This window comes from Cupressus sempervirens, chromosome 6 (genome assembly GCF_028749045.1).
Source record: "Cupressus sempervirens isolate cs-2001-9-10 chromosome 6, ASM2874904v1, whole genome shotgun sequence".
Taxonomy (NCBI): Eukaryota; Viridiplantae; Streptophyta; class Pinopsida; order Cupressales; family Cupressaceae; genus Cupressus; species Cupressus sempervirens.
The window spans coordinates 547,133,848-547,205,936 of NC_143123.1; the positions used below are offsets into that span (position 1 = coordinate 547,133,848).

At 34.6% G+C, this 72,089-nt stretch overlaps 1 protein-coding gene across 1 annotated transcript; it reads left to right on the forward strand.

The window, feature by feature from the left end:
• The first annotated feature begins 31,818 nt into the window (after window positions 1–31,818).
• On the forward strand, window positions 31,819–33,909 carry LOC149553427 (uncharacterized). The gene has a single exon (XM_089790335.1). It carries the CDS (start codon window positions 31,819–31,821, stop codon window positions 33,907–33,909), a length of 2,091 nt encoding a protein of 696 aa, XP_089646461.1.
• Window positions 33,910–72,089: the final 38,180 nt, after the last annotated feature.

Here is a 72,089-nt window from a genome sequence, read left to right on the forward strand (position 1 = left end):
AATTTTAGCCCGATGTCGTCGCAATTGCAATGCTATCTCCAATACAAATGGAGTGGAATTGCGATGGCAAAAAATGTTATGTGATTTTTGGCCCTTTTTTTTCAACTATAACTTGAAAACATCGCAATTGTGACACTAATATGATATAAGAGATTAAAAAAACCAAAAATGCTCATTTGAAAATTTGGTTAGTCTTCGAGGATTTTGTGCAGAGGGTTTTCGAAGGCTACTTGTTTATGAGTAAATACCCAATGGCGCTCTAAACGTTGCTATTCCGCATCAAAGATATTAGAGAAGGGGGAAAAAAAAACCAAAAATGCTCATTTGAAATCGACACAGGGACCGACGTTCATTGTATCTTGGTTCTTCGGAAAGGAAAGACAGGAGACTTCAGCAGCAAGTTGACTCAACGCAAAAGCCTGATCGCCATCTATGTCCAGACTTCTTGTTCTAGCCTGCATCTATCTCCCTCAACTCGAGGCATTGAGAGGGGAAGAGACCTGCATCTGCTAAATGCTTGCTTGCCCTACTATTCTATGGCGATCTCTGCGGCGAAAGGGCCAAGGGCAACATTCGGAGGAGGATGATGGTAAGGTGCAAAACAAACAAACCCATTACTCTTAGAATCCTTTTTTCTCCAATCATTATTATTATTATTCCATAAAGAAGACATATTTGTTCAATCAAACCTAGCAAATACGATTATATCAAGGGAAAGATGAATATGAAGATTGAATAAAAAGTTAAAGTTGATTGCATATTGAGATATGCTTTCAAAAAATAGTGTCATTTCAATACAAAAGGCGCCTCATTATGAATCCATATGCAACAATGATGGCCACCAAAAGAACAATATTAAATGATCAGCAAAAGTGGATAACCTACATTTACCCCATGGAAAATTCGCATTCACCATAGGTTATTTGCAACTGGTAAAGTGGGAAGATATAACTCAGCAGTCAAAGAGTCGAAAACTAGATCACCAACCAATTTTCTTCCTTTTCCTTTGAAATTGATCTTTTGTCTTCTAACATTGTGAATCAAGGAGCTATTATAAAATTCTCCATCCTTGTGAGATTCTTAGATAATACTAAAAACTGATGCTTGTACATTGGTCCCTTGGTGTTATTTGGCACAAAAGAATCCAAGACGGAAACTATTGTTGGTATTAATTTGATACAGTCAATAAATAGGATAAAGTGATGATTTTGAGAATGATTGTACAAGCAACAACACCCCTCAATGACCATTTGAAGAGAAAACTAATAATAGCTAAGCGAAGACCATAAATCATGTCCTTCAGAATCAAGTTTTCTAGATAAAAATCACAGAATGGAAATTCGAAAGCCCCTTCATACCCTTGATATTTGATAGGGCAGATGCATACACTAACTATAGTATTTCTTCGTATCATCATGTTTAAAGCAGACACGTACATTTTTTTCCATTTGAGGCTATATCTAAATTATGGGAGGCAAAATATTAGTATCTGAATGGGGAGATTAGAAAGCTGACCAAAATTTGTCAATCTATTTGTAATTTATCTTAATTTTTCGACTATGTTCAAGAATTATTTTTTTTTCTTGCAATTCTAGGTATGGATTTTACAATGAATGTCTGAGAAAATATGGAAATGCAAATGTATGGAAGTATTTTATAGATCTCTTTGATTACTTGCCACTGACAATCCTTATTGAAAGCCAGGTAAAGAAAAAGATATTATACACTATTTTTTTGGTACCCTGTGCAGCACAACAAACTTGTTCTTACTATAAGAAATTTTTCTTTTCTTTTGTTTCATTGCAGATCTTCTGCTTGCACGGAGGTCTCTCCCCATCATTGGACACACTTGATAACATACGAGCTTTGGATCGCATATAGGAAGTGTGTCTATACACATAAGTATAATGTTCTGTGTTGCATAGATTTGAAAAGAAGATCACAACCATAACATTCAGTTCTATGCATGATATTGTCTTAGATCTGGTTCTATGTAGTGTTCTCTATTAGAAGAATTTTCTGTCCTGGTTACTAAATAGTTTCTATTTGAAAGTATTTTGGTTGTACTGGCTATGTAGTGCCCCACTAAGGAAGCCTTGGAACTAAGCGTAAAACATGCAAGGGATTTTGTTAAAGCAATTGCATCATTACACACTTAAATTAGGACAATAATGCTAACAACATGAACAAAAATGAACAAAAAATCACTATCACTTTGTGCTTGTGCACAAACAGTTGTAAACACCAACGTTTACATGTGAAAATCTACGATCTCACTTGTTGCCTGTTAGAAGAGCCTCCTATACATTCACCATACCCTTGATGGTGTGTTAAATTTTGTGCAATGATGATGAAATCACTAGAAAAAAGAAGTTGAAACAATGGCCTAGAGATGATATGTAAATCTTTGGGTCATGCAATAATAAATGTGGCATGGATGAGCATCGATTTTTCTTCAACTTCATGCCAACCACATAAAGGAAAATTTTCTTGGAGCCTTCAAATTGAATATAGTAGTTGTAGGGTCAAATCAAACTATCAATGAAGCTCTAAGTTGTTTAAGAGGATAGGTGGGACTTGTGGTGAAAATTGTCACAATTCTGGGTACATTGGTGCATTTGGGACCTTTCTGCATGCTGAAATGAAGACTTGAGGGATTTTGGAGTGCATTCAGACCTTTGTGGGTGAACATAATACAGACATCAACACCAATCAATATAACCAAATGAAACTCAGATGCAATCGATGAATAATGCAAATGCTGAAGTTCTAAACCATCCAAATAGCCCTAATAATTGTTGGACCTAATTTATTGCCAACCACTATAGTGTTCATCATTTAAGGCTTGATTCTTCACAAATGGCCATTCACATCAATGCATTTTTAAAAATATATCACGCCTCCAAGAGTCTACCTTCGATAAAATGTGACTGAAATGTTTCTCCAAATAATAGTATCTCCAATGTTGTCAGACGTTAAATATAATTTTAGGCTACTAAAGTTATCAACTTGCATAAATGTTGAACATTGGAAGTATGGGGACAATATAACATATCACACCTTAATTCCTTGCCCCATGCAAAAAAATCTAATAATGGACCCTTCTACCGTCTCTTGTCTCTTGTATTCTGAGTTCCATGGAAAATCAGTTTCATACATATCATTGAAGGAAAAGAGCTTCTAGAAGTCTTTTCATTGCCTACTCTAAGGAGCATGCTCAACATGTTGAATAGTCTCAAACTCTAAGAAGTCAACATCCCCTTTACCATTGTTAACATTTATGCCACCAACTATGAAAAGAACATTGTTGGAATCTCTTCAAGTATGCTAAAACCGTCACATGCCTAAATAGTTCTAATATTTTTTGGAAAAAAGGAAGTTGTCAAGTGAAGAATCCAAATGGTGAATTAGTGGCAGATATTATGGATTCATCTAAACATGGTTAAATCCCTCCTATCAAAGGAAAATATTCTTGGACCAGTAAAGATCTAGCAAGCAATTCATTGCCAAAAGACTTGACAGATTTGTGCTTGTTGAAAATCTCACCTTCTTCCCAAACCTGTTCTCTAAAACAAAATACATGGCTCACCATTGTTGAAGATGCAAAACAAGCCTCGGTGATGATGAAAGAACAATATTGAGGAGACTGTAGAGCATGGATTGGAGAAAATATAATACAAGGATACAAATAAAAGATTAAGTCAGAAATAAGTGATGGACCCCTAAATCGGGTTCATTACAATTGCTAAAGCAATTGCATCATTACACACTTAAATTAGGACAATGATGCTAACAACATGAACAAAAATGAACAAAAAATCACTATCACTTTGTGCTTATGCATTACAACCAAGGACCCCTAAACTGTTCCCACATTCCATTATTTTGCCTGACACAAGTGGCCTGTTCTCAGACCGGTAGGGATGAAGGTGCCAATTACTAGTTGGAGGCACTGATTAATGTATGCGTTGAAATATTGGTGGAGACATTAATCTAGCAAACTTGCCCACAAGATGAGTTAATAATCACCCAAGACTATGCTAACTCCAACATATGGCTGAATACATAACATCCTCTTCAGTTAGGGTCCAATAACATGATTGTCAAGGCCAAATCACTTGAGTATAACAACATACATATACATCAATTTGCTACATTACAATATCCATGAATACATGCATGACTCTTACTAAAATTGGAAGAGAGAGAGAGAGAGAGGTGCAAAAGAAACTCATGTAGGTGCCACTAAATCCGATTTAATACTTTTCCACCGGTCCCCAACAATGCCTTGTCACACCACTCAATCATGTGGTAATCTCAAGTCCGCCTCACTATGCTTGTGGAGATAGTCACATAGCCCCAAACAAGAACACAAGGCATACAAGGAGGTATAAGCATACTCACACCAATCAATCTATATAGAGTGCAAATAAATCATAGGCTTATTTAAGAGAAAACATGGAGCAACACAACATGAAGCAATGGCCACAATGCAATATCTAAACACACTCAATCAACCAATACCCAAGAGGTGCTATTCCTACTACTAGGACTTTGGTGGTTGAGTACAGTGCATAGGGAATGCCATCATATGCCCATACATGTGTCAACTATCCTTACAAGTCACCCATTGCCTTGAGGAAGTGCTCATGGTATTATGCTCATGGATTTAATTGTGAAACTACCCTCACAAGTCACCCATTACCTTGAGGTACCACTCTTGGTATTCTTGGGGATTTAATTGTGAAACTACCCTCACAATTCAGCCATAGACTTGAGAAACCGCTTATGGTGTGCTCGGGGATTCTATTATGCATACTGCCCTCAGAAGTCACCCATAGCCTTGTAAAAGCATGTATGGCATGCTTGGGGATTCTATTATGCGTATTGTCCTCACAAGTCACCCATAGCCTAGAGAAACTGCCCACGGCATGCTCGTAGATTCAATCGTACAACTACCCTCACAAGTCATCATAGCCTTGTGAAAGTCGGCATACTTTTGAGATGGAAATAGAGACCCACTTCTTTTTCTGTTGCCCCTCCTATGATGAGATCAAAGGGAGATTTCATTGTCTTTTTAGACAATGTACATCCCTACTGACCTTCTTTAGATACATCGATCAACATTGTCTAGCGCTTTACCTCCGACAGACTACTCATCTTCGTGATCACATCTTACAGTTGCTCTTCCCTCAAAGCTGGGTTTTCGATCAACATATCATTGAATTCTACTAACATGTTTTCCCTTCAGAGGCACAAAGCGACCACTTTGTATTCTCGTCCCAAGGCATGCTAGATCTGTGAGACCACATTATGGAACTCTAAATTTTGGCACATTTAGAGTCCCTTATACCATGCCAAGGGGAGAATCTTCATGTGTGACTATGTAAATCCTCATTTTTTCGCCATTCTAAATCCTAAAAACCAATTTGATTCATGCACTCAATGATCAATTTTTAGATCTTACCTACTACTTATGTTCAAACAATATACTGATTAAGAGAATGTTAGAGATTCATGATTAAATATTGCTATTAATGTCAAAAGTGTGAGCCAGATCACAAGTGTCAGCATCAATGTCAAAATGAGGACTAGAAGAGATTTAATTCCTATATTACAACTAAGCATAATTAATGATGGAGGATTCATGTTAAGTTTTTCAAGGGGTGGTCTATTGAAACATATGTACCAGCATAGTATGGCAACATATTATGCAATTCTTCATACAGATCAAATTTACCAAAGGAACTATTAACACACAATCAGATATTGGAAAGAGAAAAACTTAAGGAGAGTACAACAGTGGAGAGTACAACAAGGTATGTGATTCTGTTGAGAATCTAATTATGTTCTAATTAACCTCTATATTTATACTATCTAACAGATTTCAAACTTTTCATAGATTGCCTGGCACATCAAAGGCAACAAAGGCAAGACTAGAAAAGCACGAGACACACAAGCTTGGCTCTGGTGGTTTTTTGAAACTTCAAGCAAGAGTTGTAAGTATTAGTAAATGGAAAATTGTATCAAATTTTTTATATAATGTGATGGAAAATGCTAGGATAGACTAGCTTGTCTATGCGTCTAATCCTCAACTAGGATCTTAGTGTTCCTCCACACTAATATATGATGCAGAGTAACACGCTTTGGAAGCACTGGTGTAAGATAAAACTCCTAGGCTTAGTTTTCCACTTCCACCAAGAGATTTCTCTTATCTCCTAGTATCCTATGCTTCTATAGGATCTCCTAATAGGATTAGATCATTAACTAAATCCTATTCACTCTTTATTACAAGAGTCACACCTTGAAAGCTCCACCTTGGATGATCCACACCTTAATTTTGGTTCTCTTTCTCACTTTCACTTAGATGGATCTAAGTGCCAAATCCACTAAAACATCACAAATTTCAAACTTCATTGTGGGGACCTTCTTCACATTGAAATCATTCATATTCCATCCCATTTTACTGATAGATGCCTTAATCCTATATTATAGGCTTCTTATCCTCACATATTTTGAGGATCCAAGATCATTTATGATCATCATATTTATTTAATAACCATTAACCATTCTTAGGCCTAAGACATATTAATGACTCAATCTCCCTAACTCCTAACATTAAGAATTTAAATAACAACTAACAAAGGCTATTTGTGTGACCTTAGTCTTAGTGACTAATTCACCTAGCCAACATAAAACAAGACCTTCTAAGTTCCTCAACCAAATTACACTAACTTCTTGACTTGGCTAGAGTCAAGTACAAGCCAAAATTGACTAACTAGTAGAGGTTAGCCTAGGTGCTCTTGCACCAAGCACCAACAAACTCCTAGCACCTTGGAACAACTAAGCAATTCAAGTTATCACCCCAATCCTTTGTTCTCTACAAGAACATTCAAGGCTTGATTCACCTTCAAACAATGAACTAATCTATTGTTACAACATCTGCTCCTTTAATTCATGGACCCAACTCATCACATAAGGCTGCATACTAGTTACTTCTCCCTTGTGCCATTCAAGGCCTCATACACCCAACCTTGACACGAAGTGTTTTGGACAACTCCAACCCTCTAACATAAATGGAAACCAAAAAAACATCAACACAACCCAAAACAAATCAGGTATAAGGCAAACTTGTTGCTACCAGTGATAGGGCAGATTGCAGCACTTGACCTTTATTCTACACACCCAACCAAGAGTGAAATTGGATCCTCTAGGACTCCCAAAGACCAAAGATGTTTAGAAAAACTCCAACATGACCAAAATAAGGTGTAACAAGGGTTGGAAACCCTGCTAACTATTTACCATTTCCTTTTGATATTTTAACTACCCTCCATTGGTTGATGAAACAATGCAAGTAAAATTCACCATACCACGCAAAAATGAAAGGCTCAAAGTTCAAGAGATGCCTCACAAAAGAGGATAAGAGAATTGGATTCCAACAAGGCTATAGAGCCATGGCTGAACAGCTACAAGCTGAAATCAGTAGTGTGGAAGGTTCTAATAATGATGCATCTGAGCCACAGGTAAATAAGCTAAATGAAATTTATTTCAAATTGAATACTTTACCAATTAGTCTATTTGATGTTAAGTTCCAATATAAAGTGAGTATATTTGTTTTAAGCAAGCAATGATAACAATGCATAGGATGTTGGAATGCAGCCTGACAATCCTTCTACACAATCTGTGGATGCTCAAGGTTTGCATGATGTGCATCCCAGTGGTGGAGGTATACATTTGCTATTAAATTTTTTATATGTAATTTCAATTGGTGTTTGGATTTAACGTAACATTTTGTATAGCAACTGTAGAGGATCGAGGGGTTGATGTTCATGATCGTGTTGACGTTGAGTCCAGACAAAATGATGTGGTCAGATCAAGTAAAGAGCGCCACAATTATGTTATTTAAAATAATTAAATACTTGTAACAATTATAATAAATTATTTTTAATTTAACTCTTTTATTTGTTATTGCAGAGGACCCCCCTTTGCAACAGCATAGGAATTTGAGATCATCAAGAACAGAGAACAGAACAACTGACGAGGGGGGAATTGATGATGACACTGATGCTTGTCTTAGTTTTTACATAGAAAAAAGAAATAGAAAGAAAAAAAAGAAATGATTGTCATCTACATACCTTAATTGATAATGACTGAATTTTACGTCTCAATGAATTTAATTATGTGCTAATGAATGTTCATGAATTATGTGTTAATGCAGAATATTGATGAATGTTGCATGTTAACGAATCTAATGTGTTAATGAATGTTATCATGTGATATTGATTGAATGTTACATTTTATTAATGGTTGAAAGAATGAATGAATGTTAGATGTTAACGGGGAATGTAGAGTGATGTTAGGGGGAGGGGAGTGGGGCCAAATGAGCTTCCACCTTCACGTGGTTGGCCCTATTTAGTAGAGAATATTAAACTATTCTCGAAACAAAGTGAAGCTCAATAAGATACTAAATATTTCTCTATTTTGTCCTATGTTTAGACCTATAACACTGTGTCTTGCTAAGGCCCCTTTCAAGTGGAAGGACACGAGCATCTTTTACATAGATGCAAATTTGACAGGATCTATTGATGATTACAAGTAATACATGCTGTGTATATGGAGGTGCTCTGTATGGTCCATAGGAGAATGCACTACGCAGAGGTGTAGATGTTGTTGTTGCAACACCAGGTTGTATCAAGGTAAGTAAGTAGCTTTTATTAACTACTTTCCTGATATGCAATAGTTTATTGGTAAAAAAAATGTTTCGATTTCTTTACACAGGATCATATTGAGAGAGGTAGTCTAAACTTGAAAACATTGAAATTTCGTGTCCTTGATGAGGCTGATGAAATGCTTAACATGGGCTTTGTGGAGGACGTAGACAACATCCTTGGTATGATTTGTAATTTTGTATTGAAATTGTAACTAATAGACTATATGACTTCTTTTGTGAATGACATAAATTAGATGTTTGCTGAGTTTTCAATAAGAAGTGCCAATTTCCATGATGTATCTTTAGCACCTCACTTTTAATGATTACCTTCTCATGTTTACTTGTTCTTATTCTCAAATTGAATTTAGTTTTAAGTGTTTTTTTTCTGCAGTGTGTCAAATTATGCTATCTCTGCATTTAATTAAGATATTCAAATTCTTACAATCTTGTGATTTGTATAGATTACTCAAATATTTGGTGCTCTGTATTGTATCAGTTTGTGCTTGTTTATCTGGATTCAACTTATAGTGATCCATATTTCAATGAGCAGTGGTTAGTGGTTAACTAAAGTTCATATCTCATGACCCATGTTTAAACTTCGTTGAACCATATTGAACATCAAAAATATTCTCAAATTTTTTTTGGAAAAATTGACCTTATATTGCTATATTGCGAACAAGATTCAACTCTTGACCCATGTTTCACAAGTAGTGGTTCATAAGAACAAATTTCTCATTACATTCGCTTGTATGTAGTCATATAGTTTGCTGAGGCATTTTTTTGATGTTATTTTGAGTCAGAAAAGCTACTTCTGGGGCACTTACAGGGCCAACACGAGATTTGTAAAGCCAATATGTGACCAAACTCTTCATAGAAAGAGCCATCATTTATAAGCTTTAGCATAAAGTCTTGTTAAAATCTTAAATAGCTTTTTTTTATATTTAACATTTATTATTTAATCAACTTTTTGGAATTTAGATTTGAATTGTATAATTTTATGGAAGTATTGGTATTTAATGTTTTAGTGTTATTTTAATTTTTAAAGTATAATGTTGATGTGTGTTTTATGATCACACCAACAACAAAATAAAATATGAAGGTATCTTATCCTTTCTTGAGCAAAACCCCCTATATAATTAGATTGTGAAAGATCATACATGATTCCAAGGTTCTTTACCAGTCATGTCTTGACTTGTGATAAGTTCAATGGTTGATGTGATATGTTGGTGTCATAAAGGGACTTACATTTAAATTGTTCTTCACTTCCACAATATTGATTGAAACTACATCACTTATTGCAATTTCGCTATGCTTTTTCTTTGAACGATATAATTGAAGTAAGTGCCCATTGTGTAAGTCCACTGAGGAAGAGGGGTGAAATGAATGCCCACTATGCATTAAATGTCTTGCACCATGTAAGTGTGCTAGGTGCCATGTAGGTGTGGGTCTTTTCTACCCGCATCATTTAATAGGTTGCTATACTTCAAAACTTTAATGTATGTCCACTGCATCTCTTAATAGTCCCATTTCGTATTGCTGTTTTAGGAAAATTTGAGGATGTGAGTAAGGTTCAGACACTTCTTTTTAGTGCAATAATGCCAAACTAGGTAAAGCAAGTGGGGTTTCTAACAGTGCTCAATGTGGCCTTTTAATTATTTTTAAAGCATGTACACTGTTTATTTGTAGCAACTACAGTACATGCTGACACTTGCACTTTTCAAGTTGGTTTCTAAATTTTCTTATTACATGCTAACACTTGATACCTTGTTTTTACCTCTTCAACAGATTGCATCAAAATTATTTAAACCTAATAGAAAAACTATAGATCTTGTTGGTGATGATAAGATGAAGGCAAATGCAAGTGTGAGGCACATTGTTCTTCCCTACTTTTATAAAGCAAGAGCAATGGTTACACTAGATGTCATTCGCTGCTACAGCAAGTTGGACGAGAAATATATGATCTATGTATTTGGAAATGGTTTTTGTAAATTTTGATTATTGTATTGTCAAGCATCTCTCATGAGCAACTCCATTCTTAATCGAAAGGTAAATTCTTTTTTACTTTTGCAGTGGGGGACGCAGTATTATTTTTACAGAGACAAAGAATGATGCATCTGAGCTTGCTGAATCATTTCCTGGTAAAGCTCATGCATTGCATGGAGATATACAACAGTCACAATGTGAAGTAGGTTATACTAACTCTTAAATGTGAATTGTTTGTCTTTAAAATGCTTTGTGTTGAATGAGGATACTTGTTACAAGTGGGAGGCTTGTCAAAGATGATGTTTACTCACCTATTTGTGTATCTTTAGATTCAATAGAATTTTTTGGATATTTTTGAGATATTTAATGTTTGAGATACTTGCACTATTGTAACCAAAGAGAGAACATCAGTCAGTTGTGCTCAAGTAACGGTGGTCATGTATTGTTTCATTTCTGTGAAAAAGGCACCATGCCGATACAGATGGGATGCAATGAAAAGTGTGAATTATTAAAATTGTGGAGTTATGGTGTTTTCATTTGGTATGGGATTTTTGGGAGCCTGGGTATGTTTTGTGCAGTTTTTAAAAAAAGGAAAGATTGTGAATGTATATTACAACCAAAAAACTATAACATATTGATATTAAATTGCATTGTATAATTTTTTTGAAGTATTCAAAAAGCCATATCAATATCATCCTCTGAATAACCTATCAATATGTTCTTTTTTAATTGATGTTTGAGAAAGTTACTAGTTCAGAGATCAGAAATTGATGAGATTATCTGGGGACTTGATAGTGAGAAATAATGTTTGATTGAATGAAGACCATATATTCTAGTTTTATCAAGAAGGAAGCAGGAATGGTTTTGTTCAGTCAAATATTGAAGTCATTGTTTGAGAAATGGAAAAGCATTTTGTTAGATATGGTTGCAGTTTTCTGTTGTGTAGCTGCAATCATTGTTCTTATGGCTTGTCAAAGTGGTGTTCAAGTAAGCAGAGTTTTCTCCTTCACATTTGTGTTCGATCAGCATAGGGTTCCCTTGTTTCTTGTGGCATCTAGAACTCATGAAATGAAAGGAACACTATCATCAATGGTTTTTTACTTTGAAGTTGAAGCAAGCATCCTAGCTTGGAGGCACTATGAAGATTGGTGCATTGGTCAAGATAGATGCACAAGATTGCCTCTATTAAAATAATATCCTCACTTAGTTCAAATAATTGAAGTTATATAACCTTAGAAATGCTTGATCCTTTAACATTTACTAAATTTGGATGGTGCATTCACCAAATGGATGTGAAGATGCATTTTTTGAGTTGGAATCTCCAAGAGGAAGAAAATATGTAAGTACTCGAAGGATTTGAATTTCAAGAAAGAAAGAAGTAAATATGTTAGTGTCCACAGATTATCAAAAGCAGGTCAATGCATCTCAAGAGTACAGTAGATTATAAAGAAAGTTCAAGGAGATTCCTAGAGCATCAGTTATGTTAATTGATCAAATCATTGTATGGGTTGAAGTAAACTCCTTGTGCAGGGTACAACACAGATTGATTACCACCTTTGAGCTCATGAATTATGTCAAAGTTTTTTAGAGAACAACTTTGCACACTTTTAAACTGGACTCTTAGTAATTGAATTTGCACAAATTAATATTCAGTGTGTGTGTGTTGAGAAACTCGACATAACTTTTTTTCATTATAAAACTACAGTGTTAGAAATATAGTAACAATAATCTTTACAATTCCAACTCTCTTGTTGTTTAATTACACTTTTGTATCAGACACAGCTTTCAAACTGCTAGTTTCTTTTGTATATTAACATGTGCACATGAAAATACTATCATGCCATTTATTTTTTAAATAGTACATGATGCATATTTTCTCAGTACTTGCTTCAATTTATTGAAATCCATTAGTGCCTTGTATTTTAATCATATAGATTCTGAGATCTGGATTTTACATTCAATGGAGTTGTAGAGTATATTTCTAACTTCTACCAATTTTTGCTTATAATTTTGCAGGTGCAAATTGGTACGCATTCATTTACATTTGATCATGTGTATGGCAGCACTAGTTCTCCATCATCAATGATTTTTGGAGAATGTGTTGCTCCACTTGTTGATGGTTTATTCCAAGGTTATAATGCCACAGTTCTTGCATATGGACAGGTGTGTGTCATCTCATCATGGCACCTACATGTTGGTTGATCTATTTCTTTTTTAAATCCCTAAACATGTAAAACTAAATTTCACGGATCCAATCTCTAATCTCTAAACTTTTAAAATTTAATAAAATTCATATTCTGACTTGTTTATTATTTGACAGGTTGTTCCTGGAATCATGATTGTAACTTAGTTTCATCACAATGATCCTTATGAACTTACATGTACATTCACTAACAATGTAAGTTTATTTATCAAATTTTAACATTCTCACCAAAATCTGAACTACATTATCTCATGATTGTTGCAGAGTACCACTGCTCACATGTGAAATAGGCATCTAGATTATTGAACCCTTCTTAAGATTAGTTTCATTGAATTAATATATGTTATGCTGTCAGTGGATGTGTAATTTGAGCATGAGAATAATGTCATATCTATCTACGTGTTTTGTCTAACAAACTTCTGAAATATAATTTCTATAAGTTTTTAAAATTAGAGTAGATGAATTATTCTATAGGAAAAGGTGTTGCATTTAGGAGTTTATTGATAGGTTTGGACATGAACAATTTTCTATTTCTAGTAGATTATAACGATGATAGTATTGGATTTTTTTCCATGTTTAATTTTTCTCGTGATTCTTGAACTTTCAGGTTGTTGCTTCACAAGATTGGCCTAAACTTATAAAGGATGGAGGTTTGTTCTATGTATGCTCAAGCACATTGGAAAGAATTGACTCAAGAGATAGAAAGATCATATGAGGGGCACTGTATCTGCACTTTCAACTCCCATGCATTGCTATATATTTCATATTCTGAACAAAGAAAAAATTCATATATTCAAAAAAACACAGAAAAAACATAAAACTTTCTTTCACCAGTATGAGTATATTTATCTATATTGTTTAATTGAATCACCTGTTGCTTATGAGAAGAGTCTAGTACATAAAATATTTGGTGGCCGACTCATAAATCAAGTTGTGATTTTTAGGTGTTTATATTTTCAAAAAAATTCGTACTTTGTTAACAAGGATGAGTGAATGTAAGAAGATATCAGAAGAACTTATTCATATCTAAACATCATCTTTTTTAATATTATCGAGGGAATAGAGAGGGGCTTATAGACACCTCCAATATTTACTGTTCATTTCATAAATGGGATTTTTTGAGTCACTTAAACCTTTCAAAATTATTTTTATGCTGGGAACTCTAGGTTATAGTCTTAGAAAAGTATTTTATTCATTAACAATTGCTTCAACCTGGCTTGTAGGTGAAGTGCACACAATGTTCTTATTGCTCAAATAAATTTGATCCTTTCTTAGATTTGAGTCTAGAGATCATTCGAGCAAATTCCTTGTTGAAAGCATTATCCCATTACACGATAGTGGAGCAGTTAGATGGGGGTGTGAAAAGAGATCAATGTGAACGATGCAAAGTAAAAGTGAAGGCTCTAGAACAACTCAAAATTGATAAAGCACCACATGTTCTTGCAATTCATCTCAAGCGCTTCAGTGTAGTTGGATCTGGAGGAAAAATTGACAAAAAAGTAGACTTTGGTTGTATGTTGGATCTCAAACCATTTATTAGCAGTTCACATGTAAGTAGCCCTTACAATATTATTTTCCAGTGGATCACATTTTTAGTGGAATCTAATAATATAGTTTTTATAATATCTACTGGTTTTTTAATAAAATTTTCACATTTGAATGATATTCTAGTTTCTCTATCTATTGATCAATCATAGGAGGGCAATTTTAAGTACACTCTTTATGGTGTTCTTGTTCATGATGGCTGGAGCACACATTCTGGTCATTATTTCTACTTTATTCATTCATCCACAAGAATCTAACATGCTTTAGATGATAATCGGGTATACATTTGCTACAGTTGTGAAGACATGTTTAATTTTGTGGAGCAAGCTCATTATAATTTGTGTATAACAGAATAAGCAAAAGAACTACAATTTTATGTAGAACCTTTTCTTTATATGGTAACACTAATTATACTGAAGTTGCTTAGACTGATTGAATTTATTCTTATGACATTTTGTACTCTAGGTCTATTTAGTCAGTGAGAAAAGTGTGCTTTCCCAAAAAGCTTACATGCTATTCTATATACAAGATAAGAAAACTAGCATTCAAACAGTAGGTGGGTCTGAATCTCAGTATAATGGCTCTAAACTAAAGAAGAGGGTTTCATTGAACATTGGACATCCAAAGGAAAACCACTTACAAGATTCATATGCCCCCCAGGTGACAGAAAACATGCATTCTTTCCAAAAGACAACAATCTCTTTTAGTGTTGCAGGTGCAAACAAGATACCCCAACAGGTAGAAAATTTGTCAAATGTCAATTTCATTTCAAAAAGTCTAGAAAAGAACACAAGTTCTAGCTAGTCATGCAGTAAATCTAGATCATTAGCAGATCATGATGCTACATTACAAATGGTGCCTCCAAGAACCAATGGTATTCAAACAAATAATGTCTTCTAGTCAAGTCATACCATAAGTAATGGATGCACATCGAATGGGTCTAGTAATAATGTTAAGAAGTAGGAATCTAAAATAAAGGGAACTGATTCAGTGGGTAATTTTAATATTATGGTTGTTAGACATTCTCGGAACTGTGATGTGAGCAATGATAATGAGAACTATATTGGTAGAAATTTTGAAGCTTATTCAAAAATTAATGGTAACAAATCATGAGAATGTCAAACATTCTACAAATGGTTTGACAGGTATTATTACTCGGCATCATGCTACTAAACTTCCAAAAAATGATTCATATGGTAAACTTGTAGCTAGTGAGCATCTAGAGAATGGTAGTGTGGCCCACAATTCTATAGATAATGAGAGTGAGGCTGCTAAGCTCCTATCCCTAGAAGATGGTTCCTTATTTCAGGTGCTTGTTTTTTGTATTAATGCTGCAGTGTATATGTTTGTTTTTAAGAAAATTGCTTTTAGTCGTAATGAATATTTATATGTTCCTTTTGGTAGGGGGGCGAAAAGGGTAGTTTGCTCTGTAAGGGAAGGGAAATGAATGGGTCATGTGTAAAAGTTATGCATCCACATAGGTTGCAGAAATATAGTCAAGAAACTAAATGTATTTCCAGCCAAAAGTACCAAAAACACCATGATGACAACCACTACCTCGTTAGTAGAAATGGATTGAAGCTTATGAAGCATCTTCCATGTCCTCGATTTTTACAAGCATTGTCTTTCAGGGGGCATTTTCTTCTAAGAGCAATGCATATTTTGAGGAAGAAATGATCCAATGAAAGGAAGAAATGCACGAAGTTACAACTTAAGAAGGCTGACATTTTTCTTAAGCAGAAACGCTCTGCAAAAATGCCTTCTGGAAAAGAGTATCCAGCTGCGAAAAGTTTTGCATGTTTAGTCACTTCTAAGTATCCACAACAATCCTGTGGAAAGGGTCTTTCAAACAAAATAAATGGTTGTGTTTCTGTCTAGCAAACTAAGACATCACAAATTATAGCTGGTGTGGTTCAAAATAGGTGTAACATTGCTAATGTTTGTGGCTGAAGTAGCAGGCTGAATATGCTCGCGGTGGGGTTGTTGTGGTGACAACGGCAGTTGGCGTCGCCACCATAGTGGCCCCATCGCAGTGCTTGTCGTGGACGTATGCCCGACCATTGCGATGGCCCTTATGTCACAGACACAGCGGCATCGTCGCAATGCTTCCATGGATGTCGCAATTGTGACGTCCATACAAGCATTGTGATGGCCGTCGGCGTCGTCGCTACAGCGACCCCGTCGCTAGGTGCCTACGCGTCCCTATCATAATTTGTCGTGGACATCGCAATTGTGACGTCTAGGGAAAGTATTGGGACGGCTGCCGCCACAGCAACCCCGTCGCCAAATGCCGACGCGGCCCCATTGCAAATTGTTGTGGACATCACAATTGTGACATCCAAAGAAAGTATTGGGACGGCTGCCGCCACAGCGACCCTGTGGCCAGATGTCGTCGCGACCCCATCGCAATGCTTGGGGCGAACGTTGAAATTGCAACGTACGTCGCATGCATTGCGACGAGATTTGTGCCATTATAAAGTGGTTTCATTGCAACGGATGGGTGTCAAAATTGTGACAACAAAGGATAGACGTCGTAATTTGTGAATAAAAAACAACGACATCTATTACTGTCGCAATGGCGACACATTGCGATCGTAATTGTGACACTTAGCTGTCGCAAATTGATGCCAAATGTATTAGTGTTTTCTTATTTATGTTTTTGTTGTAGTGGCATTTGGAGATCCGCTGGTGTTGGTTGATTGTCAGTCTTCCAATGTGATCTTTATGATTTGTGTACGTTGTTATCATGTGCACTTACACTTGGTTTAAAAAAAATCTGGCTTGTATTTCATCCTTGTTTCCAGGGATCTCTGGGCGGGGCATTACAGGGCATCACAATTAAAGACCGTCCATAATTTTACCTCAAATTTTATACATGCATTTATGTGAGAGTGGTTGGCATAACAATATCTGTATATGAGCAATGTTAGTATGCTAATAGAAACCAAATTTAAATAAAGCTTCAACAAACTAAACAAAATTCATAAACTTCAAGATAGACTAAGATGAACTCTCAATTGAGAATATGAGCCATTAATGGACTCTCTCAATGAGAAGCTCTCTTGTTGAGTGGCTTTGTCTAAATAGATAGGATGTATGCTCAAGCTTATGCTTCAAAAAGGGCTTCAAATGGAGTTGGAATTTGGGTGTGAGTGTATGGTTTTGATGTTAAATGGCTTCTTAAAATGGCATTATGACTTTACTTCATGGATTGTGTTATTTTGCAAAGGGGAAGGATCCAATTTATAGGCAAGAGGCTTGAGGGATTGAGGGCTAAGATGCAAGGATGGGAAAAAGCTCATGGAGGGCTCAGATTGCATGAGAGGAGAGCACATGGATTGTGCTTCCTTACAGCCAATCAGGGAGTGACACATGTCATAGGGTGAGAGGATGGAGGAAAGGGGAAGGATGAGTCAACAAAGGAGGCTCAAGGGATAAAATCTTCATAAAGACCCTCATAATGGCTTGTAAGAGCAATAAAAGGGCTTGGAAGAGTCATTTATGGCCTAGTGGGCTTCATAAAGTTTTATGGTTGGGATATTTTGAGGGAGATGAGAGGAATTTTGACTTGGGCTTGATTAGGAAGGTTTTAAGCTTTCTTAGGCTTGTGCAAATTATTAGAGGATGGATTAGGATGGTTTAGGATTAGCTTAGGGATAGGCAAGTGGATGGCATTTAATGAAGGTGGGTGAAGGAGGAGATATTTGTTAACTTTGGCTTGGGTTAGTAAGTCTTAACCCATTTTTAGGGAATGTGACAAGGTTAGGAGGGGATTAGGATTAGGTTTAAAGACATCTTCTAGAAGAGTCTAGACTTTGGATGAGGATAAAGACTTTCTAGAATAGTCTAGAACTTCCTAGGATGAGGATGAAGACTTTCTAGAAGAGTCTAGAACTTCTTAGGATGAGGATAAATTAGATTTTTAGGAAATAAATAAAGTTTTATTTATTTCAAGGGTTTGGGTTGAGGAGATATTTATTAAAACTTTTTTAATAAACATGAGGATTAATATTTAATCTTAATTAAATATTTTGAGTTGGAATTAGGGGTAGGAAATGATGGGATTAGCCTTTAATCAAAATTAAAGAAGGATTAGAAGATTTTGGAAGAGGTTAGTGGTCTTAAGGAAATTGGCCAAGTTTTGGGCAAAAAATATTTTATTTATTTATTTTGGATTTTTTGGTCAATTTATTAATTAAATAATTAATAAATAAAGAAATAATGTTTAAATAAGATTTAAGCATTTTTGGGAGGGATTCTTTAATTAAATATTTTTAATTAAGATAAAGGGATTTAATGGCATAAAAATAAATAAATTAATTAATTAAATAAATAATTAATAAATGATGATGTCATCAAGAAATTTTCAGAAAATAAAAATACTTTATTTTCTAAAGGTTTTTAGGTGTCTACAATATCATCTCCCAAAAATAACCCAAACACTAATGGGATTCACATTCAAGAACCTAGTGATGTTGAAATCCACCATTCTTCAATTGCTTGTGGAGATGACTGTATGTCTATACAAAAAACTGTTGGAACTACAAATGTGGAACACTTGTTATGTTGTCATTAATGTCAAACCTTATTGGTAAGACATTTACGAATAGTGTAGAGTGGCATATCATTTGATTGATGAAGAGGATTTGAAAAGAAGAGATCATGAGATGACCTAGTCAAAGGTTGAGTTGAGATGTGAAAGTGTGATGAAATTACAATGCGCACTTGATAAGTTAGTGCTTGGAAAGGTAATGTGTTGTTTATTCATTACAATAAGAAAGGAAGAAAGATTAGTTGCGAACCAACTAAGTATCTAAACCAGAAGAGTAAGGAACTTAAGCATTGTCGAGTAGAACAGTGTTGGCCAAATATTAGTATTGGTTGAGTGACAAATAATGTCGATTGATATAGAATGTCGAGTGACAATAACAATTGAGTTGCACAGTGTGAACGAAGCAAGATAGTTTAGTGATGAATAAGTAGTAGAACATAGTTATGATCAAATGTCAACAAACTAGCAATTTAAGAAAGAATCAAGATTTGTGGCCGATACAATTGAATTCTCAAAATAATCAAAACATGTTGACAATAATGATGGATGAGTTGGATTATTTAATGCATAGAAAAGATCAGTTGAGCGATCAAAGGCTAAGATTTGAGGAAACTTATAGAAATTTCAAGAAGGAAGAAGAATAACAAAAGATGGCTAGATTAATTGAATATGTTGAATCTAAGCCTAACCCTAAGATCTATGGTTATGTTTAAGAGGAAAATGATCATAACTACCTATTTAAGTAGGCATATGTGGTGTTTTATGTGGGTTGTTGGACTAGAATTTGTGAAGGCAAGTGGAGAATAGACTTGCAAATGAAAAGTAGGCAGTTCATGATTTGGGAGATCGCATGAAAAGTTTCCAAGAAGATCTAAGTTATTAAGAGAGATGGAGTCCAGTCAATGAACTAGGATTGAGCTGAATGGAGATCTAAATTTGCAAAGTGAGTTATATTTTATCAAATCAAACCTAGCTATTACTTTCTAATCATTGTGGTAGTAGTGAAATCCTTTTGATTAAGGTTGACCTAACTATCATTTGTAAATCTTTTAACAAGGTGAAATTTTAAGAGAATGTTCTAAAGTCCTCTAACAAGGCCACTCCTAATAGGGTAATTTAAATCCTTTAATAGGATCACACCTAATAGTGTGTTTTGTAACCTTTAATAGGATTGGCTCCTAATAGAGCTCACTTCATAAGAGTGAAAAGTGGTAGCATGTCACTCAGTAGTTTTTCTCAAATTAGGTTTCCACATTAAATACTAAGATCAACCATTTGTGTGGATGTTTGTTACATTTTTATGCTAATTAAAATTTTAAGTTTGAATTTTATTATTAACTATGATATTATTCTGCTAGTTGACACATACTGAACATAAAGAAAAAATGGAATGAATAAGTTGAATGGTGATTAACAATTTTATGTGATGTATTGTTCATGAGTTTGATTGATTTTTCTAGAGTTGTTAAAGTTTATTTTCTACATCTGGACATGAGGACTACTGATTCACCCACCCTCTTAGTTCTTCTAAATATTCTAGCAACAAGTTCCTCCAGCATCCGCATTCATAACATCTACTATTTCCCTGGTCATGGTATCAATATTGGAAGACTAGAGAAGGACCAATCTAAGGCTTGTGTTACCAACATGAGTGTCTATGACAACAACATCCAAGATGGTTCTAATGGCATCCACATCAAAACATGATAGGGAGGAGTTGGATTGGTAAAGGGCATGTGATTCTCCAACATACAGGTTTCCAACATGAGGATTCCCATTGATATCAATCAATTCTATTGTGATAAAACTAAATGTCAAAATCAATCATCAAATTTTTTTATAATAGACGTGGCATTTCAGAATATAATTGGGACTGTATATGTAGAGGCATCGAGTACTATGAAGCCAACAAAGTGTCAGGCAAGTGTAAGAAAATTGATTTGATGGTGTTTGAAATAGAAAGACATAATATTTTATCATTCTTTCAATGATGAAGGTAATGAGGAAGAGATCTTTAAGGCCACATGATTGACAAAGATGATTGAAGATAAAATAATTTTCAGAAAGTCCTCCTTATCCATGGGTTTCTATGAAGATAATGACAACACACCTCAAGATTTGTGGGAATGCCCAATGGGGATGAAACTTTCATGTGATTAAATGGATTATGTGGTAGGATGCCACATGGAACCACCAAAATATCATTGGCAGACATAAAATACATTCAAAGTATCCAGAAGCATAGAGTTTACATGAAACTAATTCGAGACAATATGTATAGAAGAGACATCACTTTATAGAGCACTCATAGACAACACATTCAAACTTCATCTCACTAGTGACACCTGATTTGTAAGTAGTGCATGGAATCATAAAAGGTATGCAATAATTGCATGAAGAATGAAATCTTTGTAAACTTACATCAAATAATTTTTTAGGCACGCATGCGACACAAATCAAACACGTGAATTATTTGACAGAATGCCTGAGAGATTTTATCTTAAGGGACTGGATGACTATTTGATTGGGACCGGGAAGACTCGCTAGTTGCATCAAGATGAATTATTTAGCTTTTGGCTCAAAATATATATGTTTCAAGTCATATGTTGTAAATCAAGACTTTGGTCACTTTTGGTTAATTTTGGAAAGGTTAATTAACCAACTCCTTTTGCACAAAATCTTAAGGTTAATTAACCTCTCCCAAAACATGTGAGTTGGAGTTAGTTATTAACCTTGAGAGGAGGTAGTTATCTGATCAAGCCTATAGATATGAGGCAGTTTGTAATGTGAAGGGGGAACCTGATGAAGGGGAAATGGTGGAGAAATTTGATTAAATGGTTTTTAGATTTGCATTATACACTCTATGTTCTTGAACTTGTATATTTTCAAGAAAATAATGCAAAACTCATTTAGTCATTAGTCTTAAATGTGTTCATTATTTAATTGAATCACTTGCTTCTCGTATGTTGAGTCATTGATCTCTTACATGATAATGCAATCTGCTAATCTTCCTATGCGACAACATGTATTCATTCCATGGTATCTTATTATGAATATATCAGAATAGCATATATTTTCATATGTCAAGGTTTGTTATTCATGTTTTATCATTATTACATTTATCTACTTGAAACCCTCTTGTAATCAGTTATCCATTGTGGAATCTCATTTGGTATGCATATGTCTATCAGTGGGGTTTCTGTTGTTTATCTTTTTTAGTTTTATTCTTTCTCCTTTTGTGGTTTCAAATGAAAAGTACACAAAAATACCAAATACACCCATCATACAGAGGAGTTTACCCTCTCAAACACATAGGAAGGTTGCAAGTTGATAGTGATCAATTGTAATCTCTCCAATTGTTGGCAGAGTTATCATTGTTCAAAGGGAAAATAGGGTTAGTTTCAGAGATAGTTTCATTGTGACAAATCAATTTACCCATAGATTTTTAGCAACTCTATTAGGGATCAAACAAGAAAGATTAATCAATTGTCTATGATGAAGAAAGATGGTGGTGTTGTTGTAGACACCTAAATTTGATCACATAAATTTGTAATCAAATTTAGTCATCTTCTTAAGCATATTTTAATTAAATATTAAATATTAAATTATTTTAGTGATATCCCCTAATTAATTAATTATAGCCCAATGAATAAATTAATAGAAAACCAATAGTCTAATGTATTAATGAAATCCCCCTTCCTCTATTAAATTACATAAATGCAAAACTCATTTAATTTAATATCCAAAACCCCTCTCTATTTAATTAATTGAATTAATTAAATCCTTCCATCCACAAACTTATCCTCTAAACCAACAATTACCCAAACTCAACTCATGTACCAACAATTCATTTATTTAATTAAATCTCATGCACCAAATATTCCTCTTTTAATTAAATAACCTATTTATTCAATTAAATCCCATGCAATAATAATTCCTCTTTTAATTAAAGTCACTTTCATGCCACATTTCACTCATCCACCTCCAAACACAAAAGTTTATCTCCTCTACTTATAACAATCAATTGAAGCCTATCTCACAGCTCACTTGTTTAACTATCTATCAGGAATTCTTATCTCCTCACCAATTGCCTATAAATTGAAACCTTTTCTCCTCATAAATCATCCACCTTCAAAGTAGAATTATTATACCATTTTGAGAGTTCATTACTTTCAAAGCAATATTTGATGATATTCAAATTTTTATGCATCTATCTCTCCAACTCATCCATTGTCAAAGCATTGAGCATACAATTGAGCATACATTCATAGTCATGACCATATCCACACAGCGAGGAACCTGCAAAGATACAAGGTTTGCATGTTCTGTTATTTTATTTCATTTTTGTCAATCTATTTGTTTGCTTTGATATTAGTTTGTGAATGCTTAATTTATTCTTTATATTCTTAGCACACTAATTTTATCACATACATTTTAGCATGCCTGGTAGGACCCTACAAATGGGTCATTTTGCTATCTAAAATTCATTTTTTCTTTACTAAAGGGCTAAAGAATTATCCAACATTTTTGTATTTTTGTGATTTGCTTGCATAGTTTCTTGGGTTTTGTAGGTCAAGGTTGACATCAGGAGCCTAAAAAAAAAATCAAATTCCTTGGATCAATTTTTGAAATTTATTATAAAAAAATTGATTTTTCATTAAAAAAACAAAATTTAGAGAAAATGAAAGAATTCGAACCTAAATTTTTTTATTTTTTGGAGGTTTTTGTTGATCCATGCAACCTATAGCAAAAAAAAATCTTGAAAAATTTGCAATTTTTTATATATTTTTTATGATTTTTAATATAAAAAAAAATATTGGGAGAAAATAAATGAATTGGGAGCTAAATTGTTTTCTAGGTTTATGTTGATGTCTATAGCCTACAATCAAGCATTCAAAATGTTTTAAGCAATTTGTGATTATTTATATTTGTTGCATGATTTTTCATAACAAAATTATTTTGGGAGCAAACAAAAGAACTAAGAGCTAAATTATTTCTTGAAGGTTGTTGTTGATGTCAACAGGCTACAATAAAAATTTACACATTTTTAAGCAATTTGAGATTTTTTATATTTTTTGCATGATTTTTTATTAAAATATTATTTTGGGAACAAATAAAAGAATTGGAAGCTAGAAATGTTTTTGGAGGTTGTTGTCAATATCAACAACCTACAGTAAAAAAATCAGAGTTTTAGATCAATTGCTACCAAGTTATAATGTTTTCATGAGTTTTCATTTAAAAAAATATTTTGGGAGCAAATAAAGGCATTGTCTAATGAATTTTTTTTGTAGGTGGGTGTTGTTGTTAGGAGGCTATAATAAATTTAGATTTAAAAAAAGCTTTGGGAGTTATTTTAAATCTTAAAATTTATCTCACATTTCATTTTGGGCACTAAAAAGAATAATGCATGCTTTCACATACACACAATTTTGAATGATTAAGGGAATGAACCAAACAATGAACTTTTTTTATTTGGGTCTAAAATAAAGTCACACAATCTTGAGCATAAAGTTTCAAAGAACATTGCAAATTGTACACTTCAGTTTGGATTTTAAAATGATTGCACAATTCTTGACTGACTAAGGTTAACATGCTCTTATTCCCTTCTCTTTCTAGCTTTCACAATCTGATTTATTAAGTTAACCCCCTCAAATGATTTATTAAGTTGAAGATCAATTTTTAAAGTTGACCACACCCATTTCCAAATTAGAAAAATGAATATTGCAATATTAATCACGCGTTTCTTTTCTCATAGATAGCCAACTTAAAATCTTTAATTTGGAAAGAAAATTTGTTTTGGTGTGTTTATAGAAGTGTTTCTACTACAACACTTCCATGGGCTCATTTGATTTCCTTGCATTTTATAATTTAGTTAATTACATGATGTGTCTACCAAAAGGTTGTTAGCAAGATCATTCACAACAACCCTAGGAGCACTTCTAGAGAGGCATGTCCATTGGGAATCGTCACCCCATTAGAGAACGACCTCACACCCATAAAAAAATTGGTTTGTATAGAAGCAAGGTGCTAAATAAAATCTTGCAGGCCTTATATCCATGCAAGTTTGGAAGATGCTTTTATGAGGGTAGTCTAAGGTAGAAAAACTTTCCTACGATTTCAACATGGTCAAAATAGACTCTTAAGTGGGTAACACATGTAACAATCGTATGGGAGGACTCCATGGATCTAGTCATGAACCAACTTAGCAGCTATCTTTTCAACCATGTTCTACAAAGCCAATTTGACCTTAGGGATAATGTGTTTTGAAGTGCTTGTATTGTGATTTGACCTCATAAAAACATTTGTTGAACATACACAGTTCTTAGTCCTTTGAGAGACTATTTTATCACATATATTATTGATTGGTAAATTTATTTTCATGTGTTGAAAGGTTGTTAGCCACTTCATTTGCAAAAATCCTAGGATTTATTTCTTGAGCAAGTATTATTAGTTAAATAATTATCATTGTTTTTTAAAGATTATTTGTTCGCACATACAACTTTCCATTGAGATCCCTATCATTTATGCGCCAAAAGGTTGTTAGATAGTCCATTTGCAATAACCCTAGGATTTGTTCTAGAGAAACCTATCTTCCAACCTAAGTTAGGGCATACTTACTGTAGTCACTACCTGAATCTCAGAGTTGTTTACCAGAAAGAAGTACAATTTGAGTTGTTATGCCAAAATGACAACCTACATCTATCACGATTAAAACTTCCATTTTCTTCATCAAACACTCTTTCACTTTCATTTACCCTAGAATCTCTCATTGGGAATCATCATTAAGTCATCCTCTTTAATTATTTTAGTAGGTCCATCCTCCTTTAGCTATAATATCAAAATCCCTCATCAAAATTGCATCCTCTACCTCATGCCATATTTAGTATCATTATCCTAGCAACCACCAATCTTAAGTCACTACAAACTATCCTTTGGCTAACACACTTGTCCAAGGTAGTTTATCTTGTCATTTGTGTCTCGCATCACCTTGATCAAAAGGTTGGGCTCCACACTTGATTATCTACCATCACCCTACAATGTCCACACCAATCACATCTCATTCATCCTTTTGATACCAAGATAATCCTCATGGTCCTATATGCATCACATCCTTAGGCTAATCCTCCACCATCAACCTATCTTTTCACATTGGTTATCACTTGTTGATCCTTAGACAAATCTGTGCATTTTTTAAAGATCATAGACTTTATCTCACAACTTGCATCCATTATCAAATCCTCTTTTCATTCCATGTCTAGGTCATAGTATCATTTTATGCCACCAAGCACACATCTTAGTAAAAGAAAAAGGAAGAAAAATGAAACTACCCCATACCCTCTTAGCATAAGAACTAGTGCACATCTCAAATCCAAGAAAACCACAAACATGCAAGATTCCATATCTCAAGATCTAGAACCTAATACTGAAGGTAATATGAATATGCATCCTACAGTCTCTTCCATGGAAGCATTCATGGATCATAAACAAATTCCACACTTGTCAATCTGATTATTAAAAATAATAGAGATATTATAATAACAAATCTACGAAGAGAAAATGTTGGAAGCTTTGACTTTGAGCAAATGTCACCATCTAGTGCCATCACAGATACTGGTCATCCTCTTTTTGGAATGTCTACATGTTGGGAACCCATAAATCACCACTCTAGAAATAGAAGAGAGATATTGATACCATCATTCATAGACCTAATATAGGATCTACCCAAACCAGTGCTCCCATCTCCCAAAACAACTCATCACCTATCATGCAATCTGTAATCCATACCATGTTGCAACAAGCAACTTCATCACAAATGTCATCCAACAACATTCTTATTGTCGCTATTGTTGCCACCATGCCTATGTTTTTCTTGTTAAATATTGTAGGACCCACCATTTCATCAAACCAAAATGCTATCTTTCAATTATAAACTCTAAATAATATTATTAGTTGAATTAATAAATATATTATTAGAATGCCTCATAATTAATTAAAGAGAGAAAGAATAAATTTAATCAAGTTTATTTTAATTAAATTGCATAAAGTTTGTGCATGAAAATTAAGATATAATTAAAATATAATAACAGTTAAAGATTGATGAGTCTTCTTGTGTGATTACACAATCAAAACCCTAAATTTAGGGGAGAACTCTTTATCAGGAAATTAGAGTTCATTTCTCCATACACAGGTTTGGGGGAGCTAATTTCTAGGAAGAAGGTTTTTGAAAGGAAGGAAATACTTGCATGCTTTGTGTGTTGACATATTAGCATCACATTTAGGTAGAATCTTGTGTGTTATAGTAGCTTTCCATTCTTTAATTTCTTGTCTTCTTCATGTCTGGATAAATTTGTTTTTAGAGTTTTAGATTTGGTTGAAACCCTTGTGTTGAAATTACCATTTCTATGTTCTTGAATACATTTGTGAATGAATTATTTAAATGGAAACCCTTGTTGTAAATTTTAATGGTGCTTCATTTTGAGATCATTTGTATATGGATTGTAAGTTTGAAACCCTCGTTTGGTAGATTTTTAGAGGTCTGTGGGTTTTATATATATATATATATAAAGAATAGCCCGAGGCTATGTCTATTATTTTCTAAGTTTAATGGTTCCAGTGGAGATTTTAAAAAATATTTATTTTTTTATTTTGGAGGTTGGGGGCCACTATCCCCCCACCCCCCTTTCTCCTCCCCATTTTTCCTTTTTTTGGTGACATCTTTTAATGCTACTACGACAGCTTTGTTGCATGGTCGCATGGGCCAAAAGCACATTTTGTTTTATGTTTTTTTTTTTTTAATTAAAAAAATTTAATTTAATAAATTTGGTTTTAATATAATTTAGTTTTAAGTTATTATTAATTAAACTTATTTTATGTTAAGTATTATTAATTAAGTTCATTTTATATTAAATATTATTAATAAATTTAAATTAGCATTTAGTATATTATTAATTAATAATTATGATTAATAATAAAAAAAAAATTTTATTAATAATTTGATAATTATTATAATAATAAATTTAATAATTATTAATTTAATTTGTTTTATAATATTTAAATAAAAGTCATAGTTTTATAAGATTCGCACTAAATGGGTAGTTTAGATTGAAAAAAAGAAAAGGAACTCTAGATTTTAATTTGAACACCTTATCCAATTTTCATGCTTGAAAATTAAAAAAATGGAAAATGAAAATTGAAACCTTGTAGTGCAATCAAAAAATGTTATCAACTGTAATACTTGAAAACAAAAATGAAAATTTGAAACCATAGTGAAAATTGAATTGTTGAGTTTTCAAAAAACGTAATGAATTATGAAAGTTACTTTTGTATGTATTGTATGCAATGTGTGGTTTACTGATGTTGGGTTTTGGGGTTGACTTAGCTTTGGCTAGTCAGGATGTTTAGCAAAGGCTTGGGAGTTTTGTTTCATGATGTCATGATGATGTTTTGATTACAATCTTTTATACCCAACCATGGTGATGTGTCATGTGTGTGCTATGATGAGTTTGATTAGATTTTTTGATGTGTTTTCCTGTTCTTGTGTAGAACTGAGGTGGATGATGTGCTTTTCCTAATATAACCTTTGAGATTTTGATCAGTTATCTCTGGATTGCTTCCCAGTTGCTTGTATAGGACTGAGGTGACTATGTGATTTGTTATTGGTCATGTCATGTTATGATATGGATTTGGTTTATGTGTACTTGATTATGGATCAGTTCTGTTAGGATGATTGTATTGGTGGAATCTGTGATTATGATCAGTAATATTTTAGTACTTTCCAGTTGCTTGTTTAAGAACTGATGTGTGGTTTATAATCATTTAAGATCTTTTTTTTCTAAGCTTAGGGTAGGTTATCTATAGTCATGTTGGGAAGTGGCTTGCAATGGAGGTGGAGACCCTAAAGAGGCTAGCAGGTAACCCATTGTAGGTTATTTTAATAAGTGATAAAATTTAATTAAATGGGTTTAAAATGAACTAATAAGAAATTGGTACCACAGAAAGTCACTAGGGGGTCCATAGTATTAAAAGACCGCCAGGGTAACCTTAGAGCCGATTCATTAGTATGCCTTGTGTGTACGAAATGATATTGATACTACATAGAGACACTAGGGGCTTCAGAGTCCATAGTAGCTACCAAGGTAACCTTAGAGTTGGCTCATACGATGACACTTACCCATTCACATAATAGATTTCCTATGTGTTTGTGTTGCCTCTGGGATTAGTTGATACTTGTGTCTTGGCACCCTTTGAGATAGTTTGCTTTCAGGTGATTCCTTGAACCTAGATGTTGGTTTTGACTTTTGAGTTTGTTATCTTGTTTGGGACTTGAGACTATCTCCTCAGCACAGTGGGAGTGGACCCTTTTTGGGTTACCATGAGGTCAGGTGGTAGTGCTTTTTACTTTTACCATTGATATCCAATAGTTCAATGTTGTGGCTGGAGTTCCCTATTATGCATTTCCTTTCATTCTATTATTGTGTACTATGATGGATGGTTATACCTATTATATTGTCTTTTATTTCATGGATCTTTAAAAATGATGTAATCTATTTTATGATGTATATTCTTTCATCCTTTCATACCATGTGACCTATATAGTGGATGATTGTGCATTATGATTATTGCCAAGTGGCATTCGAGATAATTGTATATTATTTAAATGGATTCATACTTGTAGTTATTCTTTAATGTGGATGTGTTATATTTTGGTTTTAGTATTAATTAAACTTATATGTGATTCAACATCATGTGACCCTTAAGAATTGTAATATGTTTATGATGGTTGTTATATATGTGAGTTAATGCTTCTGCTATTATTGTATCTCTTGTTGTTATTGCTTCTGTTATATTATATGTTGATGTTATTACCTTTCAAAAAAAAAATTTGACAAACTTAGTGAATCTTTAGGTTTATTTCTTTTGGATTCCCTGGTGGGGTGTTACACTAACCCTAACTCTGACTCTAACTCTAGGTATACCCCTAACCCTATATAACCCTAACTCAAATCCTAATTCTAACCCTAACCCCAATTATATCCCTAACCCTAACTTAATTATAACCCTAACTATAACTCTATCCCTAACTCTAATTCTCACTCTAACCCTTACCCTAACACTAATTCTAACCCTAACTCTAATGCTAATTCTAACCCTTACCTTAAATCTAACTCTAGTGCTAACTCTAACCCTAACTCTATCTCTAATTCTGACCCTACCCCTAATTCTAACCCTAACTCTAACCCTAACTATAACTCTAATTATAACCTTGACCCTAACTCTAACCCTAACCCTACCCCTAATCTTAATCCTAACACTCTATATAACTCTAACTCTAACCCTAACCCTAATTCTAATCCTAACCTAAATCCTAATTCTAACCCTGACTCTTACTCTAACCCTAAATCTATCCCTAACTCTAACCCTAACCCTAAATCTAAACCTAACCCCAACTCTATCTCTAACTTTAACTCTAACTCTAACTTGAACCCTAACTCAAAAGTTATAACCCTAACCCCAATTCTAACTCTAACTCTAACTCTAACTCTAACTCTAACACTAACACTATCTCTAATTTTAACTCTAACTCTAATTATAACCATAACCCTAATGCTAACCCTAATCTAAACTGTAACCCTAACACTAACCCTAATTATAACCCTAACTCTAACCCTAACCCTAGCTCTAACTCTAACTCTAGCTCTAACTCTAATTCTAACTCTAACTCTAACCCTGACTCTTACCCTAACCCTAACCCTAATTATATTTGTAACCCTAATTCTTACCCTTACCCTAACCCTAACCCTCACCCTAACCCTAACCCTAACCCTAACCCTAACTCTAACTCTAATTCTAACCCTAACCCTAACCCTAACCCTAACTCTAACTCTAACTCTAACTCTAACTCTAACCATGACCCTAACTCTAGCTCTAGTTGTAACCCTAACCCTAACCCTATCCCTAACCCTAATTCTAATCCTAATGCTAACTCTAAATCTAACCCTAACTCTAACCTAAACACTAGCACTAACCATAACTCTACTCCTTAACAATATCCTTAAAATAGAAACAAATTAAAGTCATGCAAATTAAACACCATATATATAAATAAAAATTAAAATGTTGAAAAATAATTTTATAGTAAGTTTATACAACGACAATTTTATAGTAACATTATACAACTATATTTAAAAATAAATAAATAATTCAATACTAACCTTATCAAAAATTTAAAAAAATTAAAAATACTTTTCCGCATCTGCTATTACTCTAGGCATAATATATATAGATATTTATGAACTAATTTTTAATTGTTTTATATCCTTGCACAAAACCAAACTACATGCATTTAATTATATTTATAATAAAAATACATGATTTTTATAAATGCTCGAGTCTAAAATTATTATTATCACATAAAATGTTTATCCGTAAAATAAATAAACAAACAAACGCACTTTCCAGGAAAGTGTTCATGCGATTCTTTGCGAGTAGGAGACCTGCATTGGAAATGAATGTCTCTGTACATCCTCGTTGACTTCAAATTATAATATATTTTTATTCCTCCTCTGCTTATAAAATTATAATATTCCATTGATGCCCCTCTTATTATTATAAAATCACCACACCTTTTCCACTCTTAATTATAAAATTATATTATTTAAGTTCTTCCTTTCGCAGGTGACGACTGCTATTATATTTTTTTTCCAAATGATGGTTTCGGGAGCATCCTGATCAGCACTTTCGAACATGATAGTTATCGAACAGAACAGTTGAATTTAACGTGAGAAGAAGAATTGGAGACGAAAAAAAACAGTGGAGAAAATTTTAATGGAGGATTTCAATATCTCGTATGCATTTAGTTCGGATGGTTCGAAGGTGAGGGGAAGATCGAATTCCATGCCAGTAAACCGCACAGAAAAGAAAAACATCCATGCCAGGCCTTCCTTGTCTAAATTGCAGAGCCTCCCATGGAAGGACATGTTCGAAGGAGCTGCCAAAATGAGCTTGGAAGCAGAGCAGCAACACAGAAATCACAGAAACGATGATTCCCCGCAGGTCGAGGGTTCGAATTCCTCCGCAGCAACCTCAGGTTCAGAAAAAAATGCCTTTGTGTCTCAAAACCCTGAGCTTCGGCAGGCCCTGTATACTGCCATGGCGCATGGAGGTCTCATTTTCCTGATAGGCACCGTTTACGGCTTTTCGAAGCTGCTCGGAGAATACTGGACGCCAATTCAGTGGGCGATTCTGTGCTCCATGCCGCTGCGAGAAATTCATGGCGCGCTGGTGGATTTCTGGAGCCAGCCGTTAAAGCTCGGCCTTTTTGAAACCCTACTGGCGATCCCCGTCGCCGTTTACAATGCCATGGCCAGCACAATTAACGATATTATGCACGCCGTTGCAAGGAAACGGCTCGAGAAGGATTTGTGTGCCGTTAATGGCGATCCGCAGCAGTTAGGGTTTTCGAAATTGCTGCGATGGATGCTTTCATTTGCGATATTTGTTTTGACGTACGAGCGGTTGGGAGTGGCGACATGGCCGACCTTTATGCTCGCCGGATTCATCCTGCACGCCGCTCAGAAAACCGTAGGGTTTCCCGAAGATTCGAACCCGGGGCAAAGGGGCGTGGCGACAACGCTCAGAGCAATTTCGCAGATCCGGAGAAGCCGAAGCCGCTGGAAAATGGACTCCAGGCTGCCGATCTGGAGCCGAGCAAGCAGGTACATAATGCTCTGCGTGCTCAAGCGCCTCCCTACTTTGATCGCCGTTTGGCTCATTAGCAGCATGATCATCGGATTCTTTGCCGGAATTTTGTTCTTTTCGTACAAGATAGGGCTTGAAGGCAAAGACGCTGTTATATCCCTCAAAGAACATGTACAGAAGAGTAATTATGCAGAGCGCGTGGGGTTCAAGCAGTGGATCAACGAAAACAACATTCCAGAATTAATGGACGCATACACTGTCAAAATTTACCAGTCCTTCTCAAAGCAAATGGACGAAATCGCTAGGCACTACAATATAACTGATTTTGCAGATTCTTTCCGGCATTATTTACTCACATTGAAGCCGGTAAGTGAGAACTTCACGATCTCCTCTGTTCCCTCCATTACTGCAAATCCCCTGACTCTGAAGCTCCAAAGCATTCGTCTGAAAGCTCAGAACAGAGATTTCAGGGCAATATTTGCAGAATTTGAGGGTTTATTTAAGTTATTTAAGGATCTTCAGATCTCCAGGGATGATTTGCTGCTGAAGACGAAGAACTTCACAGTACAGAGCATGGATGTCATAAATCGTGTATTTTCAAGCAGTATTGTGCTGTTCTCAGGAGGCACAAATCTTGTAGTCTCTCTTGCCGTCTCCATTGCATCTGGAGCTGCTGAAATCCTCTATTTCTTGTCCCAGTCCATGGTGTTTTTCTGGCTGCTTTACTACCTGATCACATCTGAATCTGGCGGTGTGATGGAACATGTACTGGACATGCTGCCTGTGTCAAAATCAATAAGAACAAGGTGTGCAGAGGTTCTGGATCGAGCTGTGAGCAGTGTGCTGCTCGCTACTGCAAAAATGGCGTTCTTTCAAGCAGCAGTGACATGGCTTCTCTTCAGATTCTTCCGGATCCATTTTCTTTACATGTCTACTTTGCTTGCATTTACCAGTGCCCTGTTGCCCATTTTTCCACCATGGGTTTCTTCCTTACCAGCTGGATTACAGATGGCAATGGAAGGTCAGTATGTGCAGGGGATTGTTTTGACGATTGTTCATATTTGGATCATGGATTATGGAGTGACTACGATCCAGTGTGATGTTCCTGGACAAAATGCATACCTCACTGGTCTCAGTATAATTGGCGGCATGGCTGTCTTCTCCCCTGCATTGGAGGTAAGAACGTTCTATCTTTTATCTATTTCAATGGAAATTTAGATGTTTTTTTTCACAGTAGTATTATCCATCGTTCTTAAAGATTATTGAAATTAGTTCGCTTATTTTTTAAATCAAAGTTGACAAGGCTGTTATTTGAATTTAAAATTGAAATATAATTTTATATATTCTGACGTTGACTTCAATTAATTAATCTAAATCATGTTTTTTTATTAATTTAATTATAAATCTATGTAATAGTTCTTTGGTATTAATTTAATTATAAATCTATATAATAGTTCTTTAGTATTAATTTAATTAATAAATCCAAATAATAGTCTTGTCGAGTTGGTTTATACCGCTGTATAGAAAATTCTTTGTTTTGGGTGGGGAAGGTACTACCTACTCCAAATAATTTTTGGTTGTCAAAGGAAAAATCTTCATAATGGCAATTATAGGTCTTTAAGATAATAATTATAGTGTAGATTTTAATGAATTATTTTATTTATTACTAGAATATAAGAATAATACAATTTTTCATTCTATATATTTATTTATTTATTTATTTTTATTTATTTATTTTCTTATTGTACTTGTCATTGTGGTTTTAAAACTACCTTATAAATAATTTATAATATATATAAGGAAGCTAAGAGTTATTAAGGCTTTAATTTTTATTTTAAAAAAAAATTTAATTATTAAATTAAAGCCTCGAGAACTCTTACCTTCCATATATATTATAGAATATATATAAGCTAGTAAGAGTGACATGTTGACAAGGAAGAACCAACTAATTATTTATTGGTAATTTTCATGTCCAATTATTTACTCCTTATTTATCTATAAAAATAGTTTTAACGAAAGGTTTACCATATAGTGTGGTGGTGAATTGGAGGTTCTATTATTGTGTCATCCAAGGTTTGAATCCAAGTTGGCTCATTATTAACCTTTTATTTATTTAATCTCTCTCTATCACTCTGTCACACACACACACACACAATCTCTATCTTCTCTAAGCTCTTATTATCCTCTTTATTTTAATCTATCCTATGCACTTCCTTTACCCCTTCTTTCTCTACCTTATGTGTCTAACTTTCTCATTTCTCCCATTGTTCTCCCTCTCACAACATCTTCCCCCAATTATAATCTATGTCTACATCTTGTATCTCACCCTTTTCCCATATTATGTCTTCTTATGTATCTCCAGTTCAATTTTTTTTAGCATAAGATTGTAATCCACTTCAATTATTTTTCAAGTGTATCCTTCTCCCTGTTCTCTCTTTTTAAAACAAACCTTTAGAATAAATTTTTCGTAACTATAATAATAGTGACAATTCAATCTATAGATATTATGATCAATTAAAGAGCTTTTTCTCTTTGTAATTTAATCTATTAAATTAAATTGATCAATACTTGTATTACCAAATTAGAAAAAAATAGCTTTTAGAAGGACAAAGGGGTGAAAACAATGTAAACCACACACACATTTGACACTTATTTAAAAAATAAAAATATCTTGTACAAATATTCAAATATTTTATGTTTAATTAGTTATGAATTTAACACACTTTATAAAAAAGTAAATACTAATAATCATGAAATGATCTGACATAACATTGATATTTAGTTATATTTACTTCATATGCTCTGAAAATTTCACTATTTTTGATTCCCTAAGTTTCATAGATTTTCAGTTCTTTACAAAATTCTAGCCTTTCACAAATTTAAGGACCTTTATGTGACTGAAGAGCCTCTTAGCTAAATACTTATAATTTTCATAGAATTCAATTCATAATTATTAAATTTTTGACAAAAATAGATATTTATTTGTACCACGATTGGTTCAAATTGATTTGTGTTATAAGAATGCTTTTTTCAGAGGTTCATCCATGTTGCAATATTTTTACCGTTTTGAGGGACACAAATCTTAATAAAATAATTACATTAAAAAATCTTAATAGAATAATTACTCTAGAGATGAATGTTTTACTAGTAGTCATTTTTACAGCTATCATTTAATATAAAATCTAAAATTTAAATTTAAATAATCATTAAATTAATAATACAAGAAACTTGTAGATAATTTTTTAACAAAAATAAATATTTAAAAAATTAACTATATAAAATTTGAAACAATTGAAAAACATATTACTAACATTCCTTTCAATATTACGAAGTGGATCAATGGCAATTCGTTTCCATCTTGGACGATTGCAAATCTTATCAATGAGACTAGAGAGACCCTTGCCAAATTCAAAAAATTCCACGTCACCCATACTTTTCGGGAAGCAAACCTGGTTGCCGACAGGTTGGCAAATATAGGAGTCGGCACAGACCAAAAATTGACTTGGCTTCCCGGAACTTCTTTGCCGGTGGACGTCAAGTGTTAGATCGACTTGGATAAAATCCAAGGAAGTACGAAGGATATCAAGTTGTAATTATGAATATGAAAGGGTTAAGATATATGGGTACTTTTCATAATAGAAGAGTGGGAATTCGTAAATGTAGACATCCTTCATTGATTAATTGCCACGCTTTGTGGGTTGTTTATTGCATTCATTTCAGGGGCAACAACAGAGTTATTTTTCTCTGCTCTTTGCTTAATCTCGGTGGTCCTTTCCAGTCTCACAGTGAAGAGCTTATGAGTAAAGCAGGTGTGCAGTTTGCAAAGATGGTGGGCGAGAGATGCAAAAAGGAGCCGGTGGGGGCCTTTGAGAAATGGAGAAGCAGACCGAAAGTTTGGGAAAAGCTGGATGAGGGTGGGGTAACCAAGTATCTCATGAAGCTGCACGGTTTTGATCAGGAGGTGACCAACAGTATGGTGGGGTCCTGGAAAGATGGCAGGGCTAAGGTGAATGGCATCAATTTCTGGATTACGGAGGAGGTGATTGCGGCTGTCACCGAGATTCCTATCGAGGGTTTCAAATTCTTTAGGGATAAGAAGCTCTCAGCCACTACGGTTAAGGATTTTGTGGAGAGTGAGAAGGAATTGAAGGCGTTGAAAAAAATTGACACCTACTATGTCCTCGACTCCATGAAGAAGCGGTGGAGGTATGTTCTGAAAGCTGTTATTGAGTATATCACTCTAGACCCAAGGTTTGATAGAGCCCGAACCCACCACTTTGTTATTTTAAATCATTTCCAGAAGAAAGCTAGAATTTCTTTCCCTTTTTATCTGTTAACCTCTATGAGTAAGGCGATGGACAGCTTAAAAAAGAAGCTCATTGCTAACCCAGCTCTGCATGAGGGACTGCTGCTACTTATCCATGAGCACTTCAAAGCTCAGACTATTAGCAATGCCCCCCCTCAGACAGAGATAGTGGAGTCTGGAAGTTCCAGTTACTCCTCTAACTCGAATGATATTCAGAGCCTCAGTTCTAAGAAAGGCGAGATTTCCTCTTCAGGGAAAGCAGCGACTTATCATGTCAGAAAATTCCCCCCCCCCATAACCCCAAGCAGAAAAAGCCCTAGGGATCTAAGGCAGAAGCAGGCTGAGAAGGCTGAGGAGGGAAGTAGCGAAGAAGAGGAGGATCCAGAATCTGAGGAGGTGGTGAAGGAGACGCAGGAGGAAACAAAGGAGGACACTGGAAGGAAGAAGCGCAAGAGGGAGAGTCTGGAGGATGTGCGCTCTCAATATGAGGAGGCGTCTGTGCTGCCCCTTTCTCCTGTCCACCTCCACCCTAAGGAGTAGAAAGAGGAGAAAGATGGGTATGCAGAAGGGGAAGTGCAGACCGATAATAGGAGGAAAGCGTGGATCAACTTCAATGTCAAAACAACCAAAATGGGAATCTTTAGGGAGGCCATGAATCCCCAAATCCCTGTGGATAATCAAGAAGAGCAGCGGCTGGAAGAATTAATTGATCTGGCGATTGTGGCTATTTCGGACAGAGCTAGGGAGACAGGGATGAACCTTTTAAATAATGCTCGCAACAACATGATTGATAATTTCAGATCAATCAAATGGCTTTTATACGAGCTTGAGGAGGTTAAAGACCGGGTGAAACACATTGAGGCAATAAGGAAAGGAATGGATGCCAACAGGAAGATGGATGCGGCTGATAGGCTCACTCTGGTGGAACAGAGGATACACAATCTAGAAAACTACAATCACAACCTTGCGAATCAGATGTTTTCATTATTAAGTTCCATCAATAACAACATCATCTCTCTCATGGGCTGGATCAAAGACAGAGAAATGCACGATGATGAGGATGGAAATGATAGGGACGAGGCCAGAACGGAGGACGACCCTGAAAAGGACAACTCCACTCCTGCTCAGGACCAGGTGAATCAAAGGGCGCAACAGATGGAAGCGGAGGAGAATCAATAGGCCTTTGAGGCTGCTCAGGTGATGCATGATCTGGAGCGAAAGAAGGAGGAATAACCCTTGCCTGTTCTTTTGTTTATCACTGTCTTTTGGCTTTTTGTTCTGGCTTTTGGCCGTGGCTTTGTTTGTTTCCTTTTCCTAGTCTTTTCTCAGTACTCTTTCCTTTGGCTGGGCTTAATGCTTATTATTAGCCTTTGAACTTTGACTTTTTTGGTTGGGCTGTCACGCTTATTATCTGCCTTTTTATGTACTAACTTTTGGGTTTTAGGTTCCATGCAAAACCTATTTATCTAATCAAAAACATTCCTTTCATAATTAAATCAATATTATTTTTGTACGAAATTCACTTACAAAAATCAAAAACACAATTTAACTCACTTATTAAATAATACAAATCTACAGATTATTTTTTATTCTAGTTTATTTCATTTTTACTTAGTGGAATTGAAATAATAAATATTTATAAATATGTAGACTATAAAATTAGGGAGAGTTTATTTTTATAGATGCTTATTTTTACTTTAACAAATATTTATTTACTATGTTAGAATTTTAATGTGTATCCTATATAAAAATAATATGAAGTTAGATATTTTTTAATCACTATATAAAGATATAGTATTATAACAAAAAAAAAAATTTAAAATTTGGTCGGTAATAAGATACATATTTTACTAATTATCTTTTTATTAAAAAAAAAGTCTGATGGCAGAGAGGCGGTGGAAACCATGGTTTCAAGACCATGGAGGAAGACTTCGCTTGCAACTAGGCAAAGATCGGAGTAATGGGATTAGGTTTCCATGGAAGTCACCAAGGTTCCAGACCAAATCTCGTTTTGTGCATAGGGAGATATAGAGAGGAGATCACTAGAACAAGAAAGAGGATTTCATTCTACGAAGGGAGGATTTTTCTTCTCAAGCCAAGACGACAGGAAACAAATGGAGATGGCTCAGAAGGGAGGAAGAAAGGCAACTGGAAGCTGCACCTCTAACTAAGGATGCCTCGACAAAAGTGGACAATAAGGCGATCAACATCCATATTAATTCTGAAGAATGGAAGTCTACGGTTTCATTGTTGAGGGATAGGGCCTTCTTCATGAGATGGGGTGGAGGATGACCATCCTTGGTCAAGATGAAACTATGAATTGCAGACACCTGGGGGCTAAAGAGGACGATGAAGACTCTAACTAATGGTTTCTTCTTGATCATAATGGAATCTAAGCAGGAGAAAGCTAGGGAAATGTTCAACAAACCTTTTTGGATGGAGGGAGTGGGCTTCTTCATAAAATATTGAGTTCCCAACTTTAACCCTAAACAAGCAAAGGTGGAGGAGGTGTCAATCTGGATCAAGTTGTATAATCTCCCTCATGAATATTGCAACAAGGATATTTTCAAAATGATAGGGATAGATTGGGATCGTTTATCAAAGCGGATGAAGCTATAGAGCAAAAATATTTTTAGCCAATATGTAAGGATTTGTATCATGTGGAAACCCTATCCCCTGCTCCCACATGCAATTGAGATCAGAACAATAGAAGGTTATCGGTGGCAGGAGATTTTGATTGAGGAAGCTTTCAGTCGATGCAAAAGCTACAAAATCTAGGGTCATTCGGTGGAGGAATGCACAACCAAAATGAAGGGTAAGGAATAGGTGGCGTGTGGGTCCTTTGAGGCTGGCAAGAACCCAAGCCCTTCAAGAATTGTAGGTGAGGTTGAAACTCTACGGGATGAAGGTATTATTGAGACTTGCTCGGACCCTAAATTGGCTTTGGGAACAGAGTGCCCACAGGAAGAGGAAGATGTTAATAGACTAGACATCTTGGAACCTAAACGACTGGGGGCGAATACCACCAATTTGGATTTGCAAGGCTTCAACAGGGAGATTATTGTGAAGGTTGTACAAGAGGATTTTAACAAGGTGTTGGAGGTCGGGATAGAAGATTCCTTGGAACCCAAAGTGGGTTCGGAGGAGGGGGGAGTTTGAACCCATTTTATTGTCTAAGTTTACTAACCCTTTGAGGGGTCAAGAGGAAGATGTTGGGGATGAAATTCTCTCTTCTCCCATGAAAATGGTGGTTTCCTATTTGGAGGGGATCCCTAAGATAGAGGAACTATTGGGAAATGGTGAATCGGCTGAAGAGGATGGCCTGAGGAATATGGATTTGTGCCCCATCTCTCAATCAAAATCCAAAAAGGATAAAAAGAAACAGGGAGGTTCATAGAAGAAAAAAGGAAGGAAAAACAATATGTAATTGCTTGCAGACATAGGGAATATGCGCAGTCAAACCCACTTGCAATCTGGGAGGGACATTGTCTCTCCTAGGCAATCATGAAGCTTCTCACGTGGAATGTCAGGGTTGCAATGCCCCTAACAAAAGTCACTTGATCAAGCGATCCCTTGATCAAGCAAAAGTGAACATCGTTTGCATTTAGGAAACGAAGATGGAAGTTGAGGAGGCAGCTAAGGTATTTGGAGTCAGACAGAAACGATCATATTTCTTTGTAGAAGCGACTGGAGCTTCGAGGGGGTTGGGGATCCTTTGGAATCCAAGGCTCCTCAAGGGAGAGCCCATTGTGAAGAATAGGTTTTGGCAAGCTTTTCGACTTTCATCCTTAATAGTGAACTTCACTGGGGTACTAATCAATGTATATGGCTCCACTAAATCTGAGGATAAAAAGGTTGTATGCGGGGAGATTTCTACCTTCTATGCCACTTTGGGCAATGAGCTAAGGGTGATTTATGGCGACTTCAATGCTACTCTAAGTGGGACAGATAAAAAGGGGGATGCCTGCTCTTTGGGTTCTATGCAGGATGACTTCCTCCATTTTGTATAGAACAAAATGCTCTAAGAAGTACCTTAAAAAGGTGGTCACTTCACATGGACGAACAGAAGGAAGGGTTTTTCTCATATTGCAAAAAGACTTGACAGAATCTTCTTATTAGGGGAATGACAGCCTTTACCTGTTGTTTTTGAAGGAAAAATTTTGAGCATGTTAGACTCTGATCATTACCCAGTTTCTTCGATGGTGCAATAAGATGGTATCCTAATTAGATGTCCTTTTAAATTCGAACTGATGCGGTTCAGGGAGGAAGGTTTCTACGATAAAGTACAACTCTAGTGGGCCAATGTGCCAACTGTGAAAGGCAATATTGCTTTCCAATTCCTCTCTAAGCTTAGGCACCTTAAGAAAATGCTTAAGGAATGGAATAAGCTTCATTTTGGTAATATCTTTTAGGTGAGGGCAAGTATAGAAGCAGACCTTGCAGCTCTAAATAGTAAAATTTTGGATTCCAGGATGGATGAGGTTGACTTCCAAATGGAGCAAGATTTGATGGGAAAGTATTAGGAAGTGTTGAAAAGGGAGGAAATATTTTTCAAACAAAAGTCAAGGGAGAATTGGTTGAAAGTTGGTGATAGAAATACTAAGTATTTCCATAGCTTGATGAAATTCAGATCTTGTGTTAATTGCATACTTTCCATTGAGAATAAGCATGGAGTTCTTTTGGATGACATGGACAACATAAATAAATAAGTTGTTGATTTCTTCTCTGATCTTTGGCAAGAGGAACAAGATGATAGAAGCAGGGCTCAGGAGAAGATTTTGGGTGTAATTCCACGCATGATTTATGAAGATGATAACAAAATGCTCATGGATCCAATTAAGATGAACGAACTAAAAGCTATTGTTTTTGGGGCTTGGTGGAGACAAGACTCTTGGATTTGATGACTTCCAGGCCTTCTTCTACCAATATTTTTGGGAACTTTTGAAGGTGGAAGCGTCACTACTTGAAGAGGAGGGGGATGGTAGTAGTAAGTGTCACTAGGTAAGGCAGGGGATTTTGGTGCTGGACGATCCCTCTATGCCAACATTCACACGCGAGGAAGCAACGCCCTAGTTTAAGGAGTAGCAACAAGATGATGGTGGAGACAACAAGTTTAGCATACAGGCATCTTTTGTTTTGTTTTGTCTTTGGTGGTTTGTATTTGGTTTGGGCGGTCTATGCTTTTGGCAGGGTGTTAATGCTCTATTGTTTTTTGTAATGTTAAATGGAGGGCCTTGTGATAGGTAGATATATAGTAGTAAGGTATATGGCCATACCTCAAATATTGTAATCTCTCTCTTTAATATCAATAATGTTACCTATCAAAAAAAAAAAAAGATACATATTTTATTATTAATAACTGGAGATAAAGGGTTTACATAGCAAAAGGTTTAATTCACAACTAGTCTAGGACCATCAAAGCACACATATACCACCTAAGCTGTTGATTCAAAGATGCCTCTTAAATTGTCTTTTACAAATATAAAACTCAAACATTTTTAATATAACTTTAAAAACATATCATATCACCCAGTTACCTCGAAAATGATGAAGTTGATTTCTTGATCAAAGCAAACTTCTTAATTACTCCTAAACACCCAAATTTGTAGTCCATGAATTCACACCAAACCAGTGACCCAAGAAAGCATCGAACTCATTCTTACATCTTACTATTCACAGCTTACGAGGGAGCCAAATAGCTAAAAAATCTATCATTTATCACATGCCATCAACATCAAAAAAACTATTACATTCATCTTGAATGTGTCCTTTAACTTGCATGCCAAAACTCCACTCCATGGCATTAATTATTGTTCATTATATTTAGTTGTCCAGATCATCACTATAGCTCCAAAAATCCATTTCATCTACACCCCTTTCATTCTACCTCGTCATTCCTCATCACAAAACTAGAATTTTGAAATCCCTTGCTAATCATCTCATTCCACCATAGGAAATTCAACTCACACCACCATCGTTCGTCAATGGAGTCTAGCTGACCGACACTGACGAGGTTACACAACGTTAAACCCACACACACTTCTCCCTTATTGTTCTTGGAAAGACCTTATTTCATGAATCAACTTCCTCAACTCTACTTGAATCTTCTATTTATAGGCTTCTCTATCCACGCCCGCATGCCACCACAAGAAACCAAATTTCCCAATAGTTTCCCTTTCTGTCTCATCTTCAAAGGATTCACTATAGTTGAACCCAAACCCTGGTCATGCCCATTCGAGCAAAGAATCTAAACTAACTATCATTTTTTTTGGAAATAAGGGCTCCACCACCCACTTCACTTCGACTTCCGACACTTCAAGCTCTAACCCCCAAGCCATTATCATTGCCACGATATCCACACTAATTTTCTAGTGGGGAGCTTCCTTCTGAAACATTTCCCCCAACATCCCTTAACTGCATCAATTACTGCCTTGGAAGGGCATCATAACAAACATTTCAGGTGGTGACCTTGGACTACGCCAAAGATCACTTTTTGTCATTTCTTCATTTTGCACGTAAATTCTATTTTATGATTACTATAAAAGCTATAAGGCAAGTACACGCCACAATGTGACACTTATTCTTTTGGTTGTTTGGTTTTTTAATTTTTAGGTTGTATATATTTCTTCTTTCTTCTTGTGTTTTTATTATCGCCTTTTTCTTTCTTTCTTTAATTTTTTTTTGATACGTAATCAATTGAGGCCTCGATTATTTATTATTCATTTCATGATTATTAGATTAATTATTATTATGTGTTAAACTTGAGTAGATTTGAACCCAAAACTTCCCCGATGAGAGGCTCGCAACTTATCGATGCCTTGTAGGCTCATCTATCTATCTTTCTTTAATTTTACTTTTACACATAGATTTCTTTTTAATTTATGTATATTTATTTTTATTAGTTTTCAATATTTATTGTTATATTTAGATATATATTTAAATTATATATATGTGTGCATGTGTGTGTACATTGACCTTTTTATATTATGTATAAACTATGCATTTTTATATACAATAATTTATACACATTATTCACATAATATAATATAAATATGTATAAATTATGTTTATATATAATAGTATATATATTCATACACAATTTATACATAACTCTCTCTCTCTCTCTCTCTCTCTCTCTCTCTCTCTCTCTCTATATATATATATATATATATATATATATATATATATATATATATATATATATATATTGATATTGATATTGATCGATAATTAATAGTATTATATTATATTGATATGGCAAAAAAGTTAGAAGGGCAACCACCAAGGCATGACACATAAGTTGTAAGTACACATTCATAGCCCCAACCCATTACAAAATGATGCCACATGGGCAAGACACAACCAAATATCCAAAACACCAACCAAATACACAAGCTGCCACATGGTCATGATACATTTGAGCTTTCAACACAAAAACAAAAAACCAATGCAAAGTCATCCAAAACCTATATATATATATATATATATATATATATATATATATATATATATATATATATATATATATATATATATATATATATATATATATATATATATATATATATATATATATATATATATATATATATATATATATATATTCATTCATATGTTATTACAATTGTGTGCTTATACATACCTATTATATATAATCACATATATACACCTATAGTTTGGTATATATTTTACACACACACAACATACATACATAATTTAATATATGGATAGACATGTGTGTGTGTGTGTGTGTGTGTGTGTGTCTATATAGAGAGAGTTTATATGCATTTTTTTTTTTTTTGAAGACTAATTGCTTTGTCCTCTTTTTACTTCTCTTATTTTCTTCTCTATTATTTTTTCATTGTTGTTTCTATATTTTTTGCTATTGGATTCTTTCTCCTTTTCTTTTTATTAATTCCAGGTCTGCATCCTATTATTCCTTTGCATCTTAGCGAGCTATCATCTTGATGATGGATCTTTGAGTATGATCTGAAATGTTGATGCAGACAAACTCACACAATCTTACCCAGAAGCATGAATATAAGAGATCATCTTGCCAAAGTTCATATGACCTTAAATAATTGATATGAAACGTTTTAATATTAATGTAGAAAGATGTTGAAAGATGTGTATGTATGTATGTATGTATGTATACATACATACATATGCATACATATGTATGTATGTGTATATATATATATATATATATATATATATATATATAGAGAGAGAGAGAGAGAGAGAGAGAGAGGTGTGTGTACATACATACATATATGTATGTATGTACACACACACACACACACAGAGGTGTGTGTGTACATACATACATATATGTATGTATGTACACACACACATCTCTCTCTCTCTCTCTCTCTCTCTCTCTCTCTCTCTCTCTCTATATATATATATATATATATATATATATATATATATATATATATATATATATATATATATATATATATATATATATATATATATATATATTAGCAATACCTTTAATTAATTAATTACATGGTTCCTTCGATTAATCGAGGAGTTCTTACTCTATTTACATAGTTTATGAATAATCTAGGGGCATTCCCTTGTTTGCATTATTAAGAGTTCTCATATTGCATTCTTGATTTGATAATGACCTTTGTAACTTTGGTATATCCTTTTTATGGTTATGGTTTCCCTTTATTTCTACATATTTCCTTATATGCCTCCGTAAAATAGCCTGCAAACATTACATCTTGACCAAGATTATTGTTAGATTAACCAATTGAAATATTTAATTGTATAATGTCACCCTTGAATTATTAGAGAAAGAATTTTAAAAAGAAATAAAGACCATATAATATCTAAGATTAAAAAAAAGGACTGAAACTATAATCTTTGTTATTTCCTTACTAAAATATTTTTGTTGTCCTTAATTATATCTTGGGATGTATGACCTATCCTTGATTAATGTCTTTATTTTGTGACTATTTTAGGAAGAGTTATTGTCGAATATATTCTTCTAGCTAGATAGTAGATTTTTGAACTGATTATTAAAGGTATCTTTGATTATTAATTTAAAGTTATAAGTTCAGGATGACTTAATTATTTTTTAGGAGAGAATCCTTACCATCGATTCCTTTGTTGACTAATTTATCTATTTTTTAATTTCCTTCTCCATAGATATGTTTAATACTAATTCCTTCAAATTGATTGTCTAACTTCAACGTGTATTCAAGTTTAGAATTTAATATTCAATTAGGAGTATGTATTTTCCTTAATGCATTTAGAGTAATTTGTGAATCCCCTTCAATGACTAACTTTCTAATGTCCATTTCCAAGCTCAGTGCTAGACCTTCAATCAAGGCCCCTATTTTTGCTAGATTATTAGAGAGCATGCCTAAGGGCTTGGCATGTTTAATAATCCAATAACGTTTGTCAGAATGTATAACACATCCTAATCCAGCAGGCTCTGGATTGCCACTTGATGCAAGGCATCCTGGGTGTAAGAGAAATCTTGCATCATCCAAAAATATTTCCTTTCAGTTATTTCAATAAGGGTTGTCTTAATCCAGAGTTGTTGTCCGTGGAGGCTTGCTACTCAGTAAGTCAGTCATACGAGCTCAAAATGTTCTAATTTCAATGGTGAAGGTTCATTTTAGTTATATCAATTTTTCAGTGGAGTTCCATGGCCAGATTATATGTATTTGTAAAGTTATTATAGATTTTCGGTGTGCAATGTTGGTATAAAAACTTCAGGCTTAGTTTTGAAGGCCTTAGAGGTCTCAAATTAGGCCCAAAAACTAAATGGATGGATGCTTGCACAAATCCAAGCCTATAGATCAGGAGCCGAGGTTTTTGAAAAGTAGTTATAATAGCCAATCAGAGCAATGGTTCAAGAGTTATGGTCTTCCGAAGTTGGGCTACCCAAAAATTCTAAAATAAATATCAAGTGTATTTGGCCAACTCTATATGTATTCTTAGGGTCTGTTGGCCCTAGGTATTAAGTTTGAGCGTCTAGAACCTTCCTGAGTGACATAAAATTGCCTATTTAAGAAAGGCCTGAGCATTGTCTAGGGAGCTCTGGGTAATAGTTTGCAGCTTTGTCTTGCAGATTATTGTAATGAAGGCACCCATGTGGGTTAGCATATTGTAAGTGTGAATTCTATAATTTCGCATTTGCAGCGATAATAAGAAGCCCATATTGTGTTCTCGCATATTTTTGTTATTTCTTTGTTTTAGTTATGTGTTTATGGTATTAAGGGGAGCACCCTTCATTAGGTTTCTATTTGTGATTTGCCCTAGCTTGATTATTTGCTTTTGAGTAGGTCAAATATGGGTTAATAAGCTTACACCAGTTTTTGTGCATTTATGCATCCCACTCAGAGAAAGAACCTTCTTTCTTATGAGAATTTAAGAGGTTACTATTTTATACCTCTATGATACATGCTTCCACTTTGTTGAGAAAGGAGGTTAAATCCAAACTTTTTTTAGCAAAAATTCTTATATTCCTCTCCTTCCATATTTCCCATAGAAGTATGGATGCATAATATTTTCATAAATTACTATAGACCCTAGAATTCCCATGTTTGGGCCAACTATTAAGAAAAATCCTAAAGTCGATAGGAAAGGTTGTTGACTAGTTAAGCTTTTGACATGACCATTCCCAATATTTCTAGCAAAGGGGCATAGGAATAATAAATGCTCAATCATCTCAAATTCATTTTCATGTAGAGAACATCTTAAGGGCCCCTCAAAGCCCATCTTAGCAAACCTATCAGCCATAAGGATTCCCTTTTGCAAAGCTTCCCAAAGAAAGATTCCTGCTTTGGGAAGACACGTTGTGTCCCAATAGAGATTGAGGGGAATATTTATCATTTCATATCCTCTTTTGACACCATATTTACCACTCTTTGAGGCACCCCATATTAATTTAACCCTATTAGCTTTGTCATTAACTTGTATATTTATTTTTTCCAAGTTGACAGATTTGTTTCTTCAATTGATTTCCACTTCCAACCTCCATTTTGGTTTGTTTGTAGTTGCTAACGTGATGTCCCCATAGATTTATAAGAGTATTTTTAATATTAGTAGGCAAACTTTAAGGCTATCGAGTGGAGGAAGCCCACCCCATGAATCTTCCCAAAATAGAGTATCCTTACCTTGGACAATGTCCCAAGTAAGATAATTAGATATAAGGGGACGACAATGCAATATGAAATTTCAGGTTTTTGATCATTTAGGCAGGTTTCTAGTTCGAAAAAAAGATAAAGGATCTGAGCTATTCAAACATTTGTGAAAAAAATGTGTGCTCATTTTCTGTCATGTTCTTTAAACATCCTCCAAATTAGTTTTTGGTGTAAGGGCACCTAGGTGGGCTAAGGAAGACCTAGGGCTCCCTTTGGGAATTTTTCTTGTAGTGGTGCTAGCCACACCAGTAGGTGAATAAAGGGACTCATATAGTCTTAAGAAAGTAAGGTGCTAGGTTTGTAAATTGCAAATAGGTCAAAGTTGCTTCTGGTTGTTTACTAGGCCAAACTAGGTGTTTTGGGGCCTAGAAGGGTAGAATGGTCAAATAGAGGTTTTAAGGCCATATTTAGGAGTTTTAAGTCTTATTTGGACATTATGCAAGGTTTCATGGCTTTTGGAGCAAGTTTGACGGTCTAACTCAACAAGATGTAAAAGTTGCTCAATTATTGTCAATGTTGTCAATGACAGCATTGACAACTTTTCTTGCATTTTGCGCAACTTTGCCAAGAAGAAGTAATAACTCATTGAAATAGTTAGGAGCACTCACAATAAGCCTATATGAGGCCATTCTCAACATGTTCAAGGGGTTGGAGGAGTTGGTTATTGCATTGTACAAACTGAGCATCAAGTTTCTTTAATAGTTTTATGTTTTTGGAGTTGATTTGGCATGTAGATGGATTAGATTTGGAGGTTTTTGTTTTGGAGTTGTTAGAGTAGATTGATTTAAGATTTTGTATGGTTTTAGTTTGTCATTCTACAATGTTTTGAGTGTTGGAAAGAATTGTTTTGTTCCCTACCAGTTTGATGTTCTGAAATAGGTTGTTTACACAAATGGGGTCATAGGGCCACTTCCCACTGTAGTACTTGTACAATCTTTTGGGATTTGGAACATGTCTCCATGTACATTGTGTACAGTGGAGATGGAGCCTTGGAATGCTAAGGAGTTGTTTTTTAAGTGATGCCCTAGGCAAGTTCTAGTAACTTGGTTAGGGATCACAATGCAAAGCAAGTGGATTTGGTGTGGTTGAACGTTTGCCATACTTCAACCAAATATTGGGATATGTTAGAAGGTGTTGTGGAGTAACCCCAATCCCAATGGAAAGCATTGGGAGAAGTCCTAAGGTAAAACCTTCTTTGCATCAAACTGTCTGCCAAGCCCTTAAAAGCCTTTTTTTTAAGGCTAGAATTGTGCTCGTACTATATGGATAGATTGGGGACCCTAGACCCCCAAGATCCTCAAGGTCTCTGAAAAGGGTGTCTAGATTGGTAGTTTTTTTGACCCCTTGTTAAGAAGATTTGCAAGATATCTAAGTTTTACTTCATTTGGAGGGGTAATTACTTGTAGACCTATTGCAAGCATTTGTGTGCACTTTTGCTTGGTAGTTGGGACTCGATTAGTGTTTCAAGCCTAATCTTGCTTGAGGACCTTGAGGGAAGTTCAAATACTTTCCTAGATGTCCAATCATCCATTGGGGAAGTTAGATGAACATTTGGGGTTACTTGTGCTATTGGGGAGTAGTAAGCATGTTCGTTCTGCCTAATTGATGGGCACCAATTGAATGGTTTTGGATCTCTTAGATAGAGTCTTAAGGAGTATGGGGTGTGTAGAAGCCCTAGTTGGTCTAGTGAATTACCTAAGGAGACCCTAAGAGAGTTTGGGGTGGAAGCAAGATTGGTTGTCACATCAAAGTGGTATTAGAGCAAGTTAAAGAATTGGGAAAAGTGGTGTATGTTTGCAGCTACTACAGAGTCAGTGGATGAGTCCAACATGGTGACTAATGCAAAACTAGCCAAAAAAGTTGATGAGCAAAAGGAGAAGAATAGACTCCTTGAAGTAGCCTTAGAAGAAGCGAAGACAAAATTAGATGAAGCTGTTGATGCAACTAAAAGGAAGGAAGAAGAAGACAATGAGAAGGGTAAGGAGGTAGCAGAAGAGGATGTTGTACTTGAACCTGACCCTGTCTTGAATGAAGAGCCCTTCTTGAAGGCTATTAAAGCCTTAAGAGGGAAAACTTTGGAAAGTGTGCTACTATTCAGTGAAAGGATGGATATAAATGTAGTGATGGTTTGGTTGGATGGCACAGAGAACCATTTTGAGCGTGAAGGTGTATTAGAGGCACAAAAGGTCAAAGTGGCTAAGTTAGGACTTAGAGGCTCAACTTTGACATGGTGGAAGTATGTACAAGATGAGAGGATCAGCATGGGAAAGAATCCTATTGCCAACTGGAATGCCATGGTTATTAAGTTGAAGGAGTACTTCCTACTAGAAGACTTTGAAATCCAACTCCACAAAATAAGACAAGAACTGAAGAAAAAAGATTTAGATGTGACCTCTTATATAAAGGAGTTTTAGAGGTTATGCCTTAGATCCAAGAAGCAAGAGGAGCAGTCGGTAAAGTTGGCCAAGTATTTGGGTGGTTTGAAGTAGAAGATCCAAGAGGAACTTAGTTTGTGGGCACCTACCACTATTCAAACATGCCATCAGCTAGTCTTAAAGGTGGAGGAAAAGAACAAGAAGAAAGGAGACTCTAACTTCAAAGATAAAGGTAAGGGTAGAAACCAAAGAGGACAAAGAGGATGTTATCAAGGTAGAGGAAGTGAACAAAGGAACCAAGGTGAAAACAAGTTGACAAAGCAAGCCATTGAAAGCACTCCTAGAGGGCGTTATAGAAGAGGGAGAGGTAATCAAGGAGGCTCTAATAGGGGTAGAGGATCAGGTAGAAGCAACTCATACTTTGCTAGTATGAAGTGTTACAACCGCGGTCAGTTAGGCCACCCTACATATAGATGCCCTTATAAGCCCTCTTCTTCTAACCATGACAAGAGGGTAGCATATGTTCAAGAGGAAAATTGCAGCAAGGACTCTAAAGTAGACCACATAGAGTCGAAGAAGGGTGAAAACCTTATGCTTAGAAGGATACTAATTCAGCAACCAGCTCCTGATGAACCTAAGCATAGGAGGGCACTATTTAGGATCAGAAGTAATATCCTAGGGAAGGTATGCAAAGTGGTAGTAGACTCTAGATCTACTAACAACATAATATCAGAGGAGGCAGTGGAAAAGCTTAAACTACCTAAGGTGCCACATGTGAATCCCTACAAGGTGACTTGGCTCAATAAAGGACAAAGTATATTGGTCAATAAGTAGACTTGGGTGGACTTTTCCCTAGCAAGGTATAAGGACAGATTATTATGTGACATTTTTCCCATGGATGCTTGCCATCTTCTATTGGGTAGACCTTGGCAATTTGATAGAGAAGCAGTATATGATGGGAAGGCAAATTCCATCTCATTTAAGAAGGGAGGTAGGACATTCAAAATCCAGTCTTTATTGGAGGGAGAAGAACCATAGTCTAAGGTACCTAGTGTCTTGTTGTGTAGTGGAAAGGAATTTGTCAAGGACCTCAAGGATGAGGAGGGCCAAGGTTATGCAGTAGTATTGAAGTCCAAAGGAAAGGAGAATATAGTCAAAGAGCCATTACCAAAGGAGGTACAAGAATTGCTTGAAAATACAAGGACATAATAAGTGATGGGACTCCTGCTACCCTACCACCTAGAAGAGTCATAAGTCACCAAATTGACTTTGTTCCTAGTGCATCCCTACCTAACAAAGCAACATACAAGCTCACTCCAGACCAAAACTTGGAGGTGGCAAGACAAGTGCAAGAGTTAATGGACCAAGGTCTAATTCAAAAGAGCATAAGCCCATGTGTAGTCCCTGTTGTGCTAGCATCCAAGAAAGGAGGAAAATGGAGATTATGTACGGACTCAAGAGCCATAAATAGGATTGCAATCAAGTATAGGTTTCCCATACCTAGGATTGAGGATCTCTTGGATTGCCTTGGAGGAGCTATGTTCTTCACCAAATTGGATTTGAAGAGTGGATACTACCAAATTAGGATTAAGGAGGGAGATGAATGGAAGACAACATTCAAGACCACATATGGGCTCTATGAATGGTTAGTATGTCATTTGGTCTCTGTAATGCTCCTAGTGCATTCATGAGGCTCACGAATGAAGTACTTAAAGACTTTACAGGGAGATTTGTGTTAATATACCTAGATGATATACTCATCTTTCGCAAAACCAAGGAGGAACACACCAAGCATGTGGAGGCATTTGTAGAGGCTTCATGAGGAAAAGCTTGCTATCAACCTTGAGAAATGTGACTTCTTCAAGCAAGAGCTTGTGTACTTAGGCTTTGTGGTGTCTAAGGGAACCCTAAAGATGGATCAAGAGAAGGTTGTTGCAATCCTAAATTGGCCACCACCTACTACATCAACTAAAGTAAGGAGTTTTCATGGTCTTCTGTCATGTCCCCTAATTAGGGTAATATAAGTAAATTATTATGAATAAATAAATATATTATTTCTTAATGTTATAATATATTAAAAGAAATATTGATAAATTGTTAATGGTATAATATATTATTAAAGAATAAATAATAATATATTATTGATATAATAATAATACGTTACTAAGGTAATAAGGTAATATTAAAGGTCAAATCATTATTAATAAATAAAATACTAATAATAATAATATAATAATGTTATTATCATACAATATGATATTACAATATAATTATAATGTGATAATAGTATTAAAATATAATAAATAAAAGATTGATAATATTAGTAAGATAATCAAGATTCATGGATATCAATTGTACACATAATAATAACAATAATGTTATTAATAACTTATGTACACTATTATTAAATAAATATTGGATATATAAATATTAATAGTAGTGCATCAAGCATCATTATATAATATTGATATATAATTATAATTATGATAGTATAAAAATATATAAATAAATGATTAATGATATTATATAAGAAATGATAATATAAATTAATTCTATAATAAACAAAAATAATAGTTTTAACTATTAATGAATCATAATGTAATTAAAGCAGATTCATAGGGTTGCACCCCTTCACACATGATAAGTATATAAGGGATTTCAAATGCATTCTTTAAGAATGGACATTTTGGGCAGTATCAATGAAGGATGTGGCAAAAAAATAATATTAAATTCCATCCTTTGCAAAGAGACGGAATGGAGTGCAATCTTTTGACAGTAATCCAAGGGGGGTGCATATTCCATGAAGGTTTTGAGTTCTTCAACAATAGATTTTTACATATATGATGGACGAAGTTCGGGAAAATATAGTCAGCAACTCGATGTTTATTCACCATAGATAAAAGACATTAACATCAACGTTCTAACTCATTCCCATGGCACAAAGTTCATTTATTACTGGCCTATGATTAGAGGCAACCCGATAATCACCGAATAAGGACCATTTTCATATAATATATATGCTTCAGATTGGGAAGAACATTTGTGGAGAGGAATCATTCATCAATCAATATAAATAATTCAGTGAATAAATAAATTGAAATATTGGGGTCTTGGAGCCACCATAGGCATCAATAAGGTTTAAAGGAAGAAACTATTTCTTGAATTTAAAGAATTAACGATGATGACAGTGAGGACTACTATTATCATTAGAAGTCAATCAACCTCAAAGGTGGAAACCAACAATAGTATTTGGGTCTGACCAATCAAATGACTAGTATCTAATAAATGGCAAGGATGACAGTGAATTATATGAGGGTCAACGATTATAATTAACATTGATGAGTATTATCTGTGTTAGGGATTAATATATATAATTACCAATTTCCATTAGCGCACAAACTCAAGTAATGTAGTGGTGTGATTAGTAATAGAAGGAAAATATATGAACATGAGACATGCCTTTCGGCAACATGACTTCTCAATCCAGCAATAAGATATAAGAAGACACTCCACCTTATTCAAGATGAGTCAGGCAGTCATGCACACAAACCAGAATACCGATAAACAATAGAAAATCAGTTATGACGAATAGAGCAGTGTTTGTATGATAAGCAACGATATATATTATAGTCAGCAATAATACCTCTCTGGACATATCAAGTACAAATATATATTGCAGTCCCAAAATGGATTTAACCCAGCAGGTTTAGAATACACATTATCAACAATTACCATTAAGAATAAACCTGAAGATCCATCATCATAGAAAATATGGCAAAAAGATACAAATAAAAGAGAAAAGTCGGATATAAACAATGACCCCCAAAATGGGTTCATCACATCTTGCTCAATTCTATAGGAAGTTTATTAGAAACTTTAGTGGCATATGTGCACCTTTGCTAGAGACCATAAAGGGTGGGGTCAAGTCCACGTTTGGGTGGACCATAGAAGTTGGGAAGTCATTTGAAATGCTCAAGAAGCAAGTAGCTACCCAATCTATTTTGCAACTACCTAGTTTTGAAAAAATCTTCACCCTAGAGTGTGATGCAAGTAGCCTAGTAGTAGGGGGAGTTTTGAGCCAAGAAGGTAGGTCAGTAGCCTTCTTTAGTGAAAAGCTCAATGAAGCCAAAAAGAAATATTCTTCCTATGACCTTGAACTTTATGCCTTAGTTCAGTCCCTTAGGAAGTGGAGACATTATCTATTGCCCAAGGAATTTGTTGTATTTACTAATAATCGGGCCCTAAGCTACATCAACACCCAATATAAGTTGAGTAATGGGCACTTGAAGTGGATGGAGTACTTGCAGGCATTCACTTTCAGAATCAAGCACAAGAAGGGGCAGTTGAACAAGGTAGCAGATGCCTTGAGTAGGAGATTATTAACTATCCAAGAAGTTCAACTCCATAGCACTGGGATAAAGAGCTTTAAGAGTCTCTATAAGGAGGATGAAGACTTTGGAGAGGCATATATGGTATGTTCTGATTTTGAGAACCACTTTCATAGCAATTATTATGAGTTTACCTTACAAAATGGGTTTCTCTTTAAGGGTAATCAGTTGTGTGTGTCAAGGGGATCAATAAGAGAGAACCTAATATAGGAGAAACACAATAGGAGTCTAAGTGGACATGTTGGTGTAAGCAAGACTCTAGACTTGGAGCAAAGATTCTACTATTGGCCTAAACTAGTCAGAGATGTAACCAAGCATGTGGAATAATGCATGGTATGTATAAAAGATAAAGGAGGGATGAGCAATGTAGGTCTCTATTTGCCCTTACTAGTCCCAAAAAGGCCGTTGGAATGTGTGAGCATGGATTACATTATAGGTCTACCAAAGACAAAATAGGGCTATGACAGTATCTATGTAGTGGTTGACAGGTTCAGCAAGATGGGACACTTTATTCTATGCAAGACTACTAATGATGCAAGCCACATTGCCCATCTATTCTTCAAAGAGGTTGTGAGGATTCATGGCCTTCCATTAAGCATACTTTCAGAAATGGATGTAAAATTCAAGAGTCACTTTTGGAAGACCTTGTGGAGCAAACTTGGCACAAACTTGTCATTTGGATCAGCCTACCATCCCCACACAGATGGTCGAACTGAAGTGGTTAACAGGGTGTTGGGTAACCTCTTAAGGTGCCTAATTAAGGAATATGGAAAAACATGGGATATGGTTATCTCTCAAGCAGAGTATGCATATAATGATAACAGAAATAGAACCATGGGAAGAAGTCCATTTGAAATTGTCTAAGGCATGCATCCTAGAGGTGTGTGTGAGTTGAGGGATCTTAGAGGCATGGAATATAGGAGTGGGCAAGTTGATGATTTTTCCCAAACAATGAAGCAAATGCAAGAGCAAGTGAGGCAAACCATCCAAGATAGTACCCAAAAGCTTAAAGCCAAGATAGATGAAAGGAGAAAGGATATTTAGTTCTCCATCGGAGATTATGTCATGGTGCACATAAACAAGGCAATATTGTAGAAGGGTGTACCTACCAAGTTGCAGATGAAAAGAGTAGGACCATGCAAGATCATAGCAAAGTATGGAGCAAATGCATACAATATTGACTTGCCATCATATTTGGGCATATCTCTAGTTTTTAATGTGCAAGTATTGGTTCAATTCAAAGGACCATTGCCTATTGATACTCACAAGAGTCAAGGACTTCAAGATGATTTGGAACCTATAGTAATCCCCTCTTCCAACAATTTGGAGGCTGAAAAGGTGTTAGACTCTAGAGTCGAGAAAGACACTAGAAACAAGGTGTACATGGAGCACCTTCTCAAGTGGAAAGACAAACCAGACTTAGAAGCCACATTGATTATTGAGAAAGATTCTAACAAACTAGGCATCAGCAACGACCTACTATGCAGAGGAGTGACATAACTTTTCTCTGTGGGGGAGTATGGTGCAGGGGCACTTAGGTGGGCTAAGGAATACCTAGGGCTCCCTTTGGGATTTTGGCTTGTAGTGGTACTAGCCAAACCTCTAGGTAAATAAAGGGACTCATTTAGTCCTAAGAAGGTAAGGTGTTAGGTTTGGCAATTCCGAATAGGTCAAAGTTATTTCTAGTTGCTCACTAGGCCAAACTAGGTATTTTGGGGCCTAGAAGTATAGAATGGTAAAATAAAGGTTTTAAGGCCATATTTAGGTGTTTTAAGTCCTATTTGGACATTATGCAAGGTTTCATGGATTTTGGAGCAAGTTTGAGGGTCTAACACAACAAGATGTAAAAGTTGCTCAATTGTTGTCAATGTTGTTAATGACAACATTGACAACCTTTCTTGCATTTTGTGCAACTTTGCCAAGAAGAGGTGATAACTATTTGAAACAATTAGGAGCATTCATGGTAAGCCTATATGAGGTCATTCTCAACCTGTTCAAGGGGTTGGAGAAGTTGGTTATTGCATTGAACGGACTAAGCAGCAAGTTTCTTTAACAATATTATGCTTTTGGAGTTGATTTGGCATGTAGATGGATTAGATTTGGAACTTTTTGTTTTGGAGGTGTTATAGTAGATTGATTTAAGATTTTGTATAGTTTTGGTTTGTCATTCTACAAGGTTTTGAGTGTTGGAAAGAATTGTGTTGTTCCTTGCCAGTTTGTTGTTCTGAAATAGGTTATTTGTACAAATGGGGTCATAGGGCCACTTTCTACCATAGTACCTATACAATCTTTTGGGATTTGGAACATGACTCCATGTACATTGTGTAGAATGGAGATGGGGCCCTAAAATGTTAAGGAGTTGTTTTTGAAGTGATGCCCTAGGCAAGTCCTAGTAATTTGGTTAAGGATCACAATGCAAAGCAAGTGGATTTGGATGTTGGCCACCGCCCGACTGCTAGTATGGTTCAGCTAAACAACTTTAGGCCCCCACCTCCCCCTTGGTCAGATAATGGTAGGAAGGTAGGGTAGGGTTTATTAATCAGCTTGCTATTTTGTGTTTTCCATACTTCAACCAAAGTTTGGGATAAGTTATAAGGTGTTATGCAGTAACCCCAATCCCAGTGGACAGCATTGGGAGAAGTCCTAAGGAAGGCAAAACCTTCTTGCATCAAAGTGTCTACCAAGCTCTTAAAACCCTTGTTTTAAGGCTAAAATTGTGCTCATATTGTACAAATAGATTGGGGACCCTAGACCCCAAAAATCCTCAAGGTCTCTGAAAAGGGTGTCTGGATTGGTAGTTTGGTTGACCCCTTATTAAGAAGTTTTGCAAGATATCTGAGTTTTAGTTCATTTGGAGGCTAATTGCTTGTAGTCCTTTTGCAAGCATTTGTGTGCATTTTTGTTTGGTAGTTGGGACTCGATTAGGGTTTCAAGCCTAATATTGCTTGAGGACCTTGAGGGAAGTTCAAATACCTTCCTAGATGGCCAATCATCCATTGGGGAAGTCAAATGAACATTTGGGGTTACTTGTGCTATTGGGGAGTAGTAAGCATATTTGTTCTACCTAATTGATGGGCACTAATTAAATGGTTTGGGATCTCTTGGATGGAGTCCTAAGGAGTATAGGTTGTGTAGAATCATTGATTGGTCTAGTGAATGACCTAAGAAGACCCTAAGAGAGTTTGGGGTGGAAATAAAGTTTGTTGTCACATCAGTTTTACTCCTAAAGCTTCATTTCGCCAGCTCTAGTTATTTATGTCTAAACCTCGATATTCTTTAGGTCTGCATGTACTTTCCCATTTGATCAATGCTTGTTTCTTCTTCTCTTCAGTGCCTTGCCAAAAGAACTTCCTTAGCTTGTTGTCTACGATTTTTTTTACTTCCTTGGGAAGTGGAAGACATGACATCTAGTATATTGGAATGGCAAATAAAAATCTTTTAATCATGGTTGTTCTTCCAACTTTAGTTAGCCATTTCCCTTTCTAGCTTTCCAAATGTTTGTCAAAATTTCAGATATAAGATTCCATGTTTTACTTTCTTTGGTTCCTTTTTCCAATTGAGTACTAAGATATTTCTAGGAAAAAGTTCATTTTTTGTATCTCATTGTCTTTTCAAGTATTTATTTCTATCTCGAGAGGAGTATTGAGAAAGAAAATATTTGATTTATCAAATTTTACTTTTTGTCTAGATGCTTCCATATAAGTTTTAGTATTTTTTAAAAAATTGCAAGCCTCTTCCATCATACTTTCTCTTGAAAGGATGGTATCATCTACGAATTGTTGATGTGTTATTTTAAGGACTTCCTTTGTTTTTGTAATTCATGTAATTTTTCCATCTGATTAAGCCTTTTTCATGGCGCTGCTATAAAGAGGAAAGGAGAAATTGGATCTCCTTTCCTAATACCTCTAGAAACTTTCAAGCGAGTTGTTAATTAGGAGGGAAATTTTGGGAGTTGAGATACAAATATTTATTAAATTGATCTTCCAATGAGAGAAATCAAGGGCTTCCATAGTTTTACATAAAAATCTCCAATCTACTTTACCATAAGCCTTATGAATGTCTAACTTCATTAGCACACACTATTCTTTGTTGATTTGAGTCAAATGATTTGTTCTTGAATAATAATTATACCATCAAAGATCGACCTACTCGAAACGAAGCCAATTTGTTCTTCAGAAATCCATTTAGGTAATACTATTTTCATCCTATTTGCTAATGTTTTAGAAAGTATTTTATAGATGGTGTTACATAATGCTATGGGCCTAAATTCTCCTAGTTCATCATGTTCAAATTTCTTTGGGATCAATGTTAAAAAAATATTATTAATCTCAGTTAAGAGAGGTCTCGAATTCCTAGTTGCCTCAATAGGTTCCCATAGATCATAGCCTAAAATATCCTAGCATTTTTGAAAGAAAAAGGCTTGAAAACCATCCGGACTTGGAGATTTATCTGGATTGAGATTAAAAAAAGGGCTTCTTTAATTTCTTTTAAGGTGAATTCTTATTTAGATATTTGTTATCTTCTGATGTTAATAATTTGGGAAATGTACTTTTCATTTATTTTTTGAGCTATTAGATTAGATGATATAAAATTATTTGAAATATCAATGTAAATTTTAATGAAAACTTCCACTATTCGGCTTGGATTTTCTGTTACATTTCCATCTTTGTCCTTGAATTTTGTAATTTGATTTATGTTCCTTGTGTTAATAGTGTTGTGAAAAAAAATTGTGTTTTTGTCCCCTTTTGTTAACCATGTTTCACATAATTTCTATTTCCAATATATTTCTTCTTTAGCTAGAATATTTTCCTATTTCGCAAGAAGTTCTTTTTCCCTAATATATTTATCATTATCTGTTCCTGCTTTTATAATTTCTTCATTAAGCTTTTTTAGTTCATCTTCATTATCTATTTTTTCTGTAAATATGTTGCTAAAGTGCTCTTTATTCGATTTTATTATTTTTTCTTTTATCAATTTTAATTTTGCAACAAAACATAATATTTTCGACCCTTCGACTTTACCCTCAAGCCACCATTGCTTTATATTTTAAAGAAAATTATCATCTAAGAACCATATTTTCTTACATTTAAAATGATTCCTAGATGGCTTATTTAGTTCACCTGTTTCTAACCTAATAAAAAAGTGATTAGATCATGCATTAGGAAGTATGATAACACTAAAAGAGAAATTGAAAGTGCTTAAATCTCATTTGAAAATGAATATGTCATGTCTTTCTACTATGTGGCAGAACCTTGATCTTTTGTTATTCCAAGTGAATATCCCATTAGAGGTAGGAATATCTATTAGATTGTTTATTGAAAGACACTCTCTAAAATTTGTCATCACCTGCAATATTAGTTGCGACCCACCATTTTTTTCTTAAAAGTTTACAAGAGCATTAAAGTCTCCCCCTAAAAAGAAGTTCTCTGTAGGATTTGCCTCCATGAAGTTACTGATTTCATTCCATACATCTTTCTTGTATGTTGTTGGTATTGGTCCATAAACATTTATAAGTATGAACTAAACTCTTCTTCTAAAACTCCTAATTTTCCTCTCATCTAGATATTTTTAGCTACTTGAGTAAAATAAATCTTCCTTGGATCCCAAATAATTATGATTCCTCCAGGAGCCCCTATTGATTCTACTATTTTTGTTTTCCAAATTCCCAATCTCCTTCTTAGTTTCCCTCCCTCTTCTTTCTTTAGTTTAGTTTCTAGTATAGAATAATATCTTATTCAAATAAGGATAAATTATGCTTGAGTAGACACTTTTTGTTTGGGGCATTTAGTCCCCTAACATTCTATGTTGTAAGTTTCATGGCTCCGTGGGAAGGAACTTCCCCTTCCCTACATGAAATATGTCTTTAATCTTCTTTTGATTACCAATCTTACCTATAATTATTTTGAGTTCAACTAAGGATTTCCTCCCACATTTTTTGCTTTGTTTTCCACCTTTTGGATGGACTATGTCATCTCTACTTATTGTAATGCCTAAATTATCTAGATTGCTACTTGCATTGTGCAAACTGATTGTTATAGATGCATCTTCTTTTTCTTCATTATCTTCTCTTAACTCTTGCATTATTCTATCACTTATTTCGCAATCTACATCTTTGGCTTTGATATTCAAATGCTCAATTTGATCTCCCTACCCTTTCTCATTTTTATAGCTTAGTATACTTTCTGAAGTTGCTTGAGCTCCAAACTCCTCTCAACATTGGATTATTTTTGCCACATTCTCTATCATTCTATCTTTATTCCATGCATTGAATACTTCATCCTGACTAATTATCCCACAATTCCTTATGAGAGTCTCTACTTCTACTAGAATGTGATTAAGATTTTTCTCCTTAGTTCCTTTCACCTCTTTATGATTAATTAATATGTTGTCATCCTCAAATGGGTTTCTTCCTCCTATTCGGGTTTGCCAAAACTTATAAAGTTTCCTTTTTTCTTTGGCTCTTTTGGGTTTTCCATTTGCCCATTTGTTATTGTTATGGGTATACAACTCTTAGTCTCACTCTCATCTATGGTTTTCCTTGCTAAAACATCCATATTCATTTTATCCTTGCAATTGTTGGGGTTTATTTTTTTATTTTTGTTTCAACCTACCTCTTGAATATTACTCTATTCTAAGTCATTATTAGCACAATGGTCCTTAATTTGACTTTATGGTCTTTCGTTGTTAGACTTGCTATTAGGATTTTGATTATCTATTTTTAAATCTTTGTTTTTCTTGATTGAGTCCCCTTTTGACTTAGCTATTTGGTTTTCAATTATCTTGTCTCCATTAGGTGTTTCTTCCTTATACATACTCTTTTTATTAATCAACATTACTCCTTTAAATTTAGCTGAGTCCCATGAGCATCGTGCCATAGGATGAGTTGGTCACAAATGTCATTGTGAACCAACATAATATCCTTTAATAGTCATTTATGTGTTCACATTGTTTCCCTGATATCTTCAATGTATAGATTCTTATGCTTATATTTTTTGCATTATTCCAATCTATTTATATTTTCATCAATTTTTAGGTTTTCTTGAAGTTCCTTTTCTAGAACCACGACATCATTTTCCAATTGATCCAAATTAGCTATAATATCACATTGGTTGCTATTATTGTTGTTCTTGTCAAATGGTTGGTTAAGATCTAATTTGTGATATATTTCTTCTTCCACCATCACTCCCTCTCTTTCTTGACTAGGTATCTAAATACACTGCACCTTATTATTGATACTCTCATCTTTGGTGTTCTCTATATGATACTGTCTTTCATTTTCTATTTCTGCATCTTCCTCAATTATGAGGGTTAATTAATCATTTACATGTTCTTCTCTTCCAATGCTAATATGTAGTAAGAATATGTCATCCTCCATGATTTCTCCTTCTTCTCCATTCATTTGGACTACATATCGTAGTAACTAATTTATGTTTAGGTCTATAAGGCTCTGTGTTTTCATCCCGAGTTATTGATCAAGTATTCCTTAAGAGTATCTCTATTTCACCAAGAATGTGATTATAATTTTGATCCTTTCTTTCTTCATCCTCATGGCAGTCTATTCCATCTTGATTTATTTTTTCAAGTTATGTTACCTCTAGTTTTTGTCTTTTGGTAAGATATTTTTTCCCACCTTGTTTAGTTTTGCCTCTGTCTTTGATAAGCCCTCTTCTCATAGATCTTATCTAGCTCTTCTTCCATAATTTTCCATTCTTCAGCTTCACCTATCAAGAAACAAATTTGGCTCTCTATATTTCTAATAGTATCTATTGTGTTTCTATCTTGGTAGTCATTGTTTCGAATGTGGCCAACTTCATTTTTCCTAAGTAGCTTGACTATTCCTAGAAAAATCTTATTTAGGTTTGAGCTCCTATGAATATATCTAATTGGGTCTATACTAAAATTGACTTTTAAATTTGGACCAAAAAGGGTTATACTTTGAATGTCTCCAAGGAACTTTTCATACTATAAATTATATATTGATCTATTTGTTATGAGTTTGATTGAATTAAGTTCTACTAAGTTGGATTTTTTTGTGACCATGATTTTAACTTCATTTGATCCTTTGAAGTTTGATTCAATGCCTATACAAATTCCTATTGAATCCCCTATCCTTTTTAATATATGAATATGCAATAATTCTACTAGAATTGTTTTGAAGACTATTCGTGTTGGTAAGTGTAATTGAAAGGTTGCTTCCTCATGACATTTGGTGACCATTTGCTAAAGTTTACATAATATCCAACTAAATAATTTATATTATTATAAAAATAAATATTTAATTTTTTAAGTTTAGTTTCTCTTAATTATAATCTATTCTACTTAGACACGTAAAATTGACCACTTTCAATATAAATTAGTCATTTTTCATTTAATTATCTATCATTTATATTTTAAAATAATATTCTATTATTTAATCAATATTTAGCTATTATTTCCTTTAATTTCCCCAAGTCATAACCAAAGATAAATAATTACTTCCAACTATTTATCTAGATCCATATTCCCCTTCTTCCAAATCAAAGTATAGTTCTACCCTTGAATGTCTCACCCTCCTACATTTCCACGTCTTTTAATCCTAATCTCAATCTCCTCATAATCCCCTCCTTAGTCAAGTGTACATAGTTGATCCTTGATTAATTGCAATCATCTCTCCCTTCGCATCAAACACAAGAGCTTTTACATAGCCACATGGGTCTTGTACATTCAAGCACCACTTTAACTCTCCAAATCACTCTCCATTGTTAATGTTCATAATGAAATCTCAACCATCCATCTCTTTTCATCCCCCCAACCTATACATCATTGTCACCTATTTTGCATTAAAGCATCATTATGCTACCAAAATTGTAAGCATACATCCAAATCGAACATGTTGGCCAAATCATTACAATGGGAGTTTTGATGTGCTTCATTTTGTTGTTATCTCAATATTCTTAGACCTCTTTTGCCCTATCTAGAGTTTTTGTTTAATTTTTGTGTTTTGTTTAGTTTTATTGCTAAATCATTCATATATTGAGCACAAATTTCATTACACACATTGTTGGGATTAGAAAGACATAAATAAAAATTACATGCAAATATAACCAATATTAGAAAAACATAAAGCACAAAGAAGAGAACATAAGACACAAAGATTTAGCATGGTTCACCCAATCCCTGGGCTACGTCCACCAACCAACTAGTTCAATATTCTTATTATCCAGTGACTATAACTTGATTACAATCTATAATCCCTTGCAGCTCAATATCGTCGCAAGAAGCTACTAAATCATCATACATTATGAAATCCCTAACCCTAAGCCATTTTATACTAATATTTTAGTGCTTACAAAGTTAGGGCTAGAATAAATCAGCTAGTAGGAAAAATATAACTCTCGATGCCTTTTACATTAGTAAATTCATATTTGGCTTCAGCGGCGTTGCCTCTCGACCCCACCCTAAATCGTGATAGTAATCATGCCTGGGGTTGCTAGCCCTAGGACCTTGCAAGGGGCATTACCCCTTGACCCCTATAGCATGGGGGCACTTCCCCCAAACCCCCATAGTAAAATCTTGAGGAAAACTACGTCGAATGAAGTGGGGAAAAGTTGACCTCTAAGTCTTATTAGGCTCCATATAACAATAATCTCTAACTTGGAGATCAATCATAGAACTGCTAAACCTGTGCTTTATCTTTGAATGTAAAGAAAAATTATTCGCAAGATGAATGACACTCTAGCTATTTATAAAAAATAATTGTCCCTATATGGGTGTTGTGATTATTCAATGAAGAACTGAAGCCAAATCATTTCCTTGGTTGCCTCTACAACAACATACTCTTCCTTTGTAGTGGATAAAGCATTCACCATTTGTAACTAAGAAATCCAACTCACTGTTGTCCCACCAATAGTAAATACATATCCTATAATACTCTACCTAGTATCAAGATCCCCTATCAAATTTGAGTCAACATAGCCCTGCAAATCAATAGTAGAGCCCCCTAAATGTAAACATTTAGTGGATGTCTTCTCAAATATCTAAAAAATCTATATGCTTGCATTCTAATGATCAATCCTAGAATGACTCATATACTTGACAATGACCCCCACTACATGTGCAATAGTTGTCTTAGTGCATACCATAGCATACATTAAACTTCCCACAATTCAAGCATAAGGTACCTTAAATATTTTATCCTCTTCTTCTTGTGTCTTTCGACACATCTCCTTAGTCAATTTTACATGATCAGGAAAAGGTGTGTTAATAGCTTTGGCATTCTCTATACAAAAATATAGCAACACCTTCTCAATATAATTAGCCTAAGATAAAGTCAATTTCATGTTATTCCTATCTTTGAAAATTTTCAGACCAAGGGTTTGTTTTGTTGCCCCCAAATCCTAATTCATAGAAAATGGGTGTGCTAACTGTTATTTCAATTCCTTAATGTGATCCATGTTAGATCCAGCTACAAGTGTATCATCAACATATAAGCATACAATAATGAAGTTGCCATCATCCAACCTCTTGAAATAAACACAATGGTCTGAATGACACCGAGTGTAACCATGCTCATTCATAAAACTAAACCGAATTTAAGATACCATTGTTAAGATGCTTGCTTCAAGCCATATAAACTTTTCTTTAATCCACACATTAAAATCTCCTTCCCTTTGAGCTCAAATCCTTGTGGTTGTTATATAAATATATATTTCTTCATCCAAGTTGCCATGAAGAAAATTTGTTTTAACATCAAGCTTCTCCAAATGCAAATCTTCAGTAGCCACAATACTTAAAATAGTATGAATAAAAGTCATGTTAACAAATGGAGAAAATATCTCATCAAAATCAATCTCCATTTCATGTCCAAATCCTTTTACAACTAACTTGGCTTTAAATATTTTCTTACCTCCATCCTCTTCTTTCAGCCTGCAAACCCACTTATTTTGTAAAACCCTTTCACCTGCACACAACTTGCATAAGTTCCAAGTCTGATTTTTTAGCAAGGAGTCCATTTCTTCTATCAATGCAGAACTTCAAAACTTCATCAAAAATATTATGGTTCACCTACATCTGTTAATATAATAGAACACAAAGAGAGAAAATCTTTCTGAAGGTCTACTTAGCCTTGTTGGTCATCTAACATTCACTTGAGTGTGTGGTATTTGTCAATGTTTTTTTTGTTGTTGCAGAGCATAAGGAACTACTAGAACATCATCTTTTAGACTATCATTCAATATTACATAATCATTTTCTTTCTTATCATGTCGTTGCAACATATCTTTGTACAACACTTTCTCATTGAATATGACATTTGTGCATCTTACAATTTTATGTTTTTCAAAATATGAAAGCCTATAATAACCAAATTCATCAATTCCATATCCAAACATACACATTTCTTTGACTTGGTTTCTAGCTTGGTTCTATTTTTAGAATCTCTATGTGCAAATGCTTCACAACCAAAGGTTCTGAGAAAAAAAATACTAGCCTTCTAATTGGTGCATGCTTCCTTTCGAACACCACAACCCAAAGGAGTAGAGGGACATCTATTGATCAAGTATACAACAATATTGATAGCCTCTGCCCACATGTTTAAGGGTAGCCCAACATACAATCTCGTGCTCATTTCACGCTCCATTATTGTCATGTTCATGCGTTCGGCCACTCCATTTTCTTGTGGAGTCCTTAGAATACTTTTATGTCTACGAATACCATCATTTGAACAATAATCTTCACTCATTGCTACAATACTCACCACCATTATCAGATCTAAGACATTTTAGCTTTTTACCAATCTTATTTTCTACCACGAATTTCCATTTCTTAAAAGTTACCAATACATCAAATTTTTGTCTAACGAAATAAACTCATATTTTTCTCGTTACATCATCAATGGATGTAACATAATAATGAGATCCACCAAGGGAAGATTCTCGAATTTTTTCCCATACATCTACATGCACAAGTTCTAATTTCTCATTTTTCTTTTCCTTCCTACTCTTTACAAAACTCACTCTCTTTTGGTTTCCATACACAACTTTCACAGAGTTCCATATTGACATATTTCAAGCCTGGTAAATCTTTCCTTGAATGAAGTAATTTCATATTTCTCTCTCATGTGCCTAAGTCTATTGTGTCGTAGTATTGTTTCAGAATCTACAACAATTGTTTGATCCTCCTGCTCAACTGCAGCAATTGTTCTTGAACACTCATTTTTCTTTGAAAAATTTAAAATAGAAGGAACAATATGACCTATACAAAGATATACTTTCACACATTTTTCTACTACTAAGGAAACTTTTGAAACCTTCTATTTTTTATCATTAAAAGTAATTGTGCAACCCTCATCACCCAGTTACCTTGCTAAATTAAAATTCCTACTTAGCCTTGGAACATGTCTTACCTCTTGTAATAGCCAATGATTTCCATTATGTAACTTAATCTTAATTTTCCCCTATCCAACAATTTGACAAGTTTCATTATCTCTTAAATAAACTGGCCCAAAATCCCCTTGGACATAATTTAGAAAATAACCTCTATGGGGAGTAGCATGAAATGAAGCCCTGAATCTAAAACTCATGAGTCCTCAACATTTTCTAAGGAAAAGAAGCAACACATCCTCTTTAAATTTATTATTTACAATATTCTCCTCCTTGTTTCCTTCTTATTTGTCTCCTTCATTGTTCTTTCAAGTCAAACAATCTTTTTTCTTGTGCGTTGGTTTCCCACAATACCATCAATCTCCTGGTCCTTTGGATTGAGAGCTCTTTCCCTTTGATTTTCATCCTGATTTCCCACAATTTCTAAATTGTTTCCTCTCATTTTTTCTACCTCTTCTTTGTGCATTCAAGATACTTCCTAATGTAGATCCCCCTGAGCTTTTGCTATGAGCTTCCTCACTTAGAATCACCCCAATAAATTAATAGAATGTTAGGGTATTAGAACCAAATACATAATTGCTCACAACCATTACTAAGACATTCCATCTTTCAGACAAAGAACACAAAACCAAAAGACCCCTAGTTTCTTCATCAAAATTAACATTTGCAAAAGATAATTGACTGGTAATAGTATTAAACTCATTTAAATGATCAACAACAACTACACCTTTTGTCATCTTCATATTAAATAAACGCTTCATGAGAAATACCTTATTTGAAGCGGAGGGATTTTCATACAACTTTGTTGGGGTTTCCATCAACTCTTCATTGTCTTTACTTTTGTAACATTAAATGCCACATATTATGCTAGGCATAAAACAATACTTCCAAGTGCCTTTCTGTCCAAAATATCCCAATCCTCATTCATCATAAATGCCTCTTTCTTGGATTTTCCTTGTAATGAGCACCATAAATCCTTCTAATAAAGATAGTCCTCCATTTGCATTTTTCATAATTTAAGGTTCTTCCTGTTATACTTCGCAACCATTAGGTTACCCTCGTCTGCCATCACTCCTACTCAACTGTGAGACTCCCACTCAATCGTGAAACCTTCTTGTAGAGGATAACTGAAACAACCTAACTCTGATACCACTTGTTAGGATTAGAGGGACATAAATTATAATTACACGCAATAATAACCAATACTAGAAAAGCATAAAGCACACATAAGAGAACACACAACACAAATATATAATGTGGTTCACCCAATCCCTGGGCTACATCCACTAACCAGCACCACCAACCAACGTGTTCAATATTCTTATTACCTAGTGACTACAACTTGATTACAACCTACAATCCCTTACAACTCAATACTGTTGTAAGAAGCTACTAAATTGTCATACATTATGAAATCCCTAACCCTAAGTCCTTTTATACAAGTTTTTTTGTCGCTTACAAAAGTAGGGCTAGAATAAGATGACTAATAGAAAAAATATAACTTTAGTAAATTCATTTTTTGCTTCAGGAGTGTTGCCCCTCAATCGTACCATGTATTACGGCATGGAGTGTGCCTGGGGCCACTGACCCTAGGACCCTACAAGAGGCATTGCCCCTTGACCTCTAGAGCATGGGGGCACTTCCCCTAAACCCCTATAGTAAAATCTTGGGTGGGGGGGGGGGGGGGGGGGGGGTCGGGGGCGGGGACCATGCCAAATGAAGTGGGGAAAAATTAACCTTGAAGTTTGATTCGGCTCCATATAACAACACATAATTTCAAACTATTTCTTTATAATATAACGAGAGCTAACCCTCGTAGCAATCTACCTAAAACTAAACTTAAGTTGGAAACTATACAACTATGTAAATAAGATTATTTTAACAAATTAATTATTAAGGATGGGGGTATTTACTTCTAAGAATGATAGTGAAAAGAACACTTTTTATAGTTCATAATTCTACTTACCTCTAGATTGAAAGTGGGATTGCATTTATTTCAAGAATGCTTCAAATTCGATAGTCAAATTTTTACATCGGTTATTCTTGTAGCTTTGGATAATTTTACACTATGGATTTTTTTTTGTAGTTACAAAACCCAATTGCTAGGGGAAAGGTTCCAATTACTCTTTCTGTTCCAAAAACCATTCATTGGATTTTGCTAATCAAAATCCCACTAAAAAATCATCTAGTGACTAAGCCCACTACTATATATAGTAGTTGGAAAAATAGTTAGTAATTAGACCAATTGTACAACTTTATTGGTACTAATAACACATGATCACTAGGAATTTGTGCACATTCTATCATGGTCAAATTGATTGGTTAATGGAGCTATAGAGAATTTGTCTCAAACATAAACTTGATCTAACCACTTTTTAGTGTTAGTGATCATAATGACTTTCAATGCATTCATTGTAACTATCCAAAACCAAAAAAATAAGCTATAAGAAATGATCAATTCATATACAAAGAAAACCAAAATAATTATTGCACTATGCTTCTAGATTCAACTGTGTATAATTTATTTGAATTAATGTTTTAGATCACACCTCATGATCCATCAACTTTTTCCTACAACTTTATTTTCTTGGTGATGGATGATAGAGATTGATTCAAAAAGATTGATGCATATAAATTCCATGTAGTTGAATCAAAAAGTACAACACAATAATCATTATGCATTATGGGAATCTAATGCATTTGACCAAAAGAATTATTAACAGTACCTTTTAGGAGATAAGGATTCATGAAGTTAGCTATAATGAATAATACTCTTCTCCTACTATGATCATCTATTCTCGTCCATCTATTGTGATGTAGCGGCTTTATGTTAATTGTTGAGGACTAACAATATTTATAAGTATCTTGGGGAGATTGCTAAATCAAGGTTCAAATTCTCCCAAGTTTGTCCCTTTGATACCAACTATAGAGCTCTAGAAATGGAGTAAATGCACAAAGTTGTTGGTAAAAAGTTATCCACATGATTAAAAAAATCCAAAATTTTAAGTAACCTTATCACATTATTCAAAATTTAAAATAACCCAATCGTGTCACCACTTGGAGAAACTGAGCCTAAGTTCTTTAAAATGTGTATGTGTTGTGAAGAAGTTAAAAAGCACTTTTAGTTCTTCATAACATCTACATGTTTTGAAGAACTGTAAGTTCGTATTCAAAGTCTTGTAGAATACTGGCACAGATTTTTCTTGTCCAAAGATGTTCATATTCAAAGTCTTAAAGAATGTGTATGTGTTTTGCTTGTCTAAGAATGTTCAATTCAAAACATGAGAGAGAGAGAGAGAGAGAGAGAGAGAGAGAGAGAGAGAGAGAGAGAGAGAGAGAGAGAGAGAGAGAGAGGAGTATACATGCATGTATACATAAATCTATAAATATATACAACAAATATAATGATATATACATATGTGTAGTGCGTATAAAGTTTTCATGCATATATTTTTAATTCTGCAAAATGTGGTCATGTTTTGTAGAACTAATAAATATGTGCAAAACCTGACTTACACATAATTTATTTCTACTTCTAGATAATGTGATCATGTTTTTAGCACTTAAATTTGTGACCGTGTTATGCTGAATTAGAAAATTTTATCTTAGTCTTTTATAGCCTTTTTGAAATAGTTAGAAACCCAGTCCCATTACGGTTAGGTAAGGTTTGGCTAACACCCCTAAGGCTTGTGAGCATTTTTTCCCCTTCATTTCTCTCCCTTTACACATCCTTTATTCTTGAAGGTTAATTTTTCAACTTACTTGTCATCAAGTTTACACATCATCAATTGGGTATCTATAAAATTATCACCATTATTTCACGTGTCTTCTTAGATTTCCAACATATATATTTTTAAATTTTTAGACAATATTATCATAGTAAACTTTAATTTTCTTTACCAACATCTCCGCACTTTTTAGAGACATATATCTACCGTTCTTTAATAACTTTTGATCTAATCTAAAACAAATTACATATTATTGTTCTGGACTTGATTCCATATACTTGTTTTAAAAAGTTTTTATTTTCAATTATTCTGATGTAAGCTATGCCCAGTGCGCAAACAAACATCTAGTTTTCAAAATGCAACCACTTACAAAAAATTATTAAAGAAATATATTCAATATTAAATTACAAAAAAAATCACAATTTCTAGCTTGCAATCTTACATATCATTAAACCAAAGATTTTTTCAAGATACTAAAACTAACTCAATCTTTTGTGATGCACACAAAAGATAATATGTTATGATTTTTTGAAAAAATTAAGAATAGTTATTCATGCATAGTGGGTTTGAACCTCTTGATCTTGTCCACTTTAAAAAATTGTTTAGTAGTTTAGAAACTAGATTTAGAGTACCACAATTCTTAGTATTTTTACATATCATAATTTTGAGTGTTTGACTCTCAATTTCTCTTTTAAGTTTAAGTTTACCTAATTTCATAAAAGACTGAAAAAAAGATGCCACTGATACCCCCATTTTGCACACAATCTTGGTGCAGTCACCCAATGATCAAAGATGATATTTTCAATCAATGTAATTGTCCTAGAGAACTTTAGTGCAAATTGTATTCATTTTTTCTTGAAATTAAAAGATTCTTACAGTGAAGAATCTCTATATGTGACTTATTTTAAGATAATAAATAAATACATATTAAGTGCTCTTAATGTCAACAAATAGTAATAGTTTTATTAAATATTTATCAAATTGACTAATGATAAGACTAAAATGTCTATGTGTGGGCAAAATTTAGATTTTAACTATCCAAAACCAAAAACTAGCTATAAGCAATGAAGTAGC

What these genes read in the sequence shown, in the direction of transcription:
- LOC149553427 (XM_089790335.1), top strand. Translation starts at nt 31,819, where the DNA reads ATGGAGGATTTCAATATCTCGTATGCATTTAGTTCGGATGGTTCGAAG.